The 60,948-nt window shown below is 40.8% G+C and overlaps 1 protein-coding gene and 1 long non-coding RNA gene across 3 annotated transcripts; both read right to left on the bottom strand.

Moving 5' to 3' along the window:
- Nucleotides 1–620: 620 nt before the first annotated feature.
- Nucleotides 621–24,056, bottom strand: LOC142594493 (uncharacterized). Of its 2 annotated transcripts, XR_012831445.1 has the most exons (6): nucleotides 24,011–24,056; nucleotides 23,254–23,419; nucleotides 13,328–13,465; nucleotides 13,009–13,163; nucleotides 6,609–6,671; nucleotides 621–3,207 (listed from the first exon to the last, which is right to left on the bottom strand). It is a non-coding gene; the product is annotated as an uncharacterized LOC142594493 (long non-coding RNA). The 2 variants fall into 2 exon arrangements; XR_012831446.1 differs by lacking the exons at nucleotides 23,254–23,419; nucleotides 24,011–24,056 and adding an exon at nucleotides 14,864–17,032.
- A 278-nt stretch (nucleotides 24,057–24,334) lies between these two features.
- On the bottom strand, nucleotides 24,335–35,348 carry GHITM (growth hormone inducible transmembrane protein). The gene is made up of 9 exons (XM_075718001.1): nucleotides 35,301–35,348; nucleotides 33,695–33,854; nucleotides 31,938–32,037; nucleotides 30,555–30,666; nucleotides 29,073–29,214; nucleotides 27,901–28,009; nucleotides 26,577–26,772; nucleotides 25,828–25,992; nucleotides 24,335–24,972 (listed from the first exon to the last, which is right to left on the bottom strand). Exons 2-9 carry the CDS (start codon nucleotides 33,821–33,823, stop codon nucleotides 24,879–24,881), a joined length of 1,047 nt encoding a protein of 348 aa, XP_075574116.1. The 5' UTR covers nucleotides 33,824–33,854; nucleotides 35,301–35,348; the 3' UTR covers nucleotides 24,335–24,878.
- Between the last annotated feature and the right edge of the window lie 25,600 nt (nucleotides 35,349–60,948).

The raw sequence follows: 60,948 nt of genomic DNA, 5'->3' as shown, positions 1-60,948 counted from the left end.
GACCTCCAGACTTGATCCAATGAACACTGAAGTCACCAGGAGTCTTCCACTCAGTTTTGGCAAGAGTTATAAAAATATATAAATCTACAACAGGAAGTATTTATCCCTCTGCTTTTATGTTTCACTTGAGTTTATTATTTGAGATACTGTGCATGCAAGATTTTAGTCTTCCTTGCCAAATGCAATCACAAGAAGTTACCATTGTAGTCCATACTTTGAATAAACAGAACTTCTCCAGAGCTAAAATCCTGAATTCTTCAACTATACCCAGGCCTTTGCATCAGCTGTAGGCCACACAGTCTAGAGGGCTGAAAAGCCAACAGCAAAAGCCCGCATTACACCTTTTGGAATCATATTTTGTGTAAAGAATACGTAGTTTTATCTCTTCTACGACCCACTTTGAAAGAGGAGATCCCAAAACCTTCCTCTGCTCCAATACTCCCTGCCAGCAGGGATCATTTCTCCTGTGCTCCTGACAATTCACAGTCATAGTGCCAAATAAAACAGACTGATTTGGTGTTAGCTGGTGGTATTAAGCTCTAAACAAAGTGAGGGGCCACCTGGCTCACTTAGTTGACAAGGTCAGACCAGGATCCAACATCTGTTCTGGCAGGCATAGAGATACTTCAGAAACATCTTTATTGGAACTTGAAGGCTGTGCAATTTTCATGCTTGACAGCCAAATGCACACAAAGCCACAAGATACAAACAAATGCATTTGTCAGCTTGGACAAGCTAAATGTACCTCTTTATGTAAGTATACAGCTTGCGTACGTTGAAAAGCCACTGAGCAAGTATGTTTCTCCTCAGGTAATGCCAAACAAATATACATAGAAATGAAAGGAAAAGCAAAGGAAGAACAGATGCCTGTAAGTGAAGCCATAATCAGATGGAAGTTCTGTTCTACCACGTGCGGAAAATTGCCTGGTACATAAGAGTCAAAGTCTGTTGAGGAATCACCTTCAGAGGCTGACACGTGATATCCTGATACCTCTAGATGAGGCAAAAAAGCATGTTTGGGCAGCAGTCACAATCCATGCTGAAACAATTTGAGGATTTCTGCTTTAGTTTGTTCAGTCAAGACCAGGACCTCACACAAGTCACATTTTTAACTTGAATAGCCCTCAACCTTAGGTTGAGGCCAGTCTGGGAAACTGAGTAGAACTACTCAAGTGCATTGGATGATGTCCCTGCACCCCTCCAGAGACCCAGAGTATTTCTCTAATTATGATAATGGTCTCTGAGGCTTAGGTTTTTGCTATTAGAGAGAACATTTTGCCTGAAGGAGGATTGGAGAGTGTGGAGCACACTGGTTGGAGAGTGTGGGGCAAAGAGAAAAATCATACAGCATTTTTCAGATATAAAAGAAATGGGCTTAAGCTCACATTAGAGAACAGAATCTTCATACCTGACAGCAATGCTTTATACAGAGCTGCAAACACGCATGGCCACATTTTGCAGAGTAAAACCCTGCTGCAAACACATTTAATACCAAAAATGCTTTTTGCATTTACTTGTCATTTGTATTCCACAGATTCCTTTGGTGAGCTACAAAAGACAAAATAGAAATAAAATGTTTGCCCAGTCATCAGCAGCAGAACAATCAAACACAGCTCCTTCACCAACATCCTGATTCAGATTTTGTGAGAACGACTGGCAGCTGCTTTATCCTTGATATAAAAATGCTATGCATGGTCAGCTCTTCAAAAATATGAAGCTGAGAGTCAGATCTATCTAATCTCAAAACCAATAAAGTAATAACAAGCATACAGAAGACCCAGAAATATGTTCAATTGCTCAATACAATAGAAACATTGCCAATAAGAGAGCACGGCCACACGCAAGTACCCATAAATTTGACCCTTGGAAATTGCATTTGCCTCTGTGGGTTACAACAGGCCTCTGACTGTCCCCATTCAACTCCCCCCAAAATTCTGAAGGGCACCAAGATCATTGCTATCGTATGGAGAATTATGTTAAGACAAACAGCAGTACTATGAGTACTGAGGGGAAATTTACTATTTGCAATCTGCAATTTGCCCAACAGCAGAAAAGCTTTCTACTCCTCATATTCACTAGAAGTAAAACCAAATTTATGAACATCCAAGTAATTCTGGTTTAAGGACTCACCCCAGCAGAGAAATAGCAGCATATACAGGGGACAGTTAGGAAAGGAGAGAAGACACACGAGCGAAGACCCCAATCACTGCTAATGATGTCAGCAGAGGGTGCTTCAGGCTCTCTGTTATTCAGCCCTTCGGTATTATTCTTAGCATTTATTTCAAGCTCCACTAAGTTTTATTTATTAAGGTGATCACACAACTCGTGTGTCTTAAAAGAACAGCTGGCTTCAGGAGGAAGAGATTTAATCTGACTACGTTAACACCTTTTCAGTGTGCTGTTTAATAACCACCTGATGACATTCTTCTAATAAGTTAAAGAACAAGCCCCTTCACTTTTAAAGCTAGATTTAAACCCCTAGAGGAGATATTGAAGAGCTTACTACTGTACTTGAATCTGGTCCTTTACCACTATTTTAACAACCTGCTTATCTAGTTTCTCAGCCCTTTCTAAATGATGAGCTCTTTCTCACTTGCTAGAAATTCACTTCCAAGTGGATTTCAAGCACTGACAGCAAAGGCTGCAGGAAAAATCATTATGTGCCTAGCTACAAACAAAATTCTTTTGTCAATATAAAATAGATCATTCATATAAAAGGTTAAATATGCATATATACTGGTAATTAGAAACAATAACATCAGCCCTTTCCCACCTTTTAGGCAAATCCAAAAATGCAAAACAAAGTGAGGCAGCCAGCTCTCCTCTTTCTCTTATTTGAGGACCTAAATCCCTGTTTGGTGCAGAAGAACATGCAAGTGACACAAAGTCCGGTGGTAGCCAGGCAGCTTTGCTGGACTCGTTAGCTGCCAGGCTAATGTTAACAAGATGAAGGAGCCTGAGTGAATGAATAAACAGTATTGACTGAAGCTTTTCCCAAACAAAAAATAAAGTAATATACACTCATGTTGTATCTGTGAAAGGAGGGCCCTCAACCAAGTAAAGCGCTGGCAGGCAGATGCTTTTCACCCTGCTCTCAGTCTGCTCATTTTAACTGCGGAAGGGGCCCAGGCACCATCGGAGGGGCTGTCTGAGGACAAGGCTTGCAGTATTTCCTCATTTTCATCGGAGTAATTTTGAAATTTATACCTGTAAAACAAAGATGGAGAAGAGAGAAAATGGAGAGAGATGTTTAATTTGGAGTGTGAAGAATGATACAAAACTTTAATATCTGAAGCTGAGCCATGTTTGTATGGGCAGGCTTAGATTATCAGTGATCTGAAAATAAAAAGGAATGTGATGGCAGGTTTTTTTTTCTCTTCATTAGATTGCTGGAGATCACCCATTCCCAGCAGCTTTTTTTCCCCTGTACCGAGGGTGCACAGTCACTGAAAGTATGGCTGCGGGTGCTGGAAGTTTCCACAGTCAGATGAAGGTCTTGACAGCCACAGGGGCCGTACTCTCTCCAGATCTCGAGTCCCACAGTCAACACATTACACAGCATCACCCTGTACTAGCATCACCCCTAACTATCATCACGTTCACCATCTTTCCTAGAAAGAAGCCACAGGCTGACGCTGCCCTGAAACATTTGCTTTCTGGGACAGTAATCGTTTCTGATGGAAGAACAAAGTTCCAGGAAATCAGCGGTTTTACTTCAAAAGAAGTAGCCAGTATGGTTAAATTATCCCCCCCTCCTTAAGCCACCGAGTTAGCCTCTGAGCGGCCTTGCACCCTCCCCTAGGCACATGCCCCGCACGGAGAACGGCGTGCAGTAACGCTAAAAAAGTCAGAGTGCTTTGCCTGCAGACTGCATAAAGCGAGTAACATTCCCCTAGAAAAGGCAGCAATAGAGAAGCACAAATCACGCAGAAATCTCATAACAACGGTACAAACCCAAGCCAACATTGTACAATTCCAGTCCAGAACTGCATCTGAAACAAAACACTGTGTTTAGCTTCGGGCAGCTGCTCCATTAGACCTAAGCTTTCACACCTGCAGTAAGAGTCGACACGGATTCAGATCAAGCATTTTCATAGAAGCAGATTTGTAACAGAGAGAAGTCACATGCAGCAGACGGGTGCACCCCGTATGAAAGCAAATAAGCAGCAATGCCTGACCTCAAGAAGGTTTGGCTGCAGCTGGGGAGTGGAGATGGTTTCAGTAGCATGCTGGAGTGCTCAGAGAGCCAGGGAAGAGCCCAGCACGGGACAAGGAACCATCATCTCTACAAAGGGCATTTCTCCCTTTGTAGGAGATCTTTGTGGTGAATTTACAGCTTTTAATGGAGTGCTTCGTTTGTACTTCTTCCTCCCTCTCAGCACAGTACTTTCCATTGCTCTGCAAGACCAGTATCACTGTATTTTACCCATGGGAAACCACAGCCTGCTTTCAAAGGAATATCTGCTTCGGAAGCACCTTTTATCAGAGAGATTTCATGCCTGTTGCATGAAGAAAAGCCTGCAACGCCTGCTATTCTGTCAGCAGAATGTACTGCAGATTGAAAAGTAATAGCTATGCTCATCGCATGAAATCTCGGTGCTTCGGAAAGGCTATAGGTTCAGCCCTGCAGGAGACATGCTCTGTCTCAGGCCAAGAGAGACGAGCCACCGCTGTGCGTTCAGCACTGCGTTCTCCAATCCTTCTGCGTGGGCTGGGAACCCACTGCTGTCGCTGTGGATTGTTTATAGCTGAAGTCCTCAGTTGCTACTGCACCTGCCAGTTAAATAAGAAAGGAGCCCCAAACAGCTGTAAACTCCTGACCCACAGGCATAAATCTGCAATGTGTTCACTGCCCCCGATACCAATGGGACTCTGCTATAAAACAAAGCCCATGATTCAGCACTGGGAGTTTGGAAAGGAAGAAAAGGCACCAGCTAAAGGAAAACTGCAGAGAAACACAAGGATTTCCACCTGGGTTACCTAAACACAAAAAGGAATAAAGCATTTAAACTGCTTTATCAGCTGGAATGAATTTACTGGGAACTTCAAATTAGTAATTTCCTGATGAAAAGATTAGAAGAGGGTAAATAAGTAAATAGGAAATAGACTCTTTAGGTCAAATTCTGTAAAGTTCAATGAAAGTGATCAGCTAGCCATTTTAATGAATTCAGAAACTTTAAGATTTAAAATGTTGTTATTCTAAAGAGCATACCTAATCCTTTTATCCTAGACATGTTCATGGTTTAGCTTTTTTTACCAGGGTCTCACTGAAACCAGTGATACTACGGACATACAGAAAAAAGCAAACCAAGTGCTTTTGGACTAGTGATGGTGCCAAATCACCATAGTAAGGATATATGACTGTGGACAAGATTGCTAAAACTATTATATTTATACAGTGAAAGCACTGATATGATGGCAGAAATTCCAATAACCGCTTTAAAAAAACACTGATTCTTTCTGCAGGAAATCTTCCTTTTGCTATCAGAAGTAGCTCTAACTAGAACCAGAAAATTCTTAGATTTAATTCTTCCATTGTGCATCTGAACAAGAAGCTAAGTTAAATCCCAGCTGACTTACTCCCTTCTTGCATTATCTTGTTCCAGAGCCAAGCCAATGAAGCTGGCTGCAGCCTTGTGCAGGTACAGAGGGTGTTCTAAGTAAACAAAAAGGTACACAGGTGGGAATACTGAGCTTGTAGCTGAACTATTTGCATCTGACTACCAGTTCACAGTGAGGCACCAGCCAGGCAGAAAACAAGGAGAGAGGGGAAAAAAAAAAAAAAAATAGTGGAGATTGGTTTTCTGACAGGAAAATTGTACCATTTGAATACCATCCAGAATGCGTCTACTATAAAAAGCAACAAACTGCTTTGCCCTCACTTTGAAGGCTATGGCTTTTCTGTATTTCCTCTTAGAATAAACGGTCTCAGAAGACTACAGGGTGGCCCTCCCCTTCCACTCGCTGTAGACAGGGAACGCGCTTGACTAGAAAAGGCTTCCAAGTACTTCAATGCAAGGACGCTTTTACTTCTGCAGGCTTTAGACACCCATATTTAGGACAAATTCCACCTCAGGTAATTCTTGTTCCTGGTAGGGCTGAGGGTTCAAAAACTGAATTTGTAGGAATTCACAGAATCACACTTTGGTTGATCTCTCAAAACACAGAGAAGGATGCAGCCACAGATAGATGGTGATGGAATACAGCAAGGCAAGGCCACCATAAAACTTCACTTTTGCAGCCTCTGTTCTTATCAGTGAGGAACTATGCTATGATACTATTCTTCCTGCCCTCAAAACAAGAGTAAGACCTTCTACGAAGCAGGAACTGATATAAACATTTTATGCTTTGATCAGACTAGATCATATTTCTCTTGATTGTTTTACACTGTGAGCATTAAATGGATTCTCTTCTACTTTTATTTCTTCCCAATCCAAACACTCAGTAAGTTGAGAAAAGAGTGGTACAATGGTTTCTCAGTGGTACAATGAAGATAATACTCACCTGGATAGAAAATTCTGAAGTTTGCAGATAGAAAAACCTGTAAGTGCTGTGATTTATATATAATAATTACCTAATTAATGTAATGAAACTGTAAATCTTATTACCTTTATGCGTTTTTTTGTTGAGTTTGGGTAGTTTTAAGCAGCAGACTTTTTTAATCTTCTGACCTGAGGGTGAAAAATAATGTATTATCAGTGGAGACAGATAATGCAGATAGCTGTACATATATGCTAAATGGGTTAGAGTCCACGGACATTTAGATTACCATGTTTATCATTAAATCCTTGAACAGAGAGATCTGTGAAACAAAGGATCATTGTGACCGATTTTTACATCTGGGCATAGCTTTGTCCCTAGCATAGAACAGGAATGAATTTGTTCTTTTCCATCATTACTAGTAGATATGCCAGATACATTGTGAAGATTTTTTTACCCTTTGAAATGTCACATGTTGGCAGGCAACACAAGCAGCAAATTCCAGCTGTTTAAACCTAAGAAAGAGACTCTGCACTCTTTTCATAGTTACATCACTTAATGAAAATATAAAAGATTACCAAGAAGAAAAAAGAGTATCTCTGTGTCCATATGCACAGGAGTGTAGAATTAATTGCTCTGGACAGGCAAAGCCATTTAATTATTCCCTGCTTACTAGACCTAAGTGAGCTGTTGATTGCACTTGATACATTATGTGCTGGACGGATTAAAGGGAGAAGAAAGGTTGACTCTGGAGCAGAGGTGGAGCAGAAAGGACAGAGGTAGGTGATTTCTCGTCAACAAAATCTCATGCATGCTCAATGTTTCTGGAAATCCCTGTGGCACAGTTCTACAGCCAAGGCTAGTAATGGTGGCAGCTCTAGTGTCCAAGGGGTTTGAGGTGTCCTGTCACCATCGTTTCATTCTGAAGTAACAGGTTTTACGTAAAAAGTACATTCATCTTGCACACCCAGGCACTTCTACTTTCCCTTGGTGTGTTTATAGATAAGGAACAGCGTCCTTTGCACAATTCATTCCCCACTCATATTTACACATAAAATCATTGTTATGAGGTTTCTAGAAAATATGAAGCATGGCAAATGCTGGACATGTAGCTTATTTGTTTTCCCTTATCTCATATCATTCATGTGTAAAATAAATACCATGGAACAATCACGGTGGGTCTCCGAGATTTACAATATCAAACATCAAATCTGAACCGGTAATTCTAGAAGTTACACCTTTCAATTTAAAAATCCTACTAAATAGTCTCCCTGCAAACCCAGAATGACATCTCCAGAAATGTGGCTATAAACAGATGGAAACCCCTCTGTTTTTTAAGATTTAAACTGCTCTGTGAATTTGCGCACTTTGGAATACTGCAAAATGGTAACCGGGTGCCACGAGGTATTACAGCAATTAAGGTAATATATATAAGGTGGGATATCTGTGGTTTTAAAAAAAAAAAAAAAGTCAAGACTGATTGAAAGTCAGAAAAGCTACTCTCACCTGTTTCACTATTCTATAAAGAACTTCTCATTTACTCCAGTTCTGGTGACCTGACTGTTTCATATTCCCTTGTTCTGTAAGGGTAGAAACTTTTTCCATTAATGTGTTTCTCACTATTCAGAAGATGTATTCTTTTTATACTGGCAGATGGTTATCTACTGGAAAAATATAACAGGAGCTTTTTTCAGGGGAGCGGGTTTCAGAACACAGATTAAGGTAAAAATTAATCATGCTGTACTACATGCAACAGGCAGTACCAGAGAGGAAACGCTACTGTACAAACTGAAGCATTGACATGCAACCACATTCTGCAGTCTACATCCTTTCCTGAATTCATTTTCTCCTTTCCAGTTGTCAAGCTCCGCTTGTTTTCTTTAATTAAAATCAACAGAGAATAAGCATTTTATATCACAAAAGGAAAGAACAGGAAAAGAAAGGAGACAGTTATGTTAGAAGAATATACTACTGTACCTTCTGCAGTAATGGCACCGAGGAACACAAGACAGACAAACAAAAAGCCACAAAGTGCCAGGAGCTTCATCCTTCCAACCAGTCACAAGATGTTTGCAAGGGGCTGAAGGAGCGTTCTGGTCTGCCTCCAGCGCAACCTTACCTTTTTATAAGGTAGATCGAAAGGAATGCTGTGTTCAGAATGGGTGGGGATTTGGCCTTTGTATTGCACCTCAAGAGATGAAAAGAAACAGCCCTTCCTATTACTAGAAGCAGTTTATTCAAAATCCGGCAGCAGTTAGCTGCATTAGAGCGTCCTACCAGTTAAAAGCGAGCACCTGGCTTTGAGTATTAGAGTATACAGGGATTCTCTGATGCAGTGTTTGTCCTGCAGTTCACAGCAGCCTCCCCAGGTGACCTTTGCGAGCTTGGAAAGGCAGAGAGCACAGCTGAAATGAAGCTGTGTGGACAGTGAACTGGAACGGAAAACGCAAACCAAACCCAGAGAGTTTAAATCAAAGCAATTGCCAATGTGTTAACATAATTAACAAGACAGCTGGTTAAGCAGCAGATTTCTGAGTTTATTATTAACTTCTCCGTATCTATTCTATCTGGATAATTAAGTCTGTTACAGAGATTCACGTTAACAATCAAGATTAAGAAGTCTATCAAATTCAACGAAGTATCAAGGTTCAGACAGCGTGCACCTAAAAAAAAAAAAAAAAAAAACCAAAACCACCAAACCAAAACCACCACACCACCCCAAACCTTCAAACAGGGATCATCTGCAGTGCTGAGTCTCTTAAATAAGGCAAAAGTTTAGGTTGGCAATATCTCATTCTCACAGCTTATTCTGATAAGATTTGGGTCTCGAATACCAGAACATGCTATGAGCTATGTAGCCTTAAAAGCTGGGAGTGGTACCTGCAAGCTGCTCAGACTTGGAATTGCAGCAGGACAGAAGGCTTCACTCTGCTGCACATACATTGCCCTCTCCTCCCCGCCCCCAAATTTCAAAGGTTTCACATTCCAGGTTTTGGATTGGGTTGTTTCTTGCACTGCCTTCCAAATTGGGTCACCCCTTTATCTACCAATTTTAGCCCAAAAAGCTTATTTCTACATTCCTACCTAGCAATATCCAAATATTGTGAAGATCGCTAATGCCTGACAGTTTTTTTTGCCAAGGCTGACATTGGCAAGGCTTTAAGATCAAATCACTAACACACTGGCTACAGATAGCATTATCTTCAAAGTGCTATATGAACAGCCTGCCACACCATCGGCACACCTCAGTCGTTCAGACTGTAAGGGTTTCAGTTCACATCACTGCTAAACTTCTCAGAAAGTACTTTTACAGTTCAGTCAATGATGCAGAGAAAAATGAATGGGACAACAGAGCGTCGATGATGTTTTTGTGATCTCGGGCTTCTTTTGAATAGTTGAAACATATGGATGTGGGCTCTCGTACTTTTAAAATCAACATTTTTGCTGGTTAACACAGAAACAATCCTTTAATTTGTAGAGAAGTTCTATACTCCCCTCTAAAAGGGCAACAATCATTACTATTACCAAAGTAGATTTTGTCAGTTAAGTGTTTTATAAAAAGAAATAGTTACATAAAATATATAAACTAGAACTAGTTATGTAAACTAGAAGCATTATAGGAAGGACTTTTTGACGTTGAAACATCTCTGCAGTACACTTTATTAATGGACTCAAATTTACAGCTTCAGTGTACCAACAGAAATACCACATTGCTTTGGATGAACTCAAAATGAAAAAGAAAGTGTGGCCTGTATAGCTCTGAGCACAGATGAAATCTAAGCTGGTAACAGCAGAATCTTTTCAGCCTGGCTTTTCTGAAATAGTCTTTTCCGAAATAGTCTTTTCCATTCCATGAGCAACTTCCCATTTTAGCAGATCAAGGTTAATTTGTTACCAAAGAATTTCAAACTTGCATTTGTGCCAGTTACATGGCACAACTCATCCCACTCCCAATTCAGGAAAACCTTTGACTGTATTTCTGTCCAGTCTTGCTCAGGAAAGCACTCACTTGATTTTTCACAACACAAGTGACTTTCTTGTATGGGGTGTTAACCGACACCAAGATCTCAAGATGGAAATTCTCCATTTTCTAGGCTAAGTGATACTGTTGTAAAGATGTGGTAGTTACCCCTTAACTCGTGTACTACCCGACGGCAAAGCTGAGGATGAGAGGGGGCATGGGGGGGCAGGGGGAAGAGATATTTTTAGATAGGACATGTGACTTTACAACCTATTTTCATTCTTCCACGTATTAAGTCAAATTTTATTAATTAAATAGAAAAAAAGCAGGCTAGATGGTAATTCGCTGTCAGTAAAGCTACTACAAAACACAAGAAGGAAAGGTAGAGGCAGGCAAGTCATGCTGAAGGTCTAGCACAGTATACAGCCCTTGCAATTATCTCCTTACCGGTGACTAAGGAGGACAGAAACAAGACAGTTTTCTGCTAGTTTTGTTACATTTTTTCTTTCAAAATATCCAGTGAGAGATTTTTAGCAGTGACAATCTCACTGCATATACCAAATATCTGCATAGACAGTGAAGAACAAGTAGACATGACCTTTTTCAAGGAAAAAAAAAAACAACCAAACAAAAAAAACCCCTGAACCGGCATGTAAAACAGAGCTGGGAAGCTTCATAGGCTAGTCAGCCTACTCCCTAAGGTTTGCAGAAGGTCTGAAACGTCAATAAGGCACACGAAAGGACAGGCAGGAGAGGCATTTTTCTGCAACATTCAATCAGGCTGCCTGAACAGTGGTAGCACTGAAGCAAGTACATATCTCACTTAGTGACTACAGTATTTTATCGCCATTACACTTGCTAAGAAAGTTCTAGGCAAGCTCATGTATACATGATGAAATTGCACATATAGGACAATGATTATCATCGCAAAGGAGTCTAGATATAAGCAACTCAACCCACTGTACTTTTAAATCTTGAATCAAATATTACTTAAAGCTGGAAGCCTTTAATTGTTCTACATACTTAAGCCTGTGAAAACCTAGGAAAATACAATATCCTAAATTTCGGTCTTGTTAAAGCCAGTGAGACTTTTTCTACCAAGTTGACTCTAACCCAAATTCTCCATTATGTTTTTGGTGGTTTTTTTTTTGTTGTTGTCGTTATTGGGTTTTTTGGGGGGTGTGGTTGTGGGGTTTTTTTTGATTTTTTTTTTTTGTTTTGAATCCCAGGTCCTACTGAAATGTCTGAGAAAGATGGGGCAATGAGGGATGCATGTGTGGAGTCTGAAAGCAAGAAAGGATTTAACATGTTATTTCCCCATAGTGTGTTTTTACATGTATCACTACATATGCTTCTAGTTGAATTAAGTCAGCTTTTTTTTTTTTTTTTAGACAAAAATCGTACACTGAACGCGATTGAACAATTTTTTTCCAAAAGCTGTATTGCTTTGGTTTTCCTGGAAGAAAAAGGAAGGAAAGGTCTTGCTTTATTGACAAGTCAACTTTCTGACTTAGTACTTCTCTTATACAAAGAACTACCATCACTCCCCGCTCCCCCCAAGAATGCCTCTGTTGATATTGGGATATCTTTGTTGATAACAGAAAAACAAAAAAGGAAAATCACATCACTGAGTGCATCTCAGCTCTGCCTCTTAAAAGGGCAGATGCCTCACCCAACTGTCTTTCTTCCTTTAAACATAAAGGTGAACTAGAAATGAAAAAAATAAGTCATAAAAGGCATATAATAACTCAAACCTACTAAGTCTTTATACACAAAGAATTTTTCATGTATTTTTAGCACTGAATAGAAGATCCCCTTCTCTTCCTGTGTGCACATAAGAAATAAGAAATGAATACAGAAGAGGAAGGTAACCAGGTAAGATGGGAAATGAGTTACATAAGAGAACCTCATCACATGATGGCTACTGTCATTTCCACCTATGCTCATTTAATTAAACTGGAAAAATGCTGGAATGTTAAATGCACTACAGCTGCTGCCAGCACTTACCTCAAAACAAGAAACATTTTTCTTCTCAAATACTTACAACAGAATATTGGCAACAGGAGTGTTTACAAAGACTTGGTTTTCTAAGCAGACAACTGCGTTGTAACTTTACCATCCACCCGAAGCAAGAAAGCGTGTGCTACTTGGATGCCCCATTTGTTTTCTGTTTGGGAAATGCAGGCTGCTACTCAGACTCCTCTGTTACAACAATCCATACGTTCCAGCTACTGCGATGGGAAATGAGGCAAAGCTATATACTTATCACTGCATGCTCAAATACCCCGCAGAGGGGAAATGGAACAGGTGGTGGGAAGCTTTGCTGTCTGCCCAGGGGAACAGTTTTAAAAGGCTTACAATTCTGCCTTTCAGCCTGCTCTTGCGCTTCTCATTCTGAGTTTGGAGAAGCCAAACCAACCACTTGCTTAAAACCTATTGTGCTAAAATAAGCACAAAGGACTTTGCTAGACGAGTCTGAAGTGTTGCCCATGAACCCCCAAGTGTGTTTGCTACCAAGGGAGGCCACCACCATCTCCACAGCTTTGGTTGAGCAAATAAGATGTTACCTGCAAAGTGGTTTTGGCCCTCAGACCAGAAAGGATCAGTGATTGCCACTGCAGAGCACGGCAGAACAGTCAATTTCTGTATTTTCTCTTCTCCAATGTGTACAGCATCTGCAGCCTAGATACTCTCATCCATTCTGCCAAAGACACATCACCCGCTATAAGAGAAACTATCCTTAGTCTCATGTTCTTTGATTCTTAATCTTTATTTCACATAATCTGCCTATAACCTTTGCCATTGCTGGCTGCCTGTGTCCCCTACTCAGCATGTCTGTGCCAGTAATTACACTCATTTAGGTTAGCTTTTTAAATATCTCCTCACCTGGTGTTTGTAGTCACCTTCGGTTTCTGCCCATGAGTCTGTTTCTTTTCATAATGCTTTCTTCCCTTCTGCCACTCCCATGCCTTTTTCTCTCTCTGTCATCCAGTTTTGCCCCAGTGCTTTCTCCTTTATTATGACCTGGTAATAGGTGAACAATATTTTTTATTGCGACTGTTTAACTGATTCCCTCCCCTCCCGCCCCCACTTAAGCTATTTATTTTTCCGAGGCATGAGTCTGCTTTTTGTCAGAAATATTTTGACTTTTCAATAAAATACAAGTGCATGAAAAACCTAAGTGTTCTTTCTTTGAACCAGTATCAAATCATATACATGCTTAGACTCTACCATCATTCCTCATGGGAGAGAAAGTTCAAGCATAAAATTTCCCACTCATCATGTGGGCTAAACTGTCCATTCAGGATAATCACGCATCACACATTGTGACTAGAAACCTGCTGATGTGTACAGCAAGCTGAAACGAGTTAGCTTTTGAGACTTGTAAGAAGTCTGAGCTCTCCACTGAGAGACAGGAAAGCTTGTCTCACCATCACCAGTCTCCCCACCGAGCCAAAGCCACTACCTGGCCTATTCATCGCAACATTCACCTTGCTGTAGCCATGCCAACTCCCATCAACTGCTTTCCCGAAACCCGTATATTCCAAGACCACTTCCATGTCCCTCCTCATGACTTCAGTTTTCCATTCCCTTCCTTTTTTCTACAAGCAAGCCTTGTGTCCTGTGTACACCAACAAATACATCCACATACTTCAGTGACATGCCCAATTACGGCTGCAAGGCCAAAAGCAGCTCAAGTTAATGTGGGTTTTGGTTTATTTGTTGTTTTTTTGTTGCTATCTATTCAAGTGTTTGTTAAAATCCCCTGTTTTACAAGGGGACTTCTAATATGACAAATACACTAAGGAACACTATAGCTATGGCAAAAGTTGAGCCTGTAATTAAATTAGCATCTCATAGACTGGGACTACAATGAACTGTAGTATGCCTCCACGCACGATGGAAGACATCGATTTAAAGTGCTTCAAATAATCCATTTCAAATTATGATTTAAAAAAGCAGATTTCAATATCCACTCTTAATCTTGTTTTGCATTTGTACACATTATTTCCCTAAGGAAAAGTTCAAAGTTGGTTGATATAACCATAACTGTCACACGAATTTTTACAAAATACAGCCTTTGCCTACAAGGCACTACTACACTTTTTGCATACCTGGAGACACAAATGCTTCTTTTCACATTCACAGAGCTCAGTACATGCTTATTGTTTGCAATATTGTTAATTTTAATACACCAGATTCACCTACTAGAGAATTAGGTAAGTTTTAAATTTGTGATTTTTGCAAGGCTCTGCTCGCTTCACTCCTGCCTATACAGCTGACAGTCTCCCCATTTGCCTGGCATTCATGAATTCTTTGCTGTTGTGGTAGGATGAGGTATTCTTTGATGTCACCAGCTCTATCCTGCCTCCCTCCCTCCCTCCCTCCCTAAATCCTATGAAGGTGCTGGTTATCCATTACCTGGGCTAGGATAAATGGCCGCCTTTACCACAAGGGCTGATTTTTCTTCCTTCCCATATTTATCGCTGCTGCTCCTTCGTAAGTCACAGAATAGTGGTAGCAAGGGGCTTCTTGACTCTGTCTTTGTCAGAGGCTCTTCCTCTGCCTTATGCCCTTGACCATGTTGCCTTCTTTCCCAAAGGGCACACATTCAGTTGGCTATCAAAGAGACTCCACCTAGTCCTGTAACTGCTGTTCTTGAAAGCACATTCAGCTCATTCCTCATGCCTGCTAATTTTCCATTTTCTTCCTTTTCAGCACTACAGCCAGTGCTTCTATATTGTTATGAATATGCATATAAAAAGGACAACTGGCACACCTAATTATGATAGCTGCAGGATTTTTTGCAGGTCCAGGCATGACTCAATGATATGTAAACAGAATATGGCTAGAAATTCCCCACCTTTTACAGGAATTCCTTAGTTTGTTATGTGTGCCAAAGAACATTAAAGACAAGACATATGTTTATCCTGCAATTAAATTAAAATCTGACCCTAAATATTGACTACAGCTGATGTTTCTAAGGATTTCCATGATGTTTCAAATAATTCTACTTTAAATCATGATCTAAATAAGCAGCTGCATAATTTTTAATAATTTACTTCAACTGTTAACAAGCATATAAATTGGTTATTTTCCTAAGAAAGTGTTCTTTTTCAGTTTGCATAGCAGGATACAAGATGAAATTTAGAACTCACCTTATGAAAATATTTAATGTAATTAGCTTTGCAATTTTCATCCAACTTGCCCCACCTCTAACACTGCTGGAAGCTGTAAGGTAATATGCACTGGCCTTCATGAAGCCTATATAATAGCACACCTATAAAACAGTAACACTTGACATGCCTGGTGCCTTTATAGAACTTGAATTGCTCTCCAAAAGACAAAGATGATTCCTCCCCATTTCTGCTGACACTGAAAAGCAGGACAATTTTTTTTAACTCTTCAATATTTGAAAATAATTTGGTAAGGCAGCTTATTTTTTCTTTGATAAATGATCTGCAGTTTACAGAAAACTTAGACTTCACAAATGGTTGCCAGAAGTTCACTTCAAATTTAAAAAAAAAAAAAAAAAAAAGCGCATTTAAATAATCCTTCCACGTAGCATTTAAGTAAGAGCTGGATTTTTATTTCAACATTCAACCATCTCAGCGACCTTTAGTCATCGTAATAAAGTGGAGGCAGGCCCTTACAAAACAGGAAACAGAGTACATCAATCTGTGACAACCCTCAGTGAGGATGGCTGTTAAGACCTGTAATTGGCACTGGGAGGCCAGCTACTACAAAGGCGAGTAACCTTTTGGCACAAGGCTCTAACATCAGCCATTAACCCAGCATTCACCAACCCCCGTTTTACGAAGCAAGAACGGCTTCTGAACACAAGTATAACACAGAACTGACATGCTCTAGAAACACAGATGTCTCATTCACACATACCCAATATGTCTCAGAGCGATGACTTTTAGATCTAATAACCTCTCCTTTGCCAGTGATGAATGGGAATAGGTTCAGAAAGACATGCTATTTTTGTTAATTCCTTCAGTAAGTTTTGACACCATTTCGTCTGCTCTTGCAGACATCATCATCAAGCTTCTGAACAAATCTTTAGTGCTACTGTAAGGCTTTTCTTCTTACTAACTTGTACACAGGAGCTAAGCTCTAACTGAAAGATAGTGCTTTTTTTTTTTTTTGTATGAATGAGCGATCTTGTAATATATTATGTATTCCCACTTCTTGCTAGTGGTCCTAACACTGAAAAGAATTACTGGAAATCTGTTTAATTAATTACCACAGTTTCATTTAGAGAAATAGCATGACATCATCTTCTTGGAAACTGAGGTGGCCAAGAAGGAATTTGCCTGGGGCAAAAAAAAGAAAAAAAGCTTATGACCACTATCGGGGAAAAAAAGAATTAGATATTTAACTGGAAAATCCAAGATGAAATGTAACTTCCATGAAAAATACTGGTTAGACACTTTTATAAGTTGTATGGTGGTCTAGGTATCTACAGAAGTACTGGACTACTTCTTAGACACTAACTCACCACCACTGCAATGGTGAGATAGCAGAGGCATGATAATTTACTTGTATCAAGGTAATGGCTTTTGAGTTATAGGTCTTCACTTACTGACTCAAATCACTGCACCATCCCACCTAGACTGGACACAGGATGGTACGCATCTACTATCACTGCCAATTCACTTTATTCCTGACTGCAGCGATGGTCCGTCCAGAGATGATCACTTTTTCCTCCTAAGCAGTACAATACATCCTCATCCATCGCCATCTTGTCTAAGAAAAATGATGCCACAAAAAAAGTAAAAAAAACCACAACCCCAAAACTGCAAAACCAAACAAGAACTGCATTTCTTAAAGCAATACATCCCTTCAGGATTTCCGAAGAACTTGTAAGAGCAAGAGTAACTTATCAGATTCATCCCCCTGCCCAAGACCATGTAAGGAAACAAAATTCCAGATATGCTTGCAAATTATATTTGAGCCCCAAGGGAATGAGAAGAAATACAAGGTGAGCTGAAATGCAAAAAGCTCATTCTCCTATCATTTATGTCTCTTATGGAGACAGATGCAGACAAAACTTGGGCTCTCAATAAAAGCTTCAGCAGAGTTCTCCTATCTCATCAAATTTGTAGCTAAAAGTAAAACCATTGCTGATGAAGTACGTGTTTTTCCTTCCACTCCTTCCAAGTCACATAAATACAACTGAGGTGACCATAAATGCTTTGGGGGACAGTATTCACTGCATTGAAACTGTGCCCAGTGAACTGGATCATGGGATTTTTAGCTCATGCAAGCTGACACAAGTAGCTGACACTGAATCAGATGAAGTAACATCCTCCTTAGACAAACGTCTCTCTGCAGGAGCTGGCAGGAAGAGAAGTTGAAACTCATACCATTATAGAAATGCAGACAGCCTTAGCCTTTAAATGCTTTAGTTGAAGTTCTGGACTTTGTATTACCAACTTATTTTGGTTGTGTCAAATGGTCAGCATATCCACAACGTACAGAAGAACCAGGAAGAGGCCACAGTGGCCGAGTAACAGCATTCGTACTCAGAAGGACAAACTCCCTCTGCTATCCCTGAAACCACCTCCTGTCAGAGCAGTACAGGCAGGGTTTATCTATGTTTTTAAGAAAGAGGTCAATATACAGATCAATCACAAAATCTTTCCAGAAGCCCTAGAGGCTGACAGCTGCACAGTATTTTCTGCTTTGGAGGCTTGCCAGTTGAATTAAATGCCTTATCTATTCAGGAAAAAGAAAAGTGAGATGCCTGCCCAGACATTTGTCACGGTACCACTTCATTTCCTCATAAAAGTTTTCTGGAACTAAGCATTGGGCAACTGGACTACTTATTTTGCACGAAAGACCTGATAGTGTCTTGTGTTCTTCTATCATCATTCTGAAAGGAGGAAAATGCAAAGAAAAAGTGCTTTCTCAAGCAGCAGCTGAGAGTGAAAGAAGAACAAATCTTTTAGAGCCATGGCAAGTGGCAAGAGGGATAACCCCCCCCTGTTTAGGCACCTGTGTTTTTCCCCAGTCAGGGGGAAGAAGTGACACACAGCGGGAACACATCTGCTTCCGTAACGAGAAGGTGGTACAGCTCCTCTCATCACTCCATCACAGAGGTGTGAGCTCTGGCAGATTAGCTGTCAAAAACAGTTTCCTAAACCACATCTTGCTTGAACTAGAGGGCCAGACTACCACGAGAAGAAAACGCTTCCCTCATGCGTAGCACACTTAGCACTGCTTCCAACGTCAATGTTTTTGGACTGAGGCCTTGCCTTGTTTCAGTACGCTCTCTGTTTAGAAGCCTACAGCTACCAGATAAACTGGCCCTCATCACATCTACAGCCTTGAAAGACTAGAGAGAGAACAGAAATCACATAAGAAACCAGGGGGAAAGGGGACACATCTGTTATTCCATCTTCACCATGTTGCCTGCAGGAGTAAAGTTAAAAACAAGCAAAATGGATACAGCTACAAGCCCCACCTTAATAGAGCAAGAAGAGTGAACACACGGAGCTTAGATGACGAACACCACACACAAGGCTCACAGGCACGTCAGCTGCCAGCTCTGCAGAGGCTTTACTTGCAGGGCACAAACTGAGGAGCGGCAGGACACTTGCTGAAAAAGCTCTGCGAAAGATGCTTTAAACCCTGCTCCAGGACAGTGTCCTAAGTGATTTTCAGCTCACCATAAACTGCTAGGAGAAATTAAAATCTCTTGCTCTTCATTCCAGTCTTTGCTAGTTACCATATCCCAGACACTGTCATTACTGCCTCTAATATAGTGAATACAACTACAGCCTGCAGTTCTACGCTACTTACCCTTCCCCTTTGAAAATGGAGGGCAGCACATACTCCCAGAGAACTACGTTGGTTCACCATAACTACTCCAGGTTGAGTTAAATTAACTTTGTATCCTGAAAGTTCTTAATGCTCCCTGCCTTCTCACAGCTCAAAAGTCAAGTTTCATTTATCTCTAAATTTAACAAGACCCTTTGCTCCGTTTTATTGTCCTTATGCCACAAGCAGCTGCTTCAACCTGGTTAGAAAAAATTCTCATATACAAAATGCAGATTCTTCTTAGAATAGCATGAGCTTTTAACAAAGTATTAAGGAATCTTATAATATATTAGCATACCACCTCCAGAAATAATGACTCTACGAAGACTGCAATTTTAAGAGTTTATCTACTTTCTTTTTGGCAAGTGCAGAAAGACATTCTGCAGCATGCCTTAATTTAACAGTAAGAACTCAAACTACTTTTTCCCCAAGATTTTTAGAGACATTCTTTGTTGCTTTTGAACAGGAAATATTAGTAATGTGAATCTAAGGATGCCTCCCTTATTCCCCTGGATGATTCAGAAGTATGTAGCTCTGCACTCAATTTCCTTCCCAGCCCCCAACTCACCTTGGCAAACAGCAACAGCCTTTTTTCAGCCTCAAAGACATAATACAACATTTGCTGCTTTGTTCATAAAATCAGTGCCTTAAAGACGACTATTGTACAAATGCCTCAAACGTCCAGCTGACAGACAGGTTAGCAGGCTATATAGTAATCTGTGTTTTCATTCCATCTTGTGTCTCCAACCACTCCTGACTCACTTTAGTTTTACAAAATTGTATATTCTTTGACCTACTTTGTTAAAGACTTTTCCTTCTTCTGGGTGAGCCTGAAGATGACCCTAATCCATTGCTTCTAGTCTTCCATTTCCAGTTTGCTTCAGAACATTTTCTGCCTTGCCACTTCTCCCACTGTTATCTTAGGTGGCATTTAGAAGGAACTTTAACTAATTCCCTGACCCACAGGTGGAACCTGAGGAGGAGGGAGCTCTTAGCTTTTTAATCCCCATGTCTCCTGGGAATACAATTTCAGTGGGTTGTTTTTTTGGTAGAACTCTTTGTCTCCATTTTACTTACACGCTCTCTGCCAAGGAAAGTACTACTCCCACCCAACACCCACATCTGCCCCACTGACCCAGTTAGATGCCACCAACACACACATGTGTTCACCGATGTGAAAGGGCACAGGGGCAAAAGATCAACCATGTTGCTCTTGAAGCAATTCTTGCTGCCTTGGACTACCTGACTAACCAACCTGGAAACATAGCACACATCTTTGCCTACCATTATTGGTATGAGCTACCAATGTGATGGAATCCACTGCAGCCACCAAACTGTAGATTCTCAATTTTCCTGTCTGTAAAACAAAACAAAAACCACAAAGCCATTTCCACCTCTCCCCCCCCCCCACTTTCTTCCCTCGTAATTCACAGATGCAACTATAGTCCAAGTGAATAAAGTGTTTTTGACAGACTCGCTTCAGTTAACTGATGAAATAGACTCAAGTGCCACTACTGTGCAATTACTAAACAGACTTTTTACATCTCAAGCCTAAAAAAAGGCCATAACTTGACCATCCAGCCCAACCTCCTGCATAATTTCTACCAAAATGTTGCTCCCAGTAACCACTGCACTATAGCATGAGATCCAAAATTGCCTTGAAGACTTCAAGAGAACTAACCACAACCTCCATTAACCTTGGCAAGTTTTGAAAATCTCCCCCTTGAACTGGGTTCTACCCTATTTTATCATGGTTGTAATACGGGTCCCATTTCTGGCTACTGAAACTTACGATCCCCATTTTTTTCCTGCTATGCTTTCACACAAATATGTATTTCTCCTGTGTTTGTTGTCAGTTAAATGGGTGCTTAAGCTTCTTCCAAGTAATACTAAACTTCTTAAATCTCACTCAGAAACATGAAAACTGTGTTTTCCTTAAATACGGGTTTTACTTGAAAGAAGGAACCATGACAATACCTGATCTTGCTTGCTTTTGTGACCAATTTCTCTCACTCCCCTTAAAAGTAGTTATTTAAAAACACTGAGCAAAATTTTGTAATAAGTGTGTTTACTAAAAGTCAGTAAGGGAACACAATTATACATAACCCTCTTCAACCTGACCCAACAATCAATCAAAAGGAAAGAAAGAACCTCTTAGGACTTGTTGTGGTTTAGCCCCAGCCAGCAGCTAAGCACCACGCAGCCACTCGCTCACTCCCCCCTACCCCGATGGGATGGGGGAGAGAATCAGAGAAGTAAGAGTGAGAAAACTCCTGGGTTGAGACAAGAACAGTTTAATAATTGAAATAAAGTGAAATAGTAATAATAATATAATAATGCTAATAATAATAACAATATACAAAGCAAGTGATGCACAATGCAATTGCTCACCACCCATCGACTGATACCCAGACAGTTCCCGAGCAGCGATCGCTGCTCCCCAGCCAACCCCCCCCAGTTTCTATACTGAGCATGACGCCATATGGTATGGAATAGCCCTTTGGGCAGTTTGGGTCAGCTGGCCTGGCTGTGCCCCCTCCCAGCTTCTTGTGCACCTGGCAGAGCATGGGAAGCTGAAAAGTCCTTGACTAGCATAAGCAGTACTTAGCAACAACTAAAAACATCAGCGTGTTATCAACATTCTTCTCCTACTAAATCCAAAACACAGCACTATGCCTGCTACTAGGAAGAAAATTAACTCTATCCCAGCCAAAACCAGGGACAGGACTTTATAACCAACTGTCAAAAACATGGTGAACAAGAGCCCCCTAAGGAGGAGGGCAAAATAAAGTCAGCAAAATACATTAACTAACATGCCTTATTCAAGGGGGGGGGGGGGGGGGGGGGGGAAGCTTTACTCCTCAGCTAGTTTTGGATTTCTATGAGTTTATACCCTCCTAATAACAACCATTTTCCCTTCCTAGTTTACATATGAAACATAGGAAACAGGGCGTTAAGAATTACAGGGTCTAACCACAGTGCTGATCAGCTTTTACCAATCTGAAATTAGGATTGAGGCATCTAATTTCCTTCTAAAAGTATTCAGTGTTTAGGAGGAGACCCCCCCCCCCCCCCCCCGATTTTCCTCACCTATATTTGCTCTCAGAGCTGCCGTGCAAGACATACTTAATGGACCCTAATACCTACTTAAAAGAATCTCAAAGTTTTCCAATTAGACCTCTCAATTAAGGAAAAAAAAATCCCAAATAAATTGCTTACAGTAACATCACCTAGTTAAGTTCTGTTGATAAATCTAAACAATTTTTTAGTTCTAGAAAGTTCTCAAATTGTCTGCATTCCAAGAGTAGCCTGACAGTACGCCAGCACAAGCTCTCAGACAGATGCTCTCCCTGAAAAAATGGGCAGCTGTTCCTGTGCCTATTAAATTGCCACATTTTAGATTTTCATCCCTCTCCAAATTAGAGCTGTCTTAAGGTAAAATCTTAATTCTTCATTAGGACTTCAAATGTAAAGGAACTACTCTTAAATCTTGTTTTTCTCTTTTTGGAGACCTAGGCTAGATACCACTAAGAGTATTTTCCTACTGATATAATCTCATCCAAAGGAGTCAAGCCACATCTTTTCAGAAGACTGAGCACAAATGAATGCTCGTGCTCTCTCAGGCCTATTTGGCCTGTTTCTTAAAAGGTAATTAGACCTTCCTGTTGGACTTGCTTTCCATGCAAACACCTCCCTTACGTATGGTATTGTTGTTGTACACCTTACTGTTTCAAACAATCCAGGATCCCTCTCTTGGTTCATAGTCAACCTCTAAAATGTCCTTGGAATCTAGACAAAAGAAGTTTTGCCCAAGTTTTATTACAGGCACAGAGATTAGAATTTTGTTGTAAGACAGCTCTCTGTAGATTTCAGAATTTGAGGACAAGCACGCTGCCATGTTCAGCTACAGCAACAGTATGTAAAAACTGATTGAGCACATGAAATTGCTTAAAAAGATAAACCCCCCTAAATAGGCTACTCACATTTGATATGATCCAGAGATTTCTTCCATCTAAGTACTAGATTTTCCTTTGGCTGTAACAGTGCCAGGAACTAGACCATGCCGTATAATCTTTGGCCAAAATGGAGTTGCAACAAGGTTCTTCACAATCCACTGTTTCTTCGCCATCATTAGAGAGACTAAAAATACTGCAGCATATGAGAGACAGAAAAGCAGCACTGGCTGCACTCAGTAGCCACCACTGACAAGTTACACTAACAGAACCACATGAAGCAAGTGTAGCAGCATCTTCCATCTGGGAAACATCCCCCAGAAGACGCTAGCCAGTGAAACTGGAAGCCTTCTTTGTGGATTTTTTTTACAGAGGAATATGCACTCTCTTACGATGGAAACTGTAGCCAAAAAAATATTTATAGTACTCTTCACCAAGTTATTAGTGCAGGGGTACTAAAATATTTCTATTTCTATTAACACAGAGAAAGTGAGAGTAGTCAACTGTGAGGCTAGAATTTTATTGTTCCGTAAGTCAATACATAAACATAGCATATTTACCAGAAATTCAAAGTCCCAGTTGTTGACATTAGCTCAAAACCTCCTTGTGCCCAAGAACTCACCTTTATTCCGACATATAGCTATAGAGTTTGCTAAGTATAATTTCTTAATGTTAAATCAGTTTCACTGACAGAGAACATTTCTTTTAGACCAAGCTAAACATACCAATTTTGGAGAAGAATTAGAAACAACCTAAAGCATACAACAGGATGGTAAATTTATGATACCTGGGTTTACAGCAGGCTATCCTCAGTTCCCTCTTTTCTGTGCCAACTGCATTAAGCTTGCAGAGAGATGAGCACTAGGAGCTCTTCTGAAGGATGGCGCTTCACCCACACTACTGAAATTTACTCACTGGAAGAAAGACACACCTCTATTGCTATTCGACAGTTTGATAAATCTAGTATCAAAAGAACCTAGCTATTGTATCCAGTCAACATTACAGCAAGGAGTTCTCATGTGTACTTCAGAAAGACTGGAAGTTCATATGGGACAAATGCACATTGTTTCCTCATCTTGTCTCCTTTGGTCACCTCACCTGTCACATCCAATGCAATTTCTGACAATTGCTTAAACTTTTCTGAAACTTCTGCCCAGGCAGAAGTCATTACTGCATTTAGTGCCATATCTAATTTGTTCAGTTCTTCTTAATGTGTCACTACAATATCATTTATGCAATCTTAACTGAAAAACTGATGCATCTCAACAGCATTTCATGAGTAGCTTGTGTCCCTATCTGCCTATGGGATACCAGTTTAGAAATTACTTCCTTTACTATGCAGTAACAGTAAAAAAAAAAAGAAAGTACGAGTTCAACTGCTGTCAAACCCATTAAAAAGCAGATAGAATATTTTACTCATATATTAAAAATAATTTACTTTCCCAAAATAATGTACAATTAGAAGCCAATTCACACTGTTTTAAACAGAGAGCTGGAAAGTGTTTGAAGAAGAACTATTAAGTCTGAATCACATTGCACTGAAACAATATGCTGAAATGCTTTAAACTTCTGACTTGCAGCAAAACTGCTTGTAACCACGAATTTTTATTAGTATGTGCACTAGGTAGGCTGTCAGACAGCTGCAAAGAGGAGTCTCAGTTTACTTTCTCCTGCCACCCTCCACCACCCGCAAGCATGGTGGCCACCCGAATGAAGATGTTCAGTGTATCTGTGTAGATACCCATGCACCTAGGAAACAGGAAATCAAAGTTAATATTGTTGAACAGAAATAGTATTATTTTGGCATTTCACACCATTATACTTCATTTTTAAAAACCTTCCTGAAGCATCTGTAACCAAAACCCAACTATGATTGTCCTCACTACTTGAAAGTCAAAAAAACCCCTCTATGTTTGTTCTACCATCTCTGCCAGCAGGAACTACTTAAAAAAGTCTTAACAGACAGCATACTGTTCTCATACAGTAGCCCTCTGCTTTTATGCTGTACTTTTATCTGTTTATCTCCAAGAATTTTGAAGAAGGTCAGCGTTACTCTATTTCAAGCATAAGAAACCAGAGTCAAGGACGTAAACAATTCTCCTAAGGTCAGACAGACAACATTTACAAGCAAGTTACTTGTTAGTCAGACTTGGTCTTTACTGAAAGCCAATTAATCCTTCTTTCCCTATCACATTGTTGAAGCTTTTTTATTTAGTGACAAAGACTAGTGAATATTAAGTGACTATGAAGGAGTTAACATTTTTTGTCTCAGCTGATATTGACACATTTTCAGAAAGCAAGCTATAAATTCTCCCAGCAATGCTTTAGAAAACCAAAAATACTTTTTAGAAAGTACTGCTAGAAGCACGTGACACCGCACATCCAATCCCGTTTCTCTCATTTCAGGCAGGACGGGTTTCACTTTTAACACCACTAGCTATTTTTGCATTGTATTTTTAAACCCTGTGATTCTTCACATTTAACAACAATAGACTTTTTGAACAGTAAACAAAAGGTCTGGCTGTTTTTAAAGCATACTTCAATATAGCTTGAAGCAAATTCTTACAGACACTGAGATCAGCTGCATTAACACAAAATACTTACGCATTGATTGGATCGTATTTTGTTGCTCCATAATACGGAACAGTTTCTGCACGCTTGATAACATGCTGGGTATCATAGAGCAGGAACATGCCAAAGAGTACCAATCCACCATAAACAGCTACCGAATACAAGCCAGCACCAAAAGCAGAAGTAGGAGGCAAGAAACATGGATCCTAGAGAGAAATGTACAATAGTGTTAAAGAAAGCTACTATGTGTATCTGCTACTCTGAGTTGGGTCAAACTTCAGTTACTGTAGCACACGTTTTTCAATGAGTTTTCAATTCTCAATTTGTGGTGCATTGTTGATACCAAGAACTTCAATACCTGAGCTGGAGATGTCACCACATACAACCCGATTCAGTAATTTTGAACACCCTAGGGAATCCCACGTACTTTTCTTCATGTGAAAGTACTTCTGTCCCTAGGACTACAACAATGCCTAGAAACACATAAGGGGAGAGCAAGCGGATCAAGAACTAAGATCGCGTTTACTGTCTTCCCTAGTCACTGGCAGTAATTAAAAATACAAGCCACCACTATTGGCCATTTATCAGATGAACACTTGCCAGAACTGTAACTTCATGTCTGTTTGCAAGAACAAATTTCACAGAGTATTTTCTGCTGTGCTAGAGTTGCAAGGGCTATTTAAGGCACATCTTAACTGGACAGACCAATCTGCAATTAAACATGAGTTGCATCTTAGCAGCTTAAGTTTATGACCTACTTTATCTGACAGTATTAAAACAGTATTTTACCAATTGAAGAGGCAAGAACAAAGCCTAAGCCTATTCCAAGTGGTCCTCCCATGTTCAGAAATTTTTCACTTGGAGCACACATGGCCACAGTTGAGAGCCCTCCGACGATTCCAGCAGTATACCAGGCAGCTCTGATCAGCAAAGGACCACCCAAAAGGGCTACAGGAGCCACCACTGCACCCATGACACCTAGTCAAAGGAAAACAAAACACCACCCGTAAGATTTGGAATAGTTCTGGTAAAAACACCACCTACCAAAACAACCTCCCTCCCCCCCCCCCCCCCCCCCCCCCCCCCCCCCCGATAACACAGCTCAAATTAATCTACTTACATGACAAAATACCAACACACTTGATTGTGCACCTGTCTAGAAGGGAGCACAATAAATTGGCAACCTTAAATTCCATGACCTACTTTTATCTATCTCTGTAGAGTACTTCAAGGAGCTGGTCTTTGGAAGAAAGACTAACAGAAGTCAACACGTTGATCTGTTCAAAACAGAGCTGGTAAGAGGTACTTTGCATAGACTAATCAACTACAAAATAGCCATAGGAGCCCTCAACACTGAAAAGCAGGACAGATTTCTGCTACAATAATTAGTCAGACAAGTAAGCCAGACTTTTTGCTAGTCTTGTATGAATCCTCATCTAGTCCATTAATATCACATTAGGTTGTTTAACTTAATCACTAAAAGAAACACAATTTCTTCTTGGTAGAAATGTTAGCTTGAGAGGCAAGTATGATTCCAGTGCCCAACATCCACGTGTCTTGAAAAATAAATTATTTCTGCCAAAACAGTCTTGAAAAATGATAGCCATTGCTATTTGAAGTAGCTACCATTAGTAAGAAACTGATCTGTACTCACAGCTTACGTACCTGATGGGAACGTGTCTTTAAGAAGCTGCAGTTTAATACTAAAATCTCATTTTTCTAGTCAAGTTCTCAAAATACTTTCCTATCCTGTATGTGTGAAGAGTGGTTAAGTGTAGGCAATAGTGCTTACAGAAGCTATAGTGCCAGAAAGCAGTCACAAAACCAAAGCAGCTATGAAACCAATTTAGTTCTATCCAGTGCGGCATATACATATCTCAAGTTTAACTTGAGCCGGACTTTTAGAAGATTCTGAAAAATGTTAAGAGTTGTGTTGAAGACACTTCAGAAATCTGCCTGACATTCAATTCTCACTGGTCTCTGAAAAATCTTAACTCTTCTACAGCAGCGTATAAAAATTTACCTTAAAGTCAAAGTTTTGTTAAAGTAAGAATCTGGTCACACTCAAGCATATACATCTCTACAGTGAACACTAAAATCGCATACCTGAATGCATCATCCAAGCCAAATGTTTAGCTGCTGGGCTATTTTCGTAGGATATGGACCTGACCAACATTCCAGCACCAATCATAGCTGCAAAAGCTGCACCTATTGCCTGTAAAAACAGAGTTGCAGAGCTCAAGTTAGCATTAGGACACAGGGTCTCTGTTCTAACCTCCTAGCCTAAAAGTCAATAGTGTAATTCTGAACAGAGCAACGTTTTCATAGCTGGAGCATTTGTCAATTTTACTCCTGTAAGGTTATAGTCAAATCTTTGCAGATCCTAGCTTGCAGTAATTCCCATTTTACTTTTACTCAGTCTTCTAGGAACCCCAAGTTTATCAGTAAGACAGCAACAATCTCTTAGATGTGTAAGGTAAGAGAAGGAAAATGTATGGTTCCACTGCTTATTCTAATCCTCATTAAGATACCCAAAATGTTAGCCTTACTTTTTTCTTGTATGTTTCTCCACCCAAAGCCAATACTTAGTTCACATGCTTTTGCTACCAATGATTTTTAAACCTCACTGCCTCCTTTCTGAGCAGAATCATCCAGCAGCTAGCAAACTGGTCAGAAATGTACAACTTTGGTTTATCACCAAGGATGCATTATTAAATTAGTCTCCGTAAAATTATGTAGGTATTAGCATTTAACTATTATCGCTCCACTCTACTTAACACGCTGAATATGTACTAAATGGGCACATTTTGTTAGCAGTTTGCCTGGATGATTTGCCTACTAGTATCATTTCAGCCTTGGCAAAGAGGCGACAGCTTTCAAAGAGCTATATAGAAGAGCACAGAATGCATAGGGACCGCAGTTTCCATTTTTAGAAAGCGACAGAAATGGTGTCCTTAGCCTCAGATGGCTATTTATAACAGGTCCTTGCTTGTGTATAGATGGGTAAGGATAGTATAGCATTTTTTTTTACTCATGTAGTTTGTCTTAGACAAACTATCAAAGGAGTATAGAAGGTGCACATCAGCATGTAATTAGAATCACCAAATCTTAAATCACAAAATATCATTAGGATACTTAAGTAGTCTTTATGGATAAGGACACTAGTGTAAGTGAGGTTTTGCCTTACTTTTCACCAAGTAGTTTATAGTTCACTTTTTGACCATCACATTTGGAGTCTTTTCTCAGTAAATGTTTTTATTTCTATAACATAAGCTTACCAGCCAGGAGCCTCTTGTCATAAGGCTCATGAGTGCTGGAGATCTGCTTACTGCTACAGCGGACAGTGCCGTCAAGCCAATGCTTCCCGCAAAGTACATGTAAGTAGAGCGAATTCTGTCTTTCACGTACTGTGGCCAAATACTAAAAAACAAGCAGTAATACAGAGCTGTGCAATTACCAGTATCAGAATGAAGACCAACTAAAAACACAATCAAGCTGTTAAATATATTCATAGCTATGGATATAAGGCAGGTTTCATAATAATGATGTGGTCTAGCAACTTCTGCCGTAAGTTTACCTTAGCACAGGTGGCTGAACTTTTAAATTTGCTGGTCTAATGTAACATAACTCTCTAGAAACACTGCAAATTACAAATAATGCTAATTATAGTTCAGTTCTAAGGAGGAAGCATACACAGGAAACAGAGTAACGAGTGCTTTTTAACTAGAAAAATAGAATGGTGTATATATAACAAACTGGTTTAAGAAAAAACGTCTACAGAACGTGTACTGGGCATAAGTAGCCTGCTGAGCAGCTCGCAAATTGCTGAGTCACAGTGCACATGATCATGTGACACTGCAAGACAGGAACATCATTTTGAGATCTCTAACAATAGCAACAGACCTAGACGTGAATGAGTTTCTGCAGTATGATTTGGTCATACTTCAGACAGGAAGCCTTCCCTACTAACATCAAACTTAAACATATTGTACACATTTTCTCCCATTTTACTCTTTTGACCCATTGCTTCAAAGGCTTGTGGAGAAAAAAAATGACAGATAGCTCTATCAGTGAAAAGCTTCTCACAGATACAACTAGCAAGCATTCAGTATGAATCTAGATAGTCACTTCCAAATATAAATGCAGAGTCAGTAAAGCAAAATGTCTCCGGCACTCACTTCTCCCAAGCCTGAGCTTATCACTAATCACCTTTTAAGTCTAAGTAACTACATGGTTTTGCCATCACAGTCAGGTTTTTGTTGGCCAGAAAGCCAAACACCAAAGTTTTAAGCAAAACATACTTATCAGAGCAGGGCTTATGCCAGGATAAATAGCATGTTCAAAGGAGACTCTCTTTCCGACATGGTGCGTTAAAGTTTAATGAACAGTCTCACAGGAACACCAGGCAAAGTATGTTTTACAGAAGACTACCCTTCATAAATTATCTGTGGCACACCTCATAAGATGTATTTATATACTCTTCACAAATAAATTTCAAATTTAGCAAAACAAAGGAACTCACTTAAGTCAATATCCACTTAAGCTTGGGTAATTTAAATTTTGCTTTCAGTTATATGCTTTAAAATCCTGCACAGACAGAGGTGAGGGCTTTCTGAACTTTTTTTCAGAACTTTAAAAAAAAAAAAAAAAAAGTAAGCTGTGTGTACACTGGGTGATACCAGCTAAAGAAGACATGGATATAAAGGGAGGGAAATTTGCTTAACGTACTCTTTATTTAAACAGTAAACCATCTTACTTACATAGCTCTTTCGATAGCTCCGATCTCACTGGACATGCCCATTCCATAGTAACAGAGGGCCCCCAGGCCAACAGCAGCCCCTCCAGCAACAACAAATTTCCCCAGGCGATCGGCTGTATTAAAAAAAAAAAAAAAAAAAATCCACACTCTCATGAATGCTTTTTCTTAGATAGTTAATAACATCCTCACATGAGTTTCGTTGCATCTGCAATAGCTGATCCATGTTAGGCCTCTTTCTTAAAGCTCCACTTAAGTCACTGCGTTACCAGTTCTGAATGAGCTACATGTGAAAAACTCTACATTTGGCCTACCAACACAATATAGCTTCATAACACAGAATAAGAAATAAGAGAACAGCTAGTAACATGCCAGGCTTACTGACCTTCATTACAGTGACAGGAATTCCAACACAAAACCAGTTACCAGGTTCTCCAACAGAAGAAGTCACCTGTCAGCTGATTTAGTGTACCATTTCACTATCCAACTTGCTACAAAACAGGAGAAAAACTAGACATCGAGTCCTTTCCTCTCATTCATCTGCCCTTAATGTTTGCTCCTTTAAGAGCTCTTTGGTAGCAATTAGATCCAGATCAGTTTAAAAAGGGATTTCCAAAGCTCATGGGCAACAACATGATTTACTATCTGTTTCTACTGTCTGAATTTTAGACATACTGCCTGTGTGCCACATATCAGATTACTGCTACAAATATAAGTATCAATCATAAAAATATTGTTACAGCAGAAGTAAGAGCAGCTGAGACCAAATGCCTTCAGTTGTATAACTCTCTTTAAGGCTACACTTCTTCCTAATGTGTTACAGAGACACTATCTAGCCAATCTACGTATATTCCATTAGTCAATTCAATACTATTACAGCACAGGTACAAGTCTGTTCTGCTGAACGCTGCTATCTAAAAAATCCCTTGTAATCCACTGAAATTATGATCCACACTAGATGTACTAGCAAGCATAGCACATAACCGTAGCACCAGAAACCTTTTTTTTGACAAACTGTACACACTGTACAAAAATCCGTCCTTTAAACAGTATACAAAGTAGATGTAGCAAAGCGTTAGTGTATTTTTTAGTATCTGCAACCAAGTCTCCAGTAAGAGACAACCATTTTTGACTTAATAGTTCTCAAAAGCAGCTTAGAGACATTAAGAAATTTCTCTATACTGTGACATATTTGCAGCTTTAAACTTTACATCGAAAAACAAGCAGAGAAACTGTCTCCAGTTGTTTGAGGGAGATCACTAAGCAAACTTACACATGAAAAAAATTTCTCAGTCTCTTTAATGGTTTGAAGGAAACCAATTCCTTCAAGGAAGTTTTACATTAAGCTTCAAAAAGATTCTCAGTATTTAAAGCAGAGCTACTCTACCTTTAAGTGCTGTTTCTGCAGATGGCTCAAATGCTGCTTCTTTAATTTCCTGGCCAATTTTTCCACGCCTTACACCCGTTCTTACTCTGGTGGCATAACACTGTTAGATTCAGAAATAACAAAAAGAAAGATTCAATTAAATGAAACAGAAGACATTTCTTACCGATTTACTTGCTACACTTAAAATTGCTATGCAGTCTCTTATTTAGCCGTGCTTACCTCCCCGAGACATGAAGCAACTGCGCTCAAGGACAACAACCGAACATTAAAGTTTAGGAAGTTTTGTGAGTAACACTCACGCATTCTAGAACTACAGAACCAACACTCTGAATTTCAGAAGCTGAAGTTCTCAGTTTGCCTTTCTTCTACTCTAGTCCCACTATACCAAACAAGGCCATAAAGCTTTTTTTTTTTTTAAAAATGTAAACCCATAACCTTTACTTCTTTATTTTGTAAAAAAAATACTTTGCTTTCTATGTAAAAACACTTTACGTAAATACTTTTATGTAAAAAAATTATTCTTGCACAGTACTTAGACTTTACAGATGCCATATTTGAAAAAAACAGCACCGATTCTTTGCCTTCAACTCTAGCCTTGATTTATAGAACAAACCTTGAACAAAGGCCTATAAACTTAAGATTTTTAAGGCTGACAAGCTCCAAATAAATGTAGCATGCTGCTCAAAGTCTATGTCTTAGTAAGCTGCAAGAACAACACAGAATAAACTCGTATTTAAGCTCAGGAACAACTTTTGAAGTTTCCTTGCCATTTTTTTCCAGGAATTTCTAAATTATTATGCAGGCACCTGAGCAACCAAGGGCTCACTCAAACCTGTGAGTTTCTTTTAGCACTAAAACCTGAAACCTACAAGCATCACTATCATCAGCCACTAGAGCAATAAAAATCAGGAAGTTTACCGCAGCGCTTCAGTTTTCTTGTGTTTTACATCTAAGGAAAGCTAGCCCAACACTGTAATTATGTAGCACTTGCCACAGAAATAAAACCACCAACCGCCCCCTCCCCCCCGAAAACACACACACACACAAACCCCAACACACCTACAAACTTAGGATGCTTAAAAACAGTTTTCTATGCTTCAGAGGAAAATACAAAGGAGGTGAAGAATTTGCCATTGGCGCTTTCACCAAGATGATGACAAAAGAGCAATGCCTCTTAACAGCTGTGAGTTACCTGGGCAGAAAGCAAAAATGAAACATCTTCTCTCAATGAAGAATAAACAGACAGCGTCTTAGGGTAACGACACTCCGGTTTTTCAAATTGCTGGTAAGACCCATGACAGTCCTGCCATAGTTCAGAAATTGCTCTAACCTGGGCTACAACTCTACAGGCATACTGGGACTAAAGTCTTTGAAAAGAAAGTTTTTAATTTAATATTATATTTAAGACTCTTGCTCAGAAACAGAGAGCGAGGAGGAGATCAGACAAGAATTTCTGCTCCTCCTGCCTTACAGAGTAAGGCTTGGCCAACACTACCTACCTCCTTTAAGTTCTTTCTTCCAGTAATTTTAATGGAGAAATAGTCATTGGAACAGACGATATTATTTCAACTGCTCTTAAAACCCCTGGTTTTTGATTGAGTAACACTCTTCCTTCAGTAAATTAGAGCGGGTACCTCAAACAAGTAGAAGGCTCGTGATCATTCAAAACAGGTACTCCACGCAAAGTGATTCTTTTGGCAAAACACTCAACTCTAACATATCAGCAGTCAGAACCATTAGAAAGAGAATTACCTTACCTGATTAGGCTGCCACAGCCTGTATGCTTTTATACTGGAGTTCCTCAAAGCTGGGGAAGCCTGAGTAATGGTGGGGCGGATAGTCTGGCATGATAACGCCCTCAGGCATACTAGCCTTGCAGCCAGCATGGTTGCTTAGATAACTTAACAGACCGTGTTCCTGCAAACGCATGAGAAAATATGCTTTACTATTTTGTTATGTGGTTTTCAGACAACAAGGTACACTTACTACTTATTTTCAACTACACTACAGCCTGTAACAGAAATTGTACTATCATTAGACTACTGTAGTAAGAGCCAAAACCTTCTTAAATATGCAGTTTAACTCTGTTCTAGCTACATTTGTCTCCCATTTCCAACAGTTCTCTCTCACAACTTACACAAAAACAGGATAACATACCCCCTTTTAAACATATAAATGACATCAAGTACTTCATGTACTTATGTTTTGAGTTACTTCAACAACTTTCACTTTGAGACATAACACTGCATGAGTACTCTGCCCTCCAAAGAAGTGTTCAAAAAGATGCTCCACACTTACATGAACTTCAGCTATGTTTAGGCCCAAATAAGTAAATAGCGTAACATATGTGGTAGGAAAAGGTTGAGAGAGGTTTTAAGCTATCCATTGGAAAACTAATTAGCTTTATGGACATGGCATTCAGTCAAGGTCACAGCCCAGAACACACACTCAGGTCGTCTTGTGCAGCTTTGACCAGAGAACAATGACGCCACTCATGGGCAAACTGACAGCATTAAGCAGACACCAGCCTGTGTATTCTGCAGAGAGTATTAAAATTGTTAGCTTACTTCCACAAGTTGTGCACACATTACACATAAAAAACCCCAGGTCCTTATAGTTACACATACTTTATGACTGCATAGAACCCCTGACATCACAAGACACACCAACTACCTACCCATTTTTTCAAACTACTGTTCATAGTTTATATGTACAATGTCCAATATAATTTAAGAGCATTTTAAATAAAGGTAACTTCAAACATGCATGTGAAACGAGCACCCACGGGATTGGGCAGCTAGCATTAACCAAAAAGAAGTGAAGGTGAGAAAATAATCCTGCTGCTAGAAAGAGTCACTTTGCTGTCAAGCTGTTATGAAATCCTGCTTTTACAAGTGGAAGTACTTTCATAGACACATCCTGTTTCTGCCACTAACCTCCCCTCTTCCACTGGGAAGATACAGTTGGCAGGAACTTAGCGACAGCTCCGTGATTTTGATTTTCATTTTTTTGAAAGTGATATTTGAAGCAAGACAACTTCAAGCATTAGCTTAAGAACAAGAACGAACGACAGCACCACGTTAAAAGCAACACACCATCAACATCCCACTACCGTAACTAGTCAATACAGCAGTAAGGAAACACTGCGAAGTCACCGCTGCACCAAGGCATGAGGAAACCCGCTCCAGCCCAGGCAGGCGGCGAGGACCCCTGAGGGGGCAGGGAGGCGACCAGCGTCCACCTCGGGCCTGGGCCTGGGCCTAGACCTGGGCCGGGCCCTGTTCCCGCCGGGCCCACGGCTGCGGCCCAGCGTGGCACCGGCACCCGCAGCCCGGCCGCCCCCCCACGCCCGCCCCCGCGCACCTGGGTGGCCGCTTCCCGCCCGCTCGGCCCGACCGACCCCACTCCGGGACTGCACACGCAAACCCGGAAAGACGCCTCAGGCGCGGAAGTGGCGTCAGGCTGCCCCGCGCGCTCCCGGTGACTGGCTGGCTCACCCCACGTGACTCCACAGCATACAAGCGCCATTGGCTCGCGGAGGCCGGGTGAAGTGACGCTCCGCAGTCTCCCGGACGGGCGCGGAAGCCATTTTTAACAAGGGCACGGAAGCTTCTGGAAGCCACCGCAAGCCGCGCCCTGCCTTACGCAACTCGGCACGTCGCAGCCCGTAAATCAGGCGCTGCCCGCGGTGCAGCTGCCGCTCCCGCCGGGAGGCAGAGCAGAGCCGCCACCCTCGCCACGGGGCCAACGGCGCTGGCCGGCAGCCATTTCACCCGCCGCCGCGGAGCCCCCGCGGCGCCATTTCGAGCGGAGGGGCCGCCGGGGTCGCGCACCCTGTGCCGCCCGCGCCCTTTCGGCGGGGCCGGGCCGGGCCGGGGAGGCCGCCCCCCGCGGGGCCAGCTGCAGCGGGCCGGCCTAGCCTCTGCAGATAACGGTCTCGAAGTGCCAGCTGCCCTGGGGATTTTAACCGCAGCGCCCTCGGTGCGCAGGTGTAGAGAGAGAGATGGCCGGCTCGGGGGTCGGCCCTGACGGTCAGCGAGGGCTGCCTGGCCTGCCCGGAGGCGGCCGGGCCGCGGGGCCTGCGAGGCAGCGGCTCCTGCCTGCCAGCAGGTGGCACGAGCTGTGTGGGAATGCCCGAGCGAGGCCTCCGCAGTTCACTTTACCTCCAAGGGGTGTGACAATTCATCTTGGACTCTGCGCTTTCCCCCTCCATTTTGTCAGCCGCTCCGTTTGCTGACGTGGAGTTTAAAATGGCAGGGAGGAGAGGTTCGGCAGCCCGCGCACCCAAGCGGGGTGCGGGTGGCCGCAGCGACAGCGGCTTGACTGTGGCAGACCACCAGCAGCGGCCGAAGGCGTGCCAGGCTGCTGCCGGTGTCTATGGCCTCTGTTTCCGTGCCTTGGCCCAGCTCGTGGCCTTTTTGTCACCTTTGCCACTCGCTGCGTGTGAATTTAAGTCTTGCCCTTCTCGGGGTGTTGGAAAGTTCAAGACCTTTCCATTCTCTTTACTGCAGAGCAGTCTAGCCTGAACTGGGAGGTAAATCTCCCCCTTTGGTTTAATCTCCCCCTTCTCCTTGTATGCCTCTCTTCCATGTGGATATTACCTGCTTTAAGGCAGGTACCTACATGCCAGATAAGCACAAAACACAGTGTTGTGTACATAAATTACAGAAATGGATGCTTCCAGCCCTAATCCTAGCCTTGCCCTGGGCAGAGCCTTGCAAGGGCACTGCAGCCCTTCCAGGGGCTAAACTAACTCTCCATTGGCAGCTTCTTTCAAGCCTCGCTCCAACTGGAGCTGAGTTTTTTCCCAAGTTTAACCCTAACCCTAAACTGAGCCCTAGGAAAGACACAGCAGCACTTCCCTGGACTATCACTTCCTCAGGGCGGTATTCTTTTTGCAGCTCTTCATTTCCTTTGGCAGCTCAACTGTAACTGGAGATCCATCTTTTCCTTTCCACCAGCCCTAACGCTAAGCCTAGGCTGAGCCAAAGGCTCATGACATGCCTCAGTCCAGAGCCTTAATATTACTGGGAGAATTCTTTTGGCTATTTCTATTTCTCCTTTTCCAGGCCCATCCCAGCTGCATTTCAGGCTTTCTTATTCTCTCAATGCTAGTGCGGATCCTAACCCTAGTTCGAGCTATGAGCCAGACACTATTGAGAAACACAGTGTTCTTCAGAGGAGAACTATTTTGGCATCCCTATGTTTGCTTTGGCAGCCCCTTTCCAGTCCCACTCTAGCTACAGCTCTGTAGTTTCTTTCAGCCTTAACGCTACATATGGGCATGGTTCTTCACAGCCAAGCAAAACAGACTGTGAGAGCCTTCAGCAGGATCAAAGACAAATATAACAAAAAAAAGAGGTGTTGAATATAGAATTAAGTACAGAAATAGAATGAGAGTTACGGATACACTTTTGAGGATTGTGAGATTAGCCTTTCTATATCTTGGAGCTTCCTTGTTGAAACTATAAGAAAGGAACTACAGTGAACCGCTAGTTTGCAAAATGAAAGTCAGGTAAGAGAGATCCGATGTGAGAAAGGTCTGAAAGTGCACCAGCACATAGCATCTTGAAGAAGAATTTGAGAAGAGCGAAGCAGAACAACTTACGACAGACGGGTGGAAATTCCATCAGAGGAGGCCAAATCTAATGGGATTCAAGGTCTGGTTCGTTCTTACTCTGATGCTTGTTTGATTTCCTTTGGAGTAAATGAAAATCCAGAGCTTTGAAGTCTATTGCCCCGAGGTCTCCTACAACAGAAGAAAAAAATGCCAGTTTCAGGGCACAAATATGTTGTTTATTTAGAGACTTCTAGTGTTTATTTCAAAGTTTGTAACACTCTGTAATTGTTAGGTACTAAAGGATTCATTATAATAATTAATATTTAAATTTATAATTCAGTTATTAATAGTCACAATTTATGCAAGGAATCAAACATCTCTTTTAGTACAGCATGTAATCATGTACAAAAATCTCCTGGGACTTTCAAATAAGATCCTCAATCTCGCTCTGTCCCAAATTGTTTCTTAAATAGATAGTTTTGCCAGAAGCAACCCAAATCCACACAGGGCCCACACTGCAGCAAATTCAGCTTGTGAGGCTTTTTCACAGAAACTCGCCTGCTAGCAGATACTCCTCTTCTACTAGATAGTCAACACAGGTAAATCAACGGCAGCCTCTTACGTAAACAAGTCCCAAGCCATCTGAGACTTTTTGAGTTAAAACCAGCAGGTTGGATCCTATCTACTGGCGCCACTGTAACATGACGGTTTCTCTCCCTGTGCCACCTGGTGTTACCGCAGAGCTTCAAAGCAGCTGGCTGTGCTTTTTGCAGTCATTCAAGCTCATGCTGACAAAAGGTGAAGAAGTGACTGGAGCATCTTTCATATGAGGACAGGCTGAGAGAGGTGGGACTGTTCAATCTGGAGAAGAGGGGGCTTAGGGGGATCTTCTCCTTGATGGCAGGGAGTAAAGGAGAAGGAGCCAGACTCTTCTCAGTGATTTCCAGTGACAGGACAAAAGGCAATAGACACAAACTGAAATACAAGACATTTTGTTTAAATGTAAGAATTTTTTAAATTATTCTTTTTTTTTTTTTTTTTACTACGGGGCGATTGAACAGTGGAAGAGGTTGCTTAGAGCATTGCGGAGTCTCCATCTGTGGAGATTTTCAAAAGCTGACTGGACACAGTCCTGAGCAACCTGCTTGTGCAGGAGGGTTGGCCTAGATGATTTCCAGAGGTCCCTGCCAGCCTCAGCTATTCTGTGAGTCTATGAACTATTAACATGATACTGATTCCTGAAGGACGTGAAGCACTTTTGGTTTTTCAGGACTGATACGCACCTATAAGAGATGTTTGCAAAACAGTATTTTCTGTAGGCAGTATGTAAAAAACCGATGATACTTCCACAGAAACAAAAATACCAACACCCCCCCCCCAGATACTATTTTTTGAAAACAGGTGAACAATTCCTCAGAAATCAAAAGTATAAACAGGAAAGCTTGTACTGACATTAAAAATTCCTACAATTTTAATTTCAATAGGCCATGTTTTCACCTACAACATGTTTTGCATTTGCAGTCTTACAGTTCTCTAGGCAGGATCAAGTACAGTTTGATATTACAGAGTTAATGTCTAATGAGAAATTTTGCAAGATCAGAAAACACCATTGTGAAGGGACTTAAGTATCCCAAAGGGATGTGTGAAGTTGCATGGCAGGCAGCGGGGCGGGCTCCAAGCCCTGCCTCTCTGCCAGACAGGAGCCAGGTGATGGAGCAGCCCTTTGCCTGCTTCCCAGCCTTGCTAGTTCCCAGGAGTGACATTTCCCATAAACGGCTGCTGCCGGGGCATAAGGAATGGTGGTCTCCAGCGGCCGTGCCCAAGGGGAAAGCTGATCTGACTGCCTGACTCCCAAAGAGATCAGTCCAAGCTCCCCTCCTCCAGTCTTGTATTAGAAACATATTTTCAAACAATAAAGTCAGTCTGTTCTTACAGATAAATGGTTTCTTCAGGGATTTTGTTGCCTTGCCATGAAAGTGAGGATTGCAAGCAATGCAGTCATCTTCCAGGAGATACCACGTGCCATATTTTCAGCCGTGCACTCTGCCTTGCCAGCCACCTGAAATGGGACAGTAAAAAACTCTTTATGTTTAGCTCAGTGCAATCCTGGAAAGCTGCATGAGCCACAAGCAGCCCATTATTGTGTTAATAAATAGGGTCAGCGTCAATTTTGAAGCTTGAGCTTTTAAGTCTGCAGCTCTTGTCATTCTCCTGCAGAAAAAGACATCTCTGTCAGTTGTTCACATGGCTGTGTTCATCAGCAGAAAATAAATAAATCTGTGGTTATCACAATTTCTCCTTCGGGTAAACTTTGCCATTGAAGTTTTTCAAATTGGAGCTCAAGAAAAATATTTTGAACATTTTCTGGCTGTGATGACTCTAGCACTCCAGATATCTCTCCCAGCAGATTACAGGGGACTTTTGGACTTAATCTGTTCCTGCTATTCTTATGACAAACGCCTATTCATTAAGCATCATGTTCTTATTTTAGATTAGATACCATAAAACAGTGCAGTGTGGAGGGAATTTCAGGAGGCAGTACTGATGTCTTTCTCAAAGCCTGGCAAGAAAAAAATGCCATTAAACAAAATATTACTTCACCATGGAAGAATAAAGTATTTGGATGTAGCTTCTTCCATGCAGGAATCTGAGCAGCAAGAACAGGCTGCGATGTGCCAAAAGTGAAGCAGTATCAACGTTTTCTACAGGTGTGAGAATTTTTGGGGTCTTGGTTTATTCAGCCAGATCTCAAAACATTTCAAACAGACGGTTGCTTTGTTACAGTGGTACTGAACCGTGCTGACACTGAGGTTAGCATCTTTACTCATTTCTGTTACAAAGTTTGCACCTCGTTAGTTTTAAAAAGCATTGTACTGAAATTTGGACTGCAGCTTTTATATTTTGAGGACTTGCATGTGTATTTACATTAAGCAACAGTAAGTTCAATGTAGTAATATTGTATCTGGAAAAAGGTTGTATGTGTTTGTGAGGAAATTCCCTACATACTGTCATAACAAGCATCAGCTGTAAGGAATTTCACATGTTTTATCTATCTTGCTAAAATAAAATGAATGCATTGTGGCAGGCGCTTCTGGTGTAAAGTAATGTCTTCTGGGTTGTTTAAGAGATAGCTGGATTTTTGTGTGTGTAAAAAAATGGTGTGTTGAGCACAGCAAAAATAACCTATAGTTACTGCAGACATTTTAAAAATGAATTTGTGTATACGTTTGCGTAAAACAAAAAATTAAGCATAGAAAACAAACAACATATCTGCTTGCAACCTCTGAAACAGCCTGGAAAACAACACAATATGTCTTGAAGAACAAAAATAGCAGCTTTGTTTTAAATGTGTATTTTCACACTGCTAGAGGTGTTCTGCCTGTCGTCAGTACCTTTCGTGAAAAACAATGCTGTGAGTAGACATACAAGTTCCCTCTGCGAGTACTCTGCAAACTTCAAACTTACTAAGAAAAAAGTCTTTCAGGTAGAATTTATGGAAATGTGCATGTCATAGAGTAGCTTTATGGAAGGAATGGGTTCTGTTGGGTTTTTTTCAGTGAATACAATGTTTTCCTTCTTGGGCATACTAAAGAAAGGAGCATCGTATCAAGCTATGGTGATAAAGAGGCTTTCGCTCTTCAAAGCCCTAAGGGGGAGAAATCTAAATGGCCAGATCTACTGAGAAATTCCTGCATCCATTTTTTTGATCATTCATATTTAGGGCCTATTTTGTAGAAATTACTTTGTTTTTATATTATCTGAGAGGAAATGTCACCCAGGTTGTATTCAGCATTTTTTGTAGGTTGGATTCCCTACAGCCATGCCAATAATTCTGATGAGCTCCTGTCTCTAATCTGCATCTGTTTCCTTAGGGAAGAGGCACAGCTACATTTGCTACCACCTTCTTAGCAGTACTCCTGTGTTTGACCTAGCGCAGCCATCTCCTCTTACTTACTCTGGGACTTTTCCTGGTCACTCCAAGTGCCCAGGCCTTTTCTCACTACTTCCGACATTCCCCCAGGCTTCACCTTGGTCACAATTCAAACACTCTTGGGTCTGCTTCGGTCCCTTCCCCCTTCTGTTCCCTCTCCCATACCAGCTGCGAAATGTAAGCAACTCTTGGTTAAAGGCAGTTGCAGTCCCGCCCTTTATTTTCTTAACAAGAAGTCCGCTTACTTTTTTCAGATATTAAACAGGCATTTTGATACTAAAGAGCATTTTCTTTCAAAACATATTGTGGGATTCATTCTGGCCTAGACAGTCTGTAGCCATTTAAACAAGTCTTTCTGCCCTGCCAAATGTTAATGCTATATCAACTACTGAAATAAACTTCAAAAATCAGAAGTTTGCTATCAAATCTTGTATTTTCCATTAATTGTGTATTTTACATCTTATTTGGAAAATGCGGGTTAGAGCGTTCATTTCTATTCCTGAATTTAACTAAGGTTAAAATACATGAAGGTATATAAACTTGAATGTCAAATCCCTAGTTCAGTAAATAGCTTAAGCTTGTGAGTAACTGTGATACTACTTGGCACAGCACTCGAATCTGTGTAACTTAAAGCACATGCTCAGAACTGTTGCTTTGGTTACTCAGGAGCAGTGCTTTGGTTACTCAAGTGCTCAGAGATAAATGAAGATGAGTGCTTTGGTGAACAAGGACCTGACATTGTACGGTTATAAATGAATACATAAGCTAGAACATTTTGTTCACTGAAGAGTCCATTTCAATAAATTGTACGTAAAAGGACATTTCTTTTTCTTGAGCCATGTTTTAGAGTCTATAGCATGAATTATTTATTTACATCAGACGATAAAGCTAAAACAGTTTAAAAATATTTTTCAATGAAAGGGTGAAATCTACATTTACAGCATGAGACCTCTCAAACTCCAAAAAATTGCTATTCATTTTGTTTAAATACAACAAATACTCATTTTCCTAAATGCCTGTGAACCTCTACTGCAGGAAAAAATGACCTGGGCCTTTTTCTAAAATTGCTGTTTGTGCTTTCTAATTACTTTTAACGTGCAGGGCACTGTTCTTCTGCAACTTCTTGAAAAAAAAAAAAACCCTCTTTGAAATTCAGTAAGCTTTGATTTAAAGTGATTGGTTTCCACCTGGATGGAGTGAGATTTTCTTCTTGGGAAGTTTATTAGTACATTAAAAGATGCAAATTAATTCATAATTCTTTCAGCTCATTCTCTTGGGAACAATTACACAAGGAAATTATTAATGAACAAGAAAACAACAGTTAAAAATCTCAAAGGGCAACAGGGGTGTGGAATATATGAAAACATTTAGACCTAGCTAATAGCAGAACTCAGTTATAATAATAACAGTTCATAAACCAATTCTAATTTTTCTTTATTTGTAAACTGATAGCAGCCACATGGTGCACACAAGGAATCAAAGACCCTGGCAAAATGAGTTTACAGTCAAAGGCCCTGTTCTCAACAAAGTGCTGTGGAAACACAGTGTGAAGAGTTGAACACGTACTACCAGAGCTTCTAGTATCACAGCCAAATGTAGGGCTTCAATCAGTTCACCAGTTTCAATGTCTCGGGTGTATACCATTCCATGATGATTGCATACAAAACTATCACTTCAATGTAAGTCTCTGCATTCTGATAAATAAGCCTAATAGTTTTATCTGGATAATGAAAACTCCTCGGGATCCATTAATATTTGATGAAAAAACAGCAATCAGATTTTCTTTTTAGGCTTCTTTAATACACTTGGGTTTTTTTCCTTTTAGTTAAGGTGTTAAACAACTCAGCCACTTTCCATTTTTCTTTTCATAATTTATCTGGTATGCTTTTAATGTTATATATCTGATGGAACTTTCGCATATTTTTACAATCAGAGTCATAACACAGGCTATCCCCAGGATACCTGTAATTACTCTTGCTCTCTGGTTCCAGCACTCCCTGACATCTGGCTATCAATGAAAAGACTGAGAGGGAAACACATATTCTCAAAATACTGTAAAACAAGCATCGCTACTGAGGGAAGTTTGCCCATAACATGTCTTAAAGAACTTGCCCGTTTTTAATTGCAAGCACAGCCACATAAACATAATACACATAGGTCAAGCTTCTGTTGGCCAATACCCATTTCCTTGAGGTCTCTACACTGAAAGTCTGGTTGTAGCTTCATACACTGGGGCAAGACAATAAACAGGGACATCACCTGAACTGAGAAAAAAATTAGGTTATGGATATGCAGGAATAAAATAACTTTGCTCACGTATGCCTTTCTCTACAGACTCTAAGGAGTACTGTTAACAAATGAAAAACATTTAAATTTGAAAAAATAAGATGCACTACAAATATTTCAGTTTTCAGAATAGCATAATAACTGAAATACTAAAAATCTAAATAACGTAGATTGATAAAAATAAATCCTCAAGAAGAAGAGTGGACACAGTAGAACTGCTGTACATACAAATCATCCAGACAGAAATCCAGGTTCTAAATACAGCAATATTTATTGTATTTTCTGGTGACAGTGGGCCACTTCCAAAACTCCCTCGCTCAAAAAAATCCCCAAATTCCAAATTAGAGACATTGTTTTGATGATGTGTATAAAGGAAAAGAGAAGTTTCTACATGTTGAAAAACGGTACTGTTGAAAATACTGGTCAAATTCCTGTTCTGTCCTGCTCCTGCAGTTGCCTGACTGGATGAATGTATTTCCTTTCACCAAGCTAAAATAGGCAGTTTGCTTCCAGAGGAGCAATTCTATCTCACAGTTCAGTTAAGGCTACTGAGAGAAATCAAGGATTATTACCTATCTAATGCCATCATTCTGTATATTTAAAAGAACATATGGACTTATTGGAAAAAAAGAAGTAGACACTTCATGCATAATTAATTTAGCATCCCTATGCAACTCAAATTCCACTAGCCTCTTCTAGCTAGTTTGTTCTCTCCTGGTTTCTGCTACAGACCAAAATCTCCACGAACTGGGAGAGAAAGAGATGCAAAGGAATCAGAAGAACATCTCTGAGTGAGACTACTGACAAGGGCCCATCATGGTTAAACACTTTTCAAATGCAAATTTGACTATATGAAAATGCAAGCACATGTTCTTTTTGCTGAGGGCAGGAGAATAAGTTACTTTTCGTGTCATGTTATTTTTGCCCTTAAAAAGCCCCAAAACCCAACAATATAGAAAACTTCAGAGGAAGGATAGGCTATATGAAGAGGTCTCCGATACGCTGTGGTCAGTAAGAGGGTGAGGCCAGACCAGGCTTTTTATAACCAAAACTTTCATTCTGTAAGACTTTGCTTCGGGCTGTTAAATGTGAAACAAGCTGGTGGCATCAATTTGATTCTGAAGAGTCATGCGCCTATATGAGAAAGCTCTGATTTAACTTAACTTGGAATGGCATTCTCTAACTTTAAGGACAAAATGGACAGGGATTTTCCATGTCACCATTGCAGTGATTTCTTATAAGGCTAGCACCAAGGTTCAATGGCTGAGATCCCTCAGCTGTTGCCTCTGTGATATGCCTCTTTGGCAGCAAACCAACAGTGTCAGCCTAGCATAAATGTAAGTGCCAGATCCATTTTTTTCCCCTTTGAAGTGCACAATCTTAAATGATCAGGGTAAAGCCCTGGAGAAAACAATATTCAAGTTAAATATCATCATTGTTCTCGAGAAATTACTTTAGTAGCTATTCTAATTAATCATGGTCATTCCCTATCTATATAGACAGCAGAGAGAGAAAAGTGTCACGTAAGGACAGTCTTTCAGGAGGAGTTTCTCCCCTTTAGACACAAGCATAGAGGCCTGGGTTAACATAAGAACTCAGCAGGCTGCAGATAAAAAAGGTGAGAGCTCTTCTAAATATCAGGCTCTGGGCTTGGTTACTCTGTTTCTGGGATTTGGCCCTTAGCAGTGTAGTCGTTCAGAAACCAGCTGCTGGTTACTACCAAAGCAAAATTTGTGATATAAATGCGTGAAACTATGAGACACTGAAGGATATCCCTTTGGAAATGCAGCGATGCCTCACTGATCCAGCAAATTCACTTAGGCCGCTGAAGTGTTCCCATCCCCGTTAGCAAAGCATTGCTCATCTACCGGAGGCGGCCAGGTGAGACATAACCTCAGGTGGTGCAGTTTCCTTCCCAGTAACCAGAAAGCAAATGAACTGGAATTTTGAATCTCAGCATGAAAAATAATCTCCTTTTCTTTGAAACGGATATTGTTCCACCTGTGATCATAAATGAGAATGAGTGGTGAGCAAGTGCCATAAGAACACCTTGGTTTAGTTTTAAAGGTATTTATGGGAAGTCTCACTTATTGCTAAATGACGGAGAACAGTTATAATCTGTTATAGTTAATTTACTACTACGTAAGTAAAAATGTGCTAAGAGCAGCGCACTTGTTAAATTAAAGCTCACTTAATGATTACACAGCACTTGGGAATAACATCCAGTTAAAGAGTAAGCAGTAAATGGATGTTTTCTTTAGAATCATTCATTTTGGGAAAATAAGATGACAAAAGCCCTTTGCATTTTTGCTGGTTATAAAAAGAAACAGAATACCAGAAAGTAGACGAGGAGGGATTTCTTGCTGTGGTGAATAGTGGAGTATTTACTACAGCTGATACAACTTCCATGAGAAGGCTACTAGCTCTAATCCTCCACCCTGTTACAGCTGGTTGAGCTGAAGTCAGTACTGTTATCTTGCTGTATCACTCTTAAAACAGACTGAAAAAAATCAGATAAAATACTGGTCTGGATACTACCTCATATCTAGCCTCTTTGTTTTTTTTTTTTTTTTTCTCGTCACCATGGTATCTGAAAATGCGATGTATTAAATCAATAGTAATAGCAAAATCCCAAGCCTCAGATAAAAGCTAATGTTTTCCTCTTTATGGGAGTGAGGATTTTAGGCTGAGTCAGGGTTATTTTTTTGGATAGGGAGTAACTTTGGTAATCCTGGGGTGGTGATGAGAATGGTGAGGATACATAAATAGTCAAGAGATGGTACTGTAACAGCCTTTCTGATGGAAAGGTGTTCTCCAAGGGTTAGACTTTGACATGTTTCATTGAGAAGCTGGGAGGTGATCTGTCTGATCTCTTCTGAAAAGTCGTCAATAGAAAACACTTCTTGCCTTCGTCCTTGTGCTTCAACCTGGGTTGTTCACTTTTGTTCAAAGCTATTTCAGACCCAAATGTACTAAGAAAAATGGACATTGAAGCTAGACGATCTCTAATTTAAAAGTTAAAAATTTCAAAATATTTCTGTGGCATAGTTAGATATATTAGAAAAAATATTTTTATTTTAAGATGAATCACAAAATTAATTGCTAAAGTTACATTTAAAAACAATCCAATTTTTCATAAATATGAAAATGGCTGTACCCTCATTTTTGTTCTTTTCTATGATGTAACTTTTCAATAAAATGCAGCATTTTTGCATTGAGTACTTTTGTGAAAGAACTTGATTTTAAAAAAAATCTTAAATGTGAAAAATCTTCTCCAGCAATCCCAATACACCAATTTGAGATCATTTTTTGTCACCATCTTTTCATATAGGAGCTTTATAAAAGCATTGCTTTGGTAGTTCAGGGGCCACATTCTGGCCACCCTGCATACCAGCGCAAGTGGATGGCGATGGTTCAAAGCTCGATCCCCTCTGGATGTCTTCGATATAACCTGCTCTACGACAGCTTTGTGCTAAAATGAGGACAACCATCACTAGGTCCTAGCAACCCTTCATGTGCTAACGCAGGATGAAAAAGGCTAGTGGCTGTGGAGCTTACCACATCCTCTTCAGGCATGGCAGAATAGCTCCGTAGGAGAGGCACCATGAGGACTGGGACGGGTCCTCACTGTGGATGACAAGCCAGCTAAGTTATCCTGACCCAGAGCTATGAACCAATGATTCCTTTTTGTCTTTGGCTGTCAGAAAACCCCTCCCTGCACATGCAAGCTCCAAACGGAGCAATGACCACATGCAAAACGGATCTTGACTCGCTTTGCACATGCATGTCTCCAGTACTGATGGTGATGCTACAGCATCCAATCATTATTTTTCTTTTTATACACGTGCTGTAATTGCATGATATTGGCCAAGGAGAGTTACAAATGTAGATGTATTTGCTCATTGTTTAATGATGCTTGCATAATTAGTGGCATATGGGATCTTAATGAAGACTACATGCAGTATGCTGTTTGTCTAATAAGAAATTTAAAGTACATCTTTTTGTGGCTTGTGGTATGATCACTAAGAAGGCTGGACTTAGTGAAATTACTATATGATTAAGAGAAAGGCATTCTACCATTTTCTACTCATTAATAAAGGAAGGCTATCTGTATGTAAAGCAAGACTTATTAAAATTTTATATTTCTTTTCATGGAGACACTGTAGGTGAGGACTCCAAAAAGTACTCAGCACTGATCAAAATGAGAGCTACTAAAGTTGAGAAATCGCTGTCTTGCAAGGAGAAAAACCTTTCACCCGTGATAAATCATAAATATTGAAAACTTGCACTGGTTGTTCAAGGAAGAGTTTTTAATGGTACCTGCTTATGCAGGACCCATGCAAATCTGTGTGTGCAAAGAAATGCTTTAATAGCAGAATTTTCTCCTCAGACGTTGTAGGTGTATGCTGGCTGTATTAGTTATATTCTGAAGTCCTTTCAACTCACTGTAGACTTCTGCATAGAAGATAAGGCCCAGGGAATACAGAGAGCGTTATTCGCCTGTCCCAAATCCTACAACTTTTTACCCTTCTTCAAGTCCACTGGGGGTAAAAGTTTTGCCTTAGTGGTTAGGAGCAATGAGGAAGAGACTGTTTAATAGCATAGCCTGTCAGATGCACACCCTCAGAAACAGGAGTCTGGAAAATGTCTTCTCTGTATTGTCAGCTGTAGTCATTATTTACATCTTTCTTAGTGTTCCTCAAAGGACAGGCAGAGAACGCCAGCCTTCCCTTGCCAACGACAGCGCAGAGTTCTCAGAGTCATTTGATGGCCTCACCTTCTTTCAGTTGTTCCAAAATAAACGTCTTTAAGTCAGCCCCACAGAAGTTTTTAGAACGCCATTTTAGGTTAAGATAAAAGGAAAAAACATTGGAAGTGCATTTAAAAACATAAGTGATTTTTTGAGTCCTCTCTCTTGAAAAGCACTTTGCCAGAAATCATTAAGATTTGGCAAAAAAGTTTTAACTAGTCAGAGACCACTCACACATAACTTCAAGTGGAAAGAGCTTTTTTGATAATATAAAGGGGGCTATGTTCACTGCGTTTATGATGGAAAGTAAGTCTCAGCCATAACTGTGGAGCAAATACAACCTCCCCATAGTAATGCTGCTATGTAATTTATTAATCTAAAATGTTCCAACTTACTACAGATACCTGTAAAATCATATGGGTGAATGCACATGCTCTGAAGGGCATATTATATAGAAAAGCAGCAGAAGCTGCTGCCCATGAAGCCTTAACATGACTAGATAATTTTACAAGTGCTTTATAGTATTTATTTGTAAAAGGCAAGCTGTGCTCTGCAATTTGGATCTTACAAATCATTTAGCATGCACCCAGGAAAGTTGAGATATCCTACTGAAAAATAAACAGGCAAAAAATTGAGATGCGTAGTGCTCGTATTTTTTGAACATGAAGTAAATGCCAACATGCAACTTCTACATAATCTACCTATACCTTCTGCATCTGTTTTATAAAACAAATCTGTTTTCCTAAAACTCTTGATCTACTCTTTCAGCAAGACACCACAATAGACTGGCAAAGACCAAAAGCATATTTGGGTAACCATCTTATACAGGTTTACTGAATTTTAGCCTGGAAAGAACTTGTGCACAGCACAGGCCCTAAGATCTCAAGGAATTTCCGCATCAACTATGGAACTTCTGATCGAGGTGAAATCTCAGGGTTTTCTTTCAGGAAGAAAGTCATTCTGTAAAGGGTAGAAGACTACATCCAGGTTGAATCTGGTTCCGTGGCTAAAATCGTAACTGTGAAAAACGTATGGGTCATTTCCAGTCTACGTGTCTCTAGTTTGCATAGGAGATGCAAAAACCATGCTCTCACCACAGCACCTCTGCCTTCGACTCACTTGCTCTCTCTCCCTATTCCTGTATGCCCAAGGAACATTGTAATACTTGTGGTATCTTCAGGACCTCATGGTGCAATATGGAGCAATTCTGCAGAAAGCCATTGAATTTTATTTGGGCAGCCACAAGGATACTGATTTCTATTACAGTCTTCTAGAGTAACACTGAGAAACTCACTCCAGGGTGGGAGTTACCAATAGAACCCAAAGCAATTAGAAGCTGCTAAAAATCAAGGACAACTGGTTTTATCTGCCTCCTTTGGCTGCCTCTGTCTCACTGTCTACCACAGTAAAAACAGGGATTTAGTGATACTTCCTTTTAGCATAAAGAGAAATAGTTGGTTGTAAAAACAAACCCAATGAAATATTCAGTAATCAAACGGTCAAGTCACTAAATAATGCATTCAGCTGGCTCTCATGGTTGACCTTTGCAAAATTCCTTGGAGGTGAAGTGCAAACTATTTTTTTTTTTGATGGTGTATTCCTGGGGAAACACTGCTATTAGAACTCTGTATTTCACAATGAAGGCAGCTCATTTTTCAGCTTTAATTATGCATATTCTTCAGTAGGTGGCCTTCCTCCTTCTTAGTAGGTACTGAATCAATACCCTGGCATAGTGCTAACGGGCACTGTGCTACTTAAGGTGCCATCTTTCAGAAGAGAGGCTGAAAGCAAGGTCTCATCTTTTTGTGATTTTGACGGCTCTTGTGGCATTTTTTCCTTTTTTTTTTTTTAATAATAAAGGTGTTAGCATCAGTGCCTTGGCCACAGTCCAAGCTGGGTAATTACATTCTGTCTCCCTAAATTTTGCTTTGTGCAGTTTTAATTTAATATGGTGCTGCTCTTCTCTTCCTGCCCTAAGTTGTTTTGTGTCATTGCTGGGCACTATTAAATAACCTCCATATTTCCCCTGAGACAGCTGCATTTAAGCTGTGCGTAAGGCAGAGCCTGCACATGAAATTTGTGAACCGTTCCCAGAGAAGGAAACACAAGCTCACTTGCAATTATTACACACCAATATTTACCTGGCCAAACTCCAGCTTTTCTGCTCCCCTCCAGTAGTTTACTTTCATTTGGAATTTAACTACCCAAATGAAAACAGCAGCTGTAGGGAACACCGTCCCTTCTCAAGAGGTCACAAGGCTTATGCTTGGGAGGACTTTTTCAGCAGACAGAGTAGTTTTATCCTCTGTCCGAGAACATAAGCTGCTACAAGCAGCCTTCCTTTACAACAACATGAGGTGTGTAGCCACAGACTGCAGAGGGATGTCGGGGCAGAGTTACCCTGTCCCAGTTGGACAGCTGCCTTCCCCTGTCTCGTCCCTCTCGGAGGGTCAGTTTGTCCTCCCAGGGCAACTAAACGGGGCCATGAGCTCGCTCCTGCGCAGCCCTCAGCATTCACCTAATACACACAGGGCTACCCCGCCAACAGACAAATCCAAACGGGCTGTGCATGAGGCTGGAAATGAAACTAACACCAGCACGTGTCTGGATTTAGTTTACAAAGCGACCTTCCTGATGGTTTTAATTGTACCTAAACTCAACACGTAGTTTAGTATTATGACTCTCAGAAGATACAAGAGCAGCGCTGAGAGAAATAGCTGCTATTAGGATATAACAGGTAGGTTGGGCTGGTGTGGTGGGAATCCTGAAAGAGAAAGGAGCTGAAAGAGCTCCTCATCACAAGCAGTGTAATGCAGCCTCTGCCACAAATACAGAGAGCTGCACCTGCAGCTCCCATGAATGCCAACAAGGAGAACCTGTCTACGGCACAGGAGCTGCGGTCCTTTGTCTGCATGACCCCAGAGCAGCAGGGGCCAGACAGTGCCACGCGTTGCTGTAGGCAGCTCCCGCCAAGAGCATTTATATAGAGTAGTTCTGTTGACTGAAGAGCCTGTAAGAAAGCCTGGTGGTTGCCTGGGAAAGGCTCTGGATGGGAGCCTCCTGGAACCAGGAGAATCAGTCTGCTTTTGGCATCACATGGAGAAAAGTAGAAGTAAGTCCAAGTCATTCTTGAAATGGTTTGAGAGAGGCACTGACAGTGGTCATGGCACAGCTGTTGGGTTTACACTCGTGGCGAGGAGACTAGCTAGAGCTCCAGGGCAAATACTCCATGTGCTATTGCCTATGCTTCTCTCAAATACTGCATATTGAATGCTTCTAGAAAACACAGTATCTGGAAGTAAAAGCATCTAGGAGTATGCTAGTATATAAAAGCATCTAGGTAACACTATTAATCCAGAGAAGCAAAAGGCTTGAATCTAATGTGACTTTTCAGTAGCATGAAGGCCTTCTTGTGTAGACACTGCTGCTCAGGACTGAAGTCAATCAGTTGAGCATCACTGTCCTGAGTTCTTCCAATTGTACATGCTTGTAGGTGCTCTAAGCAAATCGTGTTACAACACAAAGCACTAGTGATCTTATGGCACAAATCCTTCTGAGGGTGTAAATCAAGGTAGGCAGGTTTTCATCAGCTTGATTGAAAAGTAGGCTAAAAGTAGATACTAAAAATATAAAACTTCAGGTGCAAGTTGTGTAACCAGAGCCATCCAAAAATAGCCTTATGGCTAGACCATCTTATATTTTTTTAAAAAAACTCATTTAGTTGAAGTCATAACTTGAAAATAAAATCATAGGAGCAAAACTCTATTGCTATAAATCAGCAAGGCTCCACCTATTTGCCAATTTACTGTATTTGAGTAATCTTAACTATGTATTAACTCACTTGGCTTTAAAACATTGCCAGAACTTCAGGCTTCAAGGCTTTTCATACTAAATAGTATTGTTGCTCTTGCTTCTGTCTTTTTTTTTTTCTTTTTTAAATACAGCATACTTCTGTTGTTTAATTTAAAGCTATTCAGCCTTTCCTCCTGCTATCCAAAGACATTTTGCATGTAGAAACAACAATTTGGACCCAAAATCATCACCATCTGCTTATTTACAGCAAGATCCAACAGTAAAGGGAGTCTTTATTAAGCCCTCAATGGGAGTCACGCGACTCTGCAATGAACTTGGTTTTCATTTTCCTGTTAAAAATGAGACTGTTTCTTTACTGGTCCCTATTGTTATTTTGTGACGTTCTGCAACAAGACCATTAAAGGAACCTTCATTTCTTGAGACCCATCCCTTTCATCCTATCGTGGCTGCTGCTTTACCAGGTATGTGGTGCATATCTGGTCCTGGCATGCCATTAGGTGCCAGAGTTAATGTCTTTATAGATTTGCTTTTATTCATTCAGTGTCTGAGGGGGAAGGTGAGCTGGTAAGTATGTTGTTTTTTCAAATTGCTGAGCTATCCTTAGTGTGACCCTCGGAAAAAAAAAAACAAAAACAAAACCCTGCAATACCAGGGTTTTAGTGGGGCAACAAAACCAAACAGCTTAAGGAAAAACAAAGCCAGTCATTGCTGGTAGAAAGTGGAGATTAAATAATTGAAGAAACCTGCCTTCTGTAAGTGTCAGCTGCGAGAAGAGACTCAAATAGATTTTAAACTTGCATGAAGTTTCTCATAAACTATGATCCTGAGGGACTTTGATAATGAAAAAAACCCCTTCTCTGTTCAAAGAAGAGTATGTGGGAAAGAGGAAAGTTGTTAAGTTGTCAACCTACTTTGGATGGATCACTCTTCCTTCTAATGAGGACACGTACCAATTGCAGTGCAGCACAAAGACAGACTTCTGCTGCTCTCAGAGTTCACTTTTGACCCTTAAAATACAGTGTGTGGGGGCAGGAAGTTGTTTTTTACTTCAGAATGTTTTTTAAAATCTCATTGCTGCAGTCAAAACTATTCCAACACACTTTTACAGACAGAGCTCATGGCACTACAGAGATACATTTTTTTTTTAAACTTAGATGCAAAAGATATTTTATTGGCTTTCACCAAGATGTATAATAAGTGCTCCGAGTTCATAGCACCAAACTGACCTATCCCACACTAAAACCACAGATAAAGTTCCTAGTGTTTTTAGTTTCAAATTACATATACACAGTTATACTAGAGGGTAAATTAAGAAAAACTAGGTCATTAACATGTATCATAGTAACTATTTTTAATATAATTACATAGCAGTTCTGTCCATAAAATTGTTCAAGGTTGTAGGGTTATGAGATTTTGCACTGCTTACCCTACTTGCTGCTACGGCCCAATATTGAGACATCATGATACTCTAGCATGAATACAAGAGGGGAAAAATTCAAGAGCATTTTCAAAGCTGACACTGATTGACAGAAGGGGCTTTTTTCCTGCTCAGCACGTATGAGTTGGGATTTGTCTGTCCAGATTAGAAGTCTACAAAACAAGTATCTGCATCTGAACTATCTGGCTAGGCTCTCTCTTCAGTCAAGGAGAGAAATAAACATTTCTAGATTTATCTCCTCCTGCAGTAGAAATCGAATAAGCACAGACGGGTTATGCTGTAGAAATAGCTACTTTTATCCCTTGACTATGCAAGAGCGTAGACCGCTAGCGCCGAGAGAGATGCATCCAACCCTCAGTCTCTAGCCGAGTTCTTCATCACCTAGAAATTGGTGGCACCCAGCCACTGCTCTTTCTAGCTCATGCTAAACGCAGCTTCTCTTTAGCATTACATAAAACTACCGAGTATGAAGGCAGCTAGGTGGTGTCTGAGTATGAATGAGGAGGAAACCAGACAAACCTATACAAAATGCAACACGCCCTCCAGAAAGAAGACACGCCTTACATCATTCAGGTGGTGGGTACTTCAGTTAGTTTGCAGGGAAAATTATGTACAAAGAGACCACATGTGTAGACCAATTTGAGTGAAATCCTGATTCAACTGGAATCAAATGCAAAACATGCAATCTTGAGCAGGCTCAGGACTTCAGCCCTTGTCTGAAGAAATGGCACATTTCTAATACAAATACCATAAAGGAAAGAACTCTGGGATTCTGGGATGCTTTTCAAGGAATGTTAAGAAGCTTAAGCCCGTCTTGATGGGCTTACTGATTGTGATGTTCAGCCCACAGAATATAACAGGGATCACACGTTGAGGCAAATGAGTTATCCCAGGACTGGACTCAGTCTTGGGGTCTTAAAGGATGATGACTTTGAGTGTTCCAGTGAGAAAAGAGCTGCAAACAGCTCTCCCTTCCATCTCTGTAATGCACGGAGAGAAAACAAATTGTTATTTTTGTACTGTCTCCCAAGGAAAGCAAAGCAGTAGATGCTTTTTTATTTAGACTACCTTGTTCAAACCTATCCCCTTCACAATGTTCCTGCTTTGGCCGGAAATCAGTCGCTACTTATCAACATTTGGACAATTCTGTTGGAATCTAATAATAGCCAGCAGTGGTGGGCAGCACAAAAGAAAAATCTGGTTGTGTGATTTCACCTAGCCAGCTGATTCTGAGCTCTGCAACAGTCAGCGGGAAGAACTTTTAAGTGGTGTGTGTGAATACAAACGTCAAAGATATCTCATCTATGTGCAAACTGTAGCCTGACACACAAAAGAACGTATGACCTTTAACTCCATGAAATACCTGTCAGCCAGCTGTGCTAGGGAAGAATCTACATGCAGAGCCTGTGATACGCTGATCCTCTTTTTGGGCTATCCAGGGTTTGTATCTTTTTTCCAAACATTAGAAAATGAATTGACTACAACCACAGCATTCATATAAAAGCAATGTATCTGATATGAGCGATACAGATAACAACACCTTTCATCAAAAGATCCCACGGGTACTACGCATCTTATTCACAATAGTTCCAGTCCTGTAACAAATTCTTGCTTAAATTTATACGCAAGCTGCTCCACTGAAATCTAATCATATGCTTAAGCCCTCTCAGAATCAGGGACTAGTACTACACAAGAATTATGTTTGTCTCTGCTGATAACAAAACTCTCTGTAGGGCGAAATACAAAAAGAAACCCTGTTAACTGTTTCAATTCCTTGAGGAAATTTGGATGTCAGATCTGGGTTTTGTCCAGACCACAACGACCATCATCCTACTCTGGCTGATAATACTCCAAGATATTTAATGGCAGAAGATAACCAGGATTTTGTGCATCTGAAGCTGAATACTCTGCTGGGAAGGTCTGAGCTCTTAGATGAGCTTTCTCAACTGGATGACTAATTCTTTAGCAAAGCCAGAAAAAAACCTCACAATACAAATGATGCATTAGAGTAGGAGAAAGAGTGCCTGATATTCTGACATACCCTGTTTTTATACATCATTCCCAGCAACCTCAGAGACAGAAAACCACATAATGTGCCACCATGAAATTAAATAACCCCACCTTCCCCCAGACTGTTTTACTAACCTGCTGGGTCTCAATGTCTGTACAGGTGAAGTCAGAAGCAATATAGAACCCTTTATTTTACTAAAGAAGAATAACTGCTGTTGTAAACATATAAATAATAAAAAAGCTTTGAATCCTGTTCTCATACAGACTGTCAGATAGCACTGGTTGCCAAGTTGTGATCCCATCAAAAATACGTATCTAGAACGTGCCACAAATGTAAGAGCAGTCTAAACCCAATTGCTTAGCCTGTCTCATCACAAGGTTGAGATGTAGATCTGAATTTCACCAGAGTCAAGAATTTTGGGTTTGGTCAACGTCTGCTATCAGCAGGAGAGGACAAATTTCAGAGTTAATTTTAAATGTTAGTGCTCTTTATGCTCAGATGTAGCGACTGCCACATGGAGTCAGACCAATGGTCCATCCTGCCTCTCTACTAGCCATGGTCTCTTAGCAGTATAGCTCCAATGTAAATAGTGACAAGTGAGAAAAAGCAGATTTCAGATTAACTCTGTCTGAACTTTGGGGAAGTTCCAAACCTGTATTTGGACTCAGATATGACCGTATGCCAACATCACACCAAAGCAAATCTTAACCTGGGATTGGTATGCTGGTTACTTTGAGAAATGACCAAAATGCAGTTCTGTGTGCAGTTTCTCTTGCAACAGCCTTCTTTATTGAGCTTTAAAAAAAAAAAAAAAACCCAAAACAAAAAAACCCCAGACTTCTAAATATACAAAATAATAAACATGTGATAAAAACCTTACTAACATGCATCCTTTTTCCCCTTCCCGTGCCCACCCCTTACAACAGTTTGCAAGAAGCACAGAAATATTCTTGCAATTATTGTAACGCTATAGTGAAGGCGAGTCCTTTGCAGTATAAATCCCGTACAGCAAACTCGAGATGCAGTGTGCCCGTCTGTTCCAGTCACATGAAAGGAGGGGTGTTCTTATGCACCTTATAATTCAGTTCAGGTAAGGCCTCTTAAATAATACACAGTCCCTTCCCAGACAGCAGTCATTTATCAGTGTTATCTGATAACTGCTTATTTTGGGCTGTTAATGGAAATACGGTTGTCTGCCAAGTGCGGTAAAGCTCCTGCCTTCTGTACAAGTGGAATTCAACAAATCAGAATCTGGGGGAAGAGATCTAACCTCTAACAGTCTTCAGGGGAAACTTTTTACTGTCATTCCAGAACCAGTGAAAGAGCCTGGACTGTGCTATTTGGCAGCTTAACCTCAGAGGAAGCGCAAAGTAGAAAGAGCTTTGAAAAACAAGTAAGTTCAAACACATACCACTGCCAAATCCTCTTCACTTGGAGGAAGTGAAGTCTTAGGTAACAAATCCAACCTCTACTTTAATTTGCATACACTACAAAAGAAACCAACCCCAACCCAACCTGTTGATGTGGAAATCTGGAAACAGCAGGAAATGAAAAATCATATCAGTATTTTACTGAAAGTCTAGACCCACTTTTATGCCACCTAGAGATATTTTAAAATACTGGAACTTAGATGGTGAGTGAATAAACAGACCATAATTTAATCTCTCCACCTATCTAGTTGCGTTTCAGAAAATTAACCTGTCCTGTTTTACACTGATGGTTTTATGATCCTATGTTTCCATGAACTCAAAAGTCTCCTGTGTCCTTGGAAGAGATGAAGGCAACACTTGCTCTTCATCTAGCCAGTGACGTAGACACGCTCAGCAAACACTCAAACCTGTTAGCGTGCCACTGCAGGACTGCTGCCCTCTCCATACAGGCACACATGCAGACATTCACAAAATATGAATACTCAGCTCAGGCCCAGCCTGGCAAACAGGAGAAGCCAGGGCTGACCCAACACCTCTGGTTCCTTCAGGGGGTCACCCTCAGGAGTCAGAAATCAGACATCTGAAGGTCACCCTGGCTCTCAAGCCCCTTCTCGCAGCCTGGCACCTTCTTTACAAGGTGTGCTGTATGTGCCAATTACTGAGGAAAGCCATCTGCTAGATGGGTCCCAAACATGTAGGCCAAGAAGTCCCAAGGTCGATGGCCAACATACTGGCTCCATATTCAGCAGCTCCTATTCTTGCCCGCACAATGCAGAGCAATGGAGTCCCTACTCTCCCAGCACCTCTGCTCTCAGGATTATCATGTTCTTTCCCCCTTGTCTTGCTAGGGAAGGTGGGAGAAGCCATGAGCTGGCAGCTTCCCACCAGAATGCCCCCAGCATGCATGGAGGCAGTACTGAACAAGCAGATCCATCTACCTCCAGCCTGAGGCTGGAAGACCTGTGCCTCCCTCTGCTCTACCCTTGGAAACATTTACCCAAGTCCACTTTGCCCAGCAGAGCCTGTCCTCTCAGTACTCTGTTGCGGCACTTTCCACACAACCACGAGGGCCTTCAGAAGCCAGAGGGTAACAGAGGATTGGGCCTGTCACATTTTGTTTTTCCATCCTGCAAAGTCTTTTAAATTGTTCTGCAATTAATAATCCGCATCCCTGTCTTGTGCCCCGCTTTCAGACTTGAATACTTCTGATGCCTTCCATCAAATTGACAAGATGAAGGGTTCTTTTTCTTAAATATATCTGTTAACAAAACCTATACGTAATATGCTCACTTGTGTCAGTGATCTGGAAAATGTGCTTTGTCTTTCTTCCAGAGAACGTGCACATTTCAGATTTCCCTTAAGCTTTCATAATTATTATGGTTTTACTTTGTCAGCCCAGCTGATATCAACCAGATGAGAGAAATGATTTGAGGGTGGATTTTGTCTAGGAGCGAGCAGAGGAGAAAACCAGCAACAAAATTCTGGTAATTTCTCATTTTATTGTAAAGACATGTTGTGGGTATTTGCATATTCTGGCTGTGAAGTAAGCAAAGCTATAATCAGATGATGTGGCAAGAAAGGCTTGAAATGCTATTCAAGACTTAAGGTGTAAGTGCTTATTAAACAACAAACCTTTTGTATGAAGAATGCTCAAAGGAAGGCATCATATTAGGCACCTTGCTCAATAACTTGAGCCTATTCTCACACATACCATAAAGACTGGGATACTGAACACAAGTTTATATATGTGAAGTGTGTGTACATTACAGTGAATATGTACCTGACCCATTAGTTGAGCTCACAATCCTGATACATAAAGGCTAGCTCCTGTAGAGCTCATGGCATGCTGAGAGATGCTTTCAGCATTTCACTTGGTCCCATCACTGCATCCATCAGCTGGCCTTGGAATGCAAGGGAAGATGAGAGAGGAATTATCAAGATACAGCTTGTAATGGCTGAGTCATAACACTAAACGCCTCTAACTCAAACTAACAGGGTCATTTAGGAGGTATGACTTGCTGTGACACCTGCTGAAGACAGGAGGAAACTCTGGGTACTTAACGTTTTAGAATAAAACTCAGAGTTTCCCTTTGGCTGTGTTTAGCGTCTGGACAAACTCCAGGGCACAAACTCCAGTGCCAATTTAATACAGACTTCTATTTGCGGAGACTCATGAATGTTGCGCACAACTGCTTAAAAAAAGGTTAAAGTCTTGGCAGAAAGCAGCAATACCAACTATCGATTTAACTCTAGAAACTCTCCAGCACTTACCCTGAGACTCACCAACTGGGGAAACACTGAAGCATTGAGCAGAGTTTTAAGCAGACACCAAAGCACAGAGCAGCCAGAGGGGCTGCAGGCACGGGGAGGTCAGCAGCCTATCCCTGCAGTCCCCGCCGTGTCCCTCGTGGTGCCAGCTGATGCAGTCTGTGGGGGCAAAGCTGCTGCCTTCCCAGCTAACTGCTCTCCACTCATCAAATCTGCTTATATACTTCCCTTAGCTACATGCTTTAGTTCTGTATAAAGCAGGACTTTAAAAATGAGACACCACCATTTTGAAGGCTTTATTTTATACTAGAATACCACAAATTTCCTCTTTGGATTTGAGGTTTAATTTTGACTGCTACTCCCTTTGTAGATACTTGGGCCTATTACAAAAAAAAAAAAAAAAAAAAAAAAAAAAAGGTGAAATAGAGAGGAAAGTAAGGGCCAAAAGCATTTTCTGCTCATTCATAACAGCAGTGGCTTTAGAAATGGGTTGGAAGAAACTCAGGAAAAACCTCCAATTCAATTAAAAGTTTTCCAGAAACAAACAAAAGCAAAAATGTGAACCTGGAGAGGCACAGGCATTGTACAAGTTTTGGTCACGGGCTGGGCTTGATGGCCCAGGCTCACCTTTTACTACCTGCATCTTCTCTTGCTTCAGACCTATAGTATATAATAGAGATCTCCAAGTTCTTTCACTAAGATTAAGAGCAGACATTATCTTGGAAGTTAATGAAACACTTTGAGGGTGTGATTTGGTACAAAATGCTTTTCATCTCCCAAAGATCTCAAAGCACTTTACCATTCAAATGAAGTGATACAGATGGCTCACACTCTCACTGCTCAGCTGTAGCCAGCTGAGGAATGGACTGAAAGAAACATTTAATAGTTCCCCTTTAACCCTGCATAAATCTTTAGAAAAGTAATTGAAAGATACCTCTCAGTTGAAACGGGAAGGGGAATGTAGGTGGAAAGAATTTAATTATCTGAGTTGCAATTTGACATGGGGAGTGTATCACACTTTCTTATTGTATAACATTCATCTGCTCTGAGTGGCATTCTGCATACAGCACATACAGCAAGCAGTCTAAAGTGCTAGAGCCTGAAATTATTACCTGTCCTGAAGAGATTCTTGCGGCAGGAAGACTGGTTTGTAATTAACACAACTTCACACACTTGAAAACCTTAATTATTTAAGGGGCATGGGAGGAACACTAGGGGCCTCAATCCTTTACCTGAGGGGCAGATGAGATGGTCCAAGAGCTGTGCGCCCTCGGTCTGCTTCCTGGCACTCCCATTGCAAAGCCACTAGCGAAAGAGCTCCCTAATAGGAGTCATGAAAAGCTCAGACACAGAGGACCCTGATCACTGAAGGGCTCTCAGAGAAGCAGAGGTGGATTCTCAAGCTAAGCTACAGCTGCTCCTCATATGCTGCCTGGAGGTACCAACAGGTGTCACTACAAAATTCACCAGCTATACTAACTCCTTTTATTTTTATTTCCCCCACCCCCGCAAAAAGTCCTAACT

The sequence above is a fragment of the Pelecanus crispus genome, chromosome 10 (assembly GCF_030463565.1).
Source record: "Pelecanus crispus isolate bPelCri1 chromosome 10, bPelCri1.pri, whole genome shotgun sequence".
Lineage (NCBI taxonomy): Eukaryota > Metazoa > Chordata > Aves > Pelecaniformes > Pelecanidae > Pelecanus > Pelecanus crispus.
Note: the sequence above shows the minus strand (reverse complement) of the source record. Positions and strands in the feature narration are given on the sequence as shown.

Bases quoted from the DNA above. Each gene is read 5' to 3' on its own strand.
- GHITM (XM_075718001.1), bottom strand. From the start codon at position 33,823: ATGCTGGCTGCAAGGCTAGTATGCCTGAGGGCGTTATCATGCCAGACT. The intron at 28,010-29,072 runs GTAAGCTTATGT...CTGTTTTTACAG, and splicing joins TGACAAGAGGCTCCTGGCTG to GCAATAGGTGCAGCTTTTGC. The intron at 24,973-25,827 runs GTAAGTATTTTG...CCTGTTTCCTAG, and splicing joins AAATACGATCCAATCAATGC to GTGCATGGGTATCTACACAG.